The following is a 60,948-nucleotide window of genomic DNA, read 5'->3' on the forward strand; positions in this document are numbered from 1 at the left end:
AGACAATGGGTCTGACAACTGATAATTCCTGGGCTTCTTGAATTCAGTTTGTTTTATAGCAGAAACAAATTTCTTTGATCCTTTCTGATCTTCTTTGTTAGATGTCCTGTAGTCAAAGCCAATTCCCTTCAAACTCTTTCCTTGCTTGCTGGTTTATTTCAGAATTTCATTAAGCATATCAGAACCACTGTTCAGCATTCTAACAGATTTGTGAGTAGCTTCAAGCTTTCTTGTCAGAGTTGCCACTTCCTCTTGAAGTCCTGCATTAATCAACACTAGATTAGCCTTTTCCATAACATCAGCATTATTAAACTTACTTTGCCATTCCTCCAGATCTTCCTTCAGCTTTGTGCTGAGCTCTTTCAGCCTTTCATTCTGAGAGACAAGTTGTTCTATCTCACTTTGCTTTTCTCTCACAAGTTTACATGCTTCTTCCCACTTGATATGTAGCAGCTTGTAAGTCTCAGCCAGTTCCTCATCTGTAATGTCCTCATCACTTGTATCAGACTCATAGATGGTTCCAGAGAAATCATTGACTTTGTTTGCAGATATCTCCTCATCTTCAGTGTCTTCATCTAACCAAGTTACCATCATACCTTTCTTCTGCTTCTTTAGATAGGTGACACATTCAGACCTGATATGGCCATATCCTTCACATTCATGACACTGCACTCCTTTATTCTGACCAGATCTTTCTTCTTCTTTGGTCTTCCTCTGTGAATTAGAAAACTTGGGTTTGTTGTCGAACTTCATGTCCTGGACATTAAGCCTGGTTCTTTTGTCAATCTTTCTCAATGCTTTGTTGAATTTTTTTGCTAGCATAGCCAGAGCCTCAGAAAGATTTTCACCCTCACAGTCTTCATCATCACCTTCATCAGTGTTTGACACAAAAGCAATACTCTTATTCTTCTTTTTAGACTTCCCACTCAGTTTCAACTCAAATGTCTGCAAAGAGTCAATAAGTTCATCAACCTTCATGTTCTCAATGTCTTGAGCCTCCTCAATCGCAGTGACTTTCATAGCAAATTTCTGAGGAAGTGATCTCAAGATCTTCCTTACAAGCTTCTCATCTGACATAGGTTCTCCCAAAGCAAATGAAGCATTAGACAAGTCACGGACACGCATGTGGAATTCTGAGATAGTCTCTTCTTCAGTCATCATCAAATTTTCAAATTGAGTAGTGAGCATCTGAAGTCTTGACATCCTTACTCGAGTAGTTCCTTCATGTGCAGTCTTCAGAATTTCCCAAGCATCCTTTGCCACAGTACACGTATTGATCAGCCTAAACATATTCTTGTCAACTCCATTAAAGATAGCATTTAGAGCCTTTGAGTTTCCAAGAGCAGCTTCATCTTCAACACTGGTCCATTCCTCTTCAGGTTTTTCCACAACAGTAGTAGAGGTGCCTTCAACCTCAACCTTAGTGGGGTGCTTCCAACCCTTGACAATAGCTTTCCAAGTCTTGTTGTCAATTGACTTGAGAAAGGCTGTCATGCGAACCTTTCAGTAGTCATAATTAGTACCATCCAGAATGGGTGGCCTATTGACTTATCCTCCCTCCTTGTTATCCATGAGAACTTGAATAAAACTCCCTGGAGCTCACCCAACCAGAACAAGGTGCCTGCTCTGATGCCAATTGTAATTCAGGTTCCTTGTAGTACGAATGTCCTGCACGATGCTAGGACAATAGGTTCGACAATCACTTAACAGTAAAAACAGAACTTAAACCAGAAACAATAAAACACAAGAATTGTTAACCCAGTTCAGTGAAAAACTTTCACTTACGTCTGGAGGGTTTGCACCCAAAGAAAGGAAATCCACTATCTCAAGAATCAGGAATTACAGACACTCATGAACACAACAGTTCATAGTTCACTTCCTAATCTACCCAGTGTATTTCTACTTAGAATCTCAACCTAAGTATGAGAGCCCCTCTCACTTTCTCTCAATCACTGCCACAGTGATTGGTGAATACAACGAACAATCAGAGTTTGAATGTAATCAAACACACAGAACCCTTCTTTGCTTTATAGAATCAGTGAGCAAAGAGGATTCACAACTAACAAAGGACAAAGCACAAACACAAATCCTAAAACACTTGATCTCTTTCTCTTTTAGCTTCGGTGATCTTCAAGTTTTAGGTCTTCATCCTTTTATAGACTTCAGCAGCGGTAGCATGGGCTCTAGGGTTAGCATGGGCTGAAGTAACAGATTGTAGTAACAACAAATCAAAACGCAATCTTGAAAGATTCGGTTTGTTTATTGCACAAGTAAAGATAGAAATCAATCTTTTAACAAAGATTGTTTCAACAAATAACAACCCATAATTAAAACCCTTCTGGAATAGCTACTTGCTCCTCAAGTAACTCAAAAACATATCTTCAGTAAATCTTCAAAGGGCCCACAATAAAAACTCAAGCTAAGGACTGATGCCCTAGCTACACGGAATCAGATGCCACGGCATCTGCTTCGACAATCGGTTGTTTTGACAAAATGCAAGGCAACATGTACCAACAATTAGCATTGAAGATGCTCTTACATAAGACTTATTTACATTTAACTGACCTTACTAGTGGGGTTCAAACCTGCAACATAGGCACTAGACCAACCCCTTAAAAAATGTAATGCATAGTTATCGTACAAGTTTTTTTTACAAATATAAAAACTATAATTAATAACACTTTTAATTCCTTATATTGTGATTGTGCGATTTGAGTATCTCATTTTAAAATGAGCGATTTGGTTCCTAAAATTTCCAACGTGTGAAATTGAGGTTTTTCTTTCAAATTGCGTCGAATTACTAACAAAATAGTATTAAGGTAGCATTGACTATGTTTAGTTTGCAATGATATTTTATTTACATCTCACTTTTTGAACACATCACTTCGGCCTATAACGCTCACGAGACCCGTCAAGGGCTAGGCACCCCTCTTATCTCTCGATCCTCCCTTTTTCTCTCTTTTGGTAACAATTGCGACCATCGCAAGTGGCACTCAAGAGCAAATGGATCTAAAAAACAAAGGAATCAAGAACGGCGTGGAGGTAGGAATCACAAGACAAATGTGGGAGGACACATCGCTTGGCGGCTAGTTCGCTTGAAAAAAGAAAGGAGACAATAATACATGACAAAACAAAGGAATAATTAGGTCAAAGTAGGAAGGGGGTTAAGAAAAAGAAAAGAGAGATCAAATCGTGACTAACGCTTCTTCCACCATTTAGCCCAACACTAACACTATGTTTAGTGAGAATAATGGTAAATTTGTATTGATTATTTGAATTTTAAATTCTTAAGTAAAATTTTATTTATATTATCTAAATATCAAATAAAAGCATTTAATACTTATTATTTTCACTTTTAATTAAATTTGTAATAAATAAAAATATATTTGACTCGCGGTTGGTCCGCAACCCGTGGACAAATCCCGCTTAACACACATATTAAGAAGGCCAAATCGTTTAAGTCCACATCAACACAGATTAGAAATTCATTTAAAAAAAAAACATAGATTAGAAATTAAACAGGTTTTGATTCACACTGATTATGCTAGACGATTGGTATGTAACCCGCGGCCTATATATACCCATATCTTTTTTGGTCTTTTAACAATGTGCACCCATTAGAGAGTGGACAAAGCCACAATCACATCGGACACAAAATCAATCCAATGGATTGGAGTAATTGGATATTTGGCGGCTATGTTCTTTGTAACAAAAATGCTAAATGTTGCGAAACTGAAATATAAGAATAGATTCTAAACTCATTTGATTGGTTATATATTGATTCCTTAAGTCCTGACTCATCTCTGTATTTTCATTCAAATACTAACATATATTAGGAATAAATGGTCAATCGTGGGTTTCATTGAAATTTCATTCGTACATAATATCATTACTCTGTAGCCTCTATTTTTTTTACGGTAACACCTTTAACTAACATCTTGCCATTGCATATTCAAACTATTCAAAGCTAGTACCAAGCTAAGAAATTTGTTTTCTTTACTTCCTAAGCTTTACACTTTACAAGCAGGATTAGAGGAGAGGCTTGTAAGCCAGAGAGAGTCACTAAGAACCGGTTCATCATTATCATTCTTATGCCAACTCCAAAGAGCAGATGATGCATTAACCACCTCCAACATCCCATGTCCAAAGCTAGCTTCCCTGAATATTGATATCTCTGGCTTCGGGTCTATGTACCTGTCAGACACAGACCACGTAGAAACATTTAAAAATCAATAGTTATGATCCAAATCTAATATTACAGCTTAATTTTGGCTTAGTGTTGAAGATTATTTGGATTTGTATTGGGTGAGTGTGAAAGAGTGAAAGCACATTCACTCAATCAACAAGTGCATTCTATTGTGTAAATGTACATTTGAAAATTGTGATCTCATATTGTTTTGAACTGAAAAACAAAAGGTCAAAGTTTAATTACTTAGTGGCGAGGCCTTCACGGTTACCCCCATCCCCAATGGTGATATGTACTGGACCACAATTGTCAGCCTTGTCTTTATAAACTCGTGTCTGAGAACACAAACAAACCGGATTAATCTTAAATTGAATAATTATCATAATAATCATAAAATGAAATAGTGATTAATGATATGATGATGATAATAATACTCACAAAGCGTTCATAGGCATGAACATGTCCTGTAAAAACAACATCAACACGGGCATGATAGAGCAAATCTTCCATGGCTTCCTTCATGTCCTCAGATTCACTCTCACCCTGATGAGCAGTGTTTGAATTGTACCACGGAGCATGAAGGAGCACCATCACCCAAGGAGTTTTCCCTCTGTTTATCTTCCCCAAATCCCCTTGAAGCCACTCGTATTGCGAAGAACCAGGGTCAAAATCAGTGTAGGAACCCAACATGATAACATGAACACCAGCCACATCAAAGGAGTAGTAGAGGTTTGAGTCTGATCCACTCTCTTCGAACGGCATTCGCCACCGAGCATTGTAAGCTGTGAATGGCGTCCGGTGGATGATCGGTATCTTCTCAACCTCGTGGTTGCCTTGGGTCACCATCCACGGACGCTGGCTCGCTAATGGCTCAACTAAACGACCAAATGAGTCCCATCGAGTTTGGATAAAGTCCGCGTAGGACAAGTCACCCGGTAGCAACAACATGTCATAATTCGATTTGCCTATATGATCTAGTGTCAACTGAGTCCACTCTGTCTGTCCGAGATCCCCTGCATACAACTAGTATTTAAGCCCATGCAATGCATGATAAAATAGTGTCTAACTTGATTGAATTTGTTGGAGAGAACTTACCAACTACTGCAAACTTGATGGGAAATTGGGAGGGTGTAGTTTTGAAATTGTATGATTGGGCTGAAGGTGGGTCACCCAAACGATAGTAGTAGACCGTGTTGGGCTTGAGGGGCCCAATTACGACCTCGTGGATTTCACCTGACTGGTAGAGAGTATAGTGGTAGGAAGAGGTGGTCCCAGTGGCAGAGAAGGTGTTTGCTGAAGTAGTTGGGCCGTACTCAATTTTTGGAGTGGTTGGGCTGTTTGTGATCCATGATATCCTCATCTTATCTTGGCCCACTTGGGATATGTGTACCTGAAAGGTTTGCGCAAAAATAAAACATTATCCTCATAAGCTTCTGAAACTTTTGATAAATTAAAACAATGTGTTTGATGTTAGATATGACTAGTGTTTAAAAAAGAAAAAAATGTTAGATATGACTAGTAAATGGCTATAATATTTAAGTTAACAAGGTCAATTTAGAAAACATTTAAAATCCTTGAGATAATCTACATCAATCAATAACAACATATGATCTACAACAGAAAAGAGAACATCAGCAACTAAATTATGAAAAAATCTATTAGTCGGAGAAAGAAAACAAAACTTATCTGGCAACAATTTGGATTTTCCCCCCTAAATCCTAGAAGATGATAGGGAGATAAATATGCTTAAGTTTTGCCAACTTCTCATCCGTGATACTAGACGTGATAGAAATTAATATCCATCCAAAAAGGACATTACTAAAAACGTCTTTAATAGAGAAAATAAAAATTTATATCCTTTTCAATTTTTGTTTGGGGTCTCGAAAAGTATTCATACCTGGTAAACATGAGATTAAAATATTCTAGACACGTAGATCACATAAAGTGATTAAATCTCTTTTAACAAATAATTTTTCATACTTGATGCTTACCGATTAGCCTTGAATTAGATGTTATCCAACCTGAATGGTTGAATTTTTTAATTTTCAAATAAATATATATTAAGAGAAACGAATAATATTCTAAATTTGTAAATATTAATTAATTTTTCTTATCAAGGGTAGCCGTGCAGTAATTATAGATTCCTAGTATAGGAGCGTAGCGTACGGCATCATGTGAAGCAGTTTAAGGAAGGAATGCGAGATATTTGTGCTGCCAGCCACTACGACACACACACGAGCAAAATCCACTCCCCCATTTTCCTCAATTCCACAACCAAATCGGTGTCCACCCCAACCAAATTAACCCAATTTTTCCAACTTTTCTGTTTAAATTGGGCATTCAACATCATGTCATCTTCTCCACCAAACAACGCAATGGGCACAAACAGACGTACCAACAAGTATCAATGATGATGACAATGATGATGAGAAAAAAAAAGTCCCCCAAAAATCAGAAATTTAAACCACGGCAAATACAAAAAAGAACCCCTCTAAATTTCGTTGAAGAGCAAATGCGCGCAGATTATTTAATCATCAATTGTTCATTCATACAGAAATTGAGAACATAAAATTTGAAGAAATGCATGTAAGTACCTGTTGTGGCGAATCTGAGTCATCAGTATCAGCCACGTAGATGGTTTTCCGCGGCGGTGGGCGAGTGTAGCCGCAACAAACACCGTCAAGCCCGATAATTAGCAAAAGAACGAGGCCAAGCACCGGCATTCCTTTCACCATCTCCATTTTTTTTTCAAATTTCGGTGCCCAACCAACTATATTTAATTTCACTATAAATTATGTTTTTAAATATTAGAAAATAGCATTTGCTACTCGTAGATAGGTTGAAGGAAGAAGAAAGAGAGGTGTCAGATCAGAATCAGAGTAACATTGTATTTATACACACCACCTGCTCTATGTAACGCTTAAATAAAAAAACAAACCTCCCCTATGTGATGTGGGTTTGGGGTTTTTCCAAGTTTAGCTGTCAAAATAGTACTAAATATATTATTATACTATATATTCATATTTTTGTTCTATGTTATTAGATAGATTTGGCATTGCATTCATACTTCACATTTCAAATAGTCAACCAACCAATAAATTTCGTGAATAAATGTGACAAAGCCTTCAACGCCGACGCGTGTCTTGGTACCCCCACCTGTGCATACGGACATATTTATGGCGCATCTTCTTCAACATAGCATTTTTTTTTCAGTGAATATGCACGGTTATTACGGTAAAATAGTTTTACATTAATATTCAATCAGTGTTTGTCACGTAGGAGAGAGTTACATTCATTTTTAATTTTAATTAAAATAAAAATATATTTGCTTATTTGGCGGAATTCAATTGGATGTTAGTGTAAAACGATTTTACACTGACAGTACATATTCCTTAAATTCTTTTTTTTACTCCCTCCGTTCCTGATCTTTTGTTGTTTAAGGTTATGCACATTGTTTAAGAGTGCAATCATTGATATATTTGTTGACATAAACACCCCTATTTAATGTTGAGTTAGAGTGAAGATAGAGAATGATAGTTATTGGTTAAGAAACTTGTTATGATTTTGATTGGTGAAAATAAGAAGTGGTAGGTGAGAGATATAATATTAAATGAGGGTATACATGGAAAAATTTGAGAAAAAATGTATTGGGTTTGTAAAACAACAAAAGTTTTGGAATTTAGGCCAAAAGTTAAAACAACAAAAGATCAGGAACGGAGGGAGTAACATTCAACATAGTATTTATTAGGGAACAGATCCCGTTAATTATATTTTCTCTCAATTTTCTGAGTGTAAATTTGTGGCAGGTTCTAACCGTCACAAATGTTGTCAATATTTTACAACAACATTTGTGGCGGTCTGACAAAATTTTATAGCGGCTAAAAACAGCTATAAATATCAACTGCAGAAAATTATGAGAAATAAAATTGAGAGAATCCCCTCCCGTATTTATTGTTAGTTTCTTACCTTTTTAAATGAATATTTTTCCTATGGTTTGCCGGTGGTTTGGTCCGGCATAATAGGCTAAGTTTGAAAATGATTATTTTTGGAGTAAAGTTTTAAGAAACTAGTTGGTTTTGGTCTATATCGGAGATGGTGGTCCAGTAACATTTGTCTCATGCTTCACCGATTGTACGTGCAGTTGTCATATGCTTAACCAATATTGTCGGAGTTATGTTAATTAGTGAGTTAGTGACAAAGTTCATAAGACCACCACCTCCGATAGTTTCCAAAATTAAGTAGTTTCTCAAACATTTAGAATTGATTTTTTTTTTTGAAATGCAGTAAGAACTGATTTCAAAAGCTAAAAATAATATATTATACTTCTCTCTGATCCCGATTGAAAAATATGCTTTTGAAGACTAAACATTTTACAACAAGAACAGACAACTAATAAGACTTATTCCGCTTAATAACTTTATGATATTTACTAATTAAATCTAATCATTGAATTATATAGATAATTGTGATCATCGTGTTGTGTACCAAATTTATTGGTGCATAAGTTATACTCTTATAGTCAATATTTATTATTTACTTATATTTCAAAACATCAAGTTAACCTATAATGTAATTATTAATTGTATTAAAACCCAATAATTGATATTGTGTATTTAATCTTACAAAAAAAGAATTCTTACCAAAAATCTATTTAAAATTGAAGCTAGTATTGATTAAAGAATTTAGGAATCCTTTAATTAAATTAATTACTATTAAGATAATTAATATTGGTCAAAATATTTTTTGAAAGAAATATTGGTCAAAATATAAAGTGAAGTAACATTTTTTAAAATAATTTTAAAACTAGTAAAAAAAATTGAACAATTAAAACTAGTAAATTGTTTATGCAGGAATTGGAATGAATTTGATATTGCTACTTACAATAGCGCAACTGATAATGGATTGAGATAATTGACAGGCCAAATAGTAATTGGAAAATGATTTATTTAATTAAATGTTTATTATATATATTCCTGATTGATTACTTAATAAAGTGAAGTAACATTTTTTTCCTACAGTAACAAATAAAAGGAAAAATGATAATCTTAAAAACGAATTGATTTTAGTAGCTCATAATTAAATGAATAATTAAACAATTGAGGAATAAAAAATCTGAAACAAATTGACTTATAAGCTTTCTAGAGCGATTTAAAAATTCTTTAATGATATTTTTTTTTGGTAGACGTACGATTCTTTAATGATTTGCATCTTTGAATGATAGAAAAGAAAATTAAAACTTTACAAGAAGAATTTTCAGTCACGGTATAGCGATGTGACTTGGGCCATTGCAGCCACGATTAACTACAATTCTAGAGTTTTAACTTTTGACAACGAGTGTAGAGAATATGCCTTGGAGAATTTGCACAAGCTGATTGAGCGCAAGATGATTTATCATTTATGTGGCTTGATATTTGACCTTTGAATTAATAACCTCGTTTACTTCCTACTTTGTATATCCACATTAATTGCTTTAATGATTTGACCTAAGAAAATAGAACTCTCACAGGAATTTCGATATCTAGAATGGAATTATTCTTTTTGTATACCTTAATTATTTCCTTGAATGGTACCTTCTCTTAAAAGTACAAGCAATTTAGCTTCGTTAAATTAGTAGCTTCTCTCTTTAGGTAAAATAAATTATCACGTCACTTGATTAAGATTAAATTCATGCATGTCCGTCAAAAAGTAGTAAATTTGTACATGTGAAAATATATAAGTTTAAGAAGAAATTGGTAAGGTGGATATATGTTCTTGTTGTTCCATAAGGTAAGGATTTGTTGCTATGGAAAGGAGGACAGGCCAAGGCTTGCAAGTTGCAAGTAGTGGAGCATGAATAGTTTATTTATCACACATTCCTATAGAATTCAACATAGTTGCAGACTAGATATATAAATATAAGCCTCCCTCATTGGGATGTCAAGTGTGATTAAAAAGTTTCACATTGGAAGATTAGGGGAGTATTGAACACTTTATAAGTTAGATGACTCATACACCCAATGTCTTAAGGTTTTGGGTGAAAGATGTGGTGTCCAATCAACTTATGGTGTGCTAATGTAAACTTAATGTAATGATCCCCCAGTTTATCCTCTTGCGGTCCAAAATCCTCATTCTGTTTTCACTCAGCTTTTCAAACATGACTTGCCAATGTAGTGTTTTTTTTATGTAAAAAAAAGGTGCTTGTTGTGATACCTTGAGTCAATTCAAGGTGTGGTACCCAAAATAAGTTAAATTAGTAGTAAAAACTTATATATCCCTTAAAAGTTCGATTTTATTATATCATAGTAATATAGTGCATTCCATTGTTAGAGACGTAAAATTTGTTTGTTGTGTTTTTCAACCTTTATTCTTCCGTCAAATATGGTGATATGACGTGCATGGCCACCACCATCGTTCGTCTTCACTTCTTGTCCATTTTTAATTAAAAAATAAATTTTATGGAATGAAGTTAATTGAAAAGTAAAATACAATTTGAAAATGTAAAATTTACGTTGAACAACATAGTAATAATCTATTAAATAACTTATTGTGGGTATCACACCCAAACAAATTTATGGGTACACAGAATTTGCCAAAAAAAAAAAAAAAACTCATGCAACGCATAGTTACTGACTTACTGCATCTGGCTGCGCTGTTTTTTTTTTTGTCGAAGAAAGGTATGGTTTGATAGGCTTCCAAAATATTTCATTTTTTGTTGTTGTTGAGAGGGCCAGAGGCCCATTTCACCTTCTTTTCCACCATAAATATTTTCTGTTTCTTAATTTTACAAAATTGACGTGACTTCTACCAAATTAATTGTTATTTTTGTATAGAAGCATATTCTAGATATATTCTGGTGATCACGTGTCGGCAAGACTTCATAAGCTAAGTTTGAGAATTCATAATACATTGTTTACATAACGTCTGACAAACGTACTAAAATAGGTTTGCCATAAAAATGTAATAACATGTAGTTTAGAATTAGTTGAACAAACAAATAACATGTGGTATCTGCATAAAATGTGGCAAAGTCGCTTTCTACGACAGTCAAATGGTGCTCGGTGTTCTCTGCGCTATCTTTTTCCCTTCAATTTTCATTTTTCAGTAGCAACTTTCATTGTTCATCGATGGTGTTAAAGATCATTTCCCTCGATCAATACATGATGTCGACAATATCAAATCAATCGTTTTAGGCATATGCATGCATATATGTCCAAATTAAAGAGTGGCACAAAATATTTGGAGCGATGGTGGGTGCCCAATAGAAAATATATTACAGAAGAATATATATATATATATATATATATATATATATATATATATATATTCTTCAAAGGAAGTATCAAGGCAGATTTCTCTATTATCAAGGAAGTATAGATGATCTCTTTCTCCATTGTTGTTTGGGAGGAGGATCTTGCTTTCTGGGTTTAGGTTTCTTGGGACAACCTTGAATTCCGAATTGTTCGCAGAAAGTACCCAAATCCCTGCGATTCTGAGACTTCTCCTTAGTGAGTTGCTGTTGGATTTTGTCATCCTGACAGATTTTGAGAGCAACTCTTTGAATGATAGCTATGAGCTGTCCATAACTAAGGGTGTGATATGGGATTTCTCCCCCCGGATTTTGGCTTCTAAGTTTCTCACGAACTTTGTCGCCAAAAGATTTAGGAAGACCGGCCAGGAATTTCTCTTTCCAGAAGGCTTGTTGGCTGTCTTCACGGGTGTAAACCCTGGTCAGGAAGGTATCCTTATACCATCTGAAATCACCCAAAGATTTGCACTTCAGATTGGACAAAAGATCACCAGATCTGTCCTTGATGAGGGAAGGATCTCCAACAAAATGTTGGGCTATGGTAAAGATTAAGGAGTTGACAGCATCAGAGATGAATTTGTCATCTTCCATGATAGGATTACCTTCTTCATCAGTCTTGACAGCGGTCAAGATCTGATCCTTCTCGTCTTGAGTGAGATAATTATCCCACCAACCTTTGAGCTGGCCACAGAAACCAGCAACCAAGACTTCAACGATAAGAGATTCAGGACAATTGTTGGCGGTAACATAGGCAGTGGCTACCATAGTCATATTTTGGAGGATTTTTGTGATGCCATACTCGTTTTCACCATCAATATTCCATTCATAGACATTGTTGGCACTGAAGCTTTTGAAGTTTGAAGATTCTTCTAAATGGGCAGTATGAGTGGAACGTTATGCCTTTTGGGCTAAAGAACGCCCCATCTGAATTCCAAAGGATTATGAACGAAATCTTCAATCCTTATTCCAAATTCACTATTGTCTACATTGACGATGTTCTAATCTTTTCCCAAACTTTAGATCAACATTTCAAACATCTCAATACGTTCATCTCTGTAATCAAAAGGAATGGCTTGGCTGTATCCAAGACAAAGGTCAGTTTGTTCCAAACCAAAATCAGATTTCTTGATCACAACATCCACCAAGGAACCATCATTCCTATCAATAGAGCCATCGAGTTCACGGATAAATTCCCTGATCAAATCATTGACAAAACCCAACTACAAAGATTCCTGGGTTGTCTCAATTATGTTGCGGACTTCTGTCCTCAACTCAGTACCATAATCAAACCCCTTCATGATAGACTCAAGAAGGATCCTCCACCTTGGTCCGATATTCATACCAATGTGGTCAAACAAATCAAACTTCGTGTCAAGAATCTCCCTTGTCTTTATCTCCCTAATCCTCAAGCTTTCAAAATTATTGAAACTGATGCCTCTGATATTGGCTTTGGTGGTATTTTGAAACAAAAGGTTTTTGAAAAGGAACAAATTATTGCTTTTACTTCAAAACATTGGAATCCTGCTCAACAGAATTATTCTACTGTCAAAAAAGAAGTTTTAGCAATCGTTTTATCTATTTCAAAATTTCAATCTGATTTGATTAATCAAAAATTCTTAGTCCGTGTAGACTGCAAATCTGCGAAAGAAATCTTACAAAAAGATGTCAAAAACTTAGCTTCAAAACATATCTTTGCCAGATGGCAAGCTATTTTAAGCGTTTTTGACTTAAATTTTGAATATATAAAAGGATCTAACAATTCTCTCCCTGATTTCCTCACTCGTGAATATTTGCAGGGAAGATCATAAGATGTCCTCCAGAGGAGGATCCTCCTCCTCCCGAGGAAGAGGAAGAAACAAAGAAAAGAGCAAAGGTATTATAATCTCTGACTCTTTAATCTTATCTGGGCCCACTGCCCATCAATCTGGACCCACTGTCCAAAAATCTGAGCCCACTGCTCAAAGCCAATCTTCACAACCAAAACAAACCAAAGCTGATTATGCTTTATCAATTCCAACTCTCCTTGCCTTCAAACAAGCAGGCCTGGATAATGTTCCTCAGGGACTCATCAATTTACCAAATAAATCTTGGGCCAGCATCGCTGATAAAGATGATGACCTAGATCTCCAATCCCTCCAATCTTTTATTGAAAGAACAAAAAGCTTAGCAACTCATGATGGAAAGAAACCAGTTGTTGTTGCCCAATCTAGCCCAGTTACCCAATCTAACCCAAAATCGGAATATTTGACCAAAACTATCTCCAAATTCCAAACCATGATTGAACCAGAATGGTGGGACCATTCAGGAGGGAACCTCGCCAATAAAATTGGTACTAAACTTTTCCCTGGTTATCTTGATCCAATCCACCCAAACAAAACCCAGAGATTCTATGAGTTTATCTTGGTTGATACAAACAGTGTGGATATTAAGCATTTTAGGGATAAAAATGACAACTCCCTAATTACCCACTCCACACTCCAAATTCTCCGTGTCCTTCGTCCCACTGACTTTGGACCCAATCCAAACACCTACAGAAAATTTTCCCAGAATTTTGACCCTATAGGTTTTAATTATTGGGATTACATCAAAGCTTGGGAATTTACAATCCTTGGCCTGCAAAACCAAAATTTCAAGCATTCTTGGCTCATTTACTTCAAATGGACCAACAAATATTCCTTTCCAATTTGGTTCCATTCTTGGTGGAGCTTCTTTGGTCCAACTACTGAAATCTTTCCCCCTGAAGTTCTGGAGGGATACAATCTTTTCCTGAAACATTGGGACAAAGAGTTTAACAATTATCCTGATTGTTTAAACTTTTATACAATCTTTTCCCTTTCTTGGGTATTCTCTTGGAGGTACTGTCTTAAAGCCAAACCCCAACCAATTCTCAACAAACATGCCCTTATCAAGTGGTGGAAGGCTTTTGATGCTTCCAAAGCTCACAAGGATAAAGTAATTCAATGGTTCAAAAACAACCAGAAATATCTCAAGCATGCAAGTCCGCAAACCAGCCTCTTGCTAAATCAAAAGGCCCACATCACAGCGGCCCTTGCAGGAGCTTCAACAGAAGAAGACTTGCTAAGAAATCTTGAATCTGCTCTTCAATTATTGAAGGAACCAATTAAGCAAGCCTCATCTTCAAAGGCCCCTCAACACAAAGTCTCCGAGCCATCCTCTCTTGGGTCGTCAGATTTTGTCCAAACCACAGAATCAGATGATGATGACTTCTGCTAAGTTTGTCGTCTTGTAATCATTTTTATTCTGTAATAATTCAATTTTTGTACTGTAGCAAATAGTAAAATTGACTTTTTACTGTAGCAAATAGTGCCAGTCAAATAGTACCGTCTACCGGAACTATTCAACCGGAACTATTCAAACAGTGCCCAATCTTTTCTTTAAATAGGCTCATTCTGAACCTTGTTAAGCAGAGTTTGGTAGAGCTTAGATAGAGAGTTTAGAGAGAGAAACACTGAGAGAATTCCTTCTGTAAGTTCTCCTTCAGTTTTCCTTTCTTTCAATCTTTTCTGTTTTTAAGTTTCAGTTTTTCAGTTTTTAAGTTTCAGTTTTGTAATCTATGTTTATGTAATATATATCTTGTTCAAGTTTTATTTTTCTGTTTATGGAAGGCTGAGCCTCCTGTTTTAATTATTCAAGTTTTATTTTTCTGTTTATGGAAGGCTGAGCCTCCTGTAATTCCTGTTTTTAATTTCTGCAATTTAATTTTCTGCAAGAAGCCCCTCCGTGGTGGCGTCCTACTTCTCTTAATCCTTCTCTCATCCCCTCCTTCTGCTTCCGACCCCTCTTGGTTATATATATATATATATATATATATATATATATATATACACACACTAACACACCTTCTTACCTATCCATATGTGAAGTTAATTGTGTAAATTTTCACCCTAAATACGTGGCGTGGTGATAAGTTTGCATCGTCTCATAAACCATATATATGAGGTTCGGTCCATATATAGAATTAATTGTGTAAATTTTGACCCTAAACACGTGGTGGGTGATAAGTTTGCATCGTCCCATAAATCATATATATGAGGTTCGGTTCAATTATTATCTATATATGGAAATTAATTAATAAAACATATTTCGTGATCAGTTACTTATCGTTTATTGCATACACAACGTGGTGAGGGGATTAGTGATGTACTCTCTTAAACAAACAAGGTTTAAGTACGATGGAATATAGACTTCCAGTTGGTCTTTGCTGGAACTCTTAAGATAACATATTTTTCACAAATCTTATACTAGGAAACACATGCAAGCACGTACCCTCCCGGCCTCCCCCAATCCAAGTGAACAAAAAATTGCTATTTTAAATAAATGAGTTTCATCTCAACAAGTCTTCTTTCTGCAACCCCATTATATATCTCGTCCTCCCTATTAAGACCCTTCACTCACAGCTACAAGTTACATCCATTAACAAGTTCAAGCCAAAACAACAAAATGAAGAAATTTAGTAAATCTCTCATGGCCTTCCCGCTCCTCTTACACACCCTATGCCTCCTTTTGTTCCCACAACCTTTACTATCTCAAGAGAGTACTGGAGATTTTGTTCGCCAGCCCGCCAGGAATCTCATCATCACTCCCCACCATCGTTCCGATTCGGAGCCCCAACAGGTAATTCACCGTACATAATTAAGTTAGTTGCATGATTTCAATTTTCACAAGGTATCAATTTTATGCAAGCTGTATGTTATTAATGTGCAGGTGCATATTTCATTGGTGGGGAAAGATAAGATGAGAGTATCGTGGATAACAGAAGACAAGGACGCTGAAACTATAGTCGAGTACGGAACAAAAGCAGGGGAATATAGTGCAAAAGCAGAGGGGGAACATACAAAGTATCAATATTTTTTCTACACCTCCGGGAAGATCCACAATGCTGTGATTGGACCATTGGAGGCAAGCACCACTTACTTTTACCGGTGTGGCGGGTCTGGACCTGAGTTTTCGTTCAAGACACCTCCAGCCAAGTTGCCAATTGAATTTGTCATTGTTGGTAAGTTTTGTGGTTTCTTTTGCTTCACGATTTGGTTTAATTTATATATAGTTTGGTGTAAAGCAGTTTCATGTTTTGTCTTTCAAGTTTGTTCATTATTTATGTTAAATTAGTAAATTAGTTAGTTCAGTTAGCACGAGGGGAGGGGGGTGAGTGCTTGAAGCAAACGCAAAGAAGTACGCGTGGGGCATAGGATAAGGTATCAAGTTTTTTAAGAGGGCGAGGAGTGTGCATGTACACCACTCATTACAGAGCTGCCAAATCCACATCTAAGAAACTCTAGACATGGTACCTTTGGCAATCATTGTCCTATGATTTCAAACTTAGGACAATTTTTATAGAAAAGTTTGGTCGACAACATAAATATCAATGTATTCAAAATAATACTGGTTATTGAACCGGTAAAAGCACTTGTTCACATGCAGTTTAATGGCCAATCGTGGTTGAATCAGTAAAATTAAATATATGATATATTAAATAAGTTGTTAGCATAAAATAAGATGTTAAGTCCAATTTAATTTGTACAATATGATAAATATACTTAGACTCAAATAAAGATAGTAATAGAAAAGAGAAATGTGAGAAATAAAAATGATGTGAGTGAATCAAAATTAAAAAAAATAATCAATTGATTGGATTTTCAAGAAAAAGGGTGGGGTTGGGGTTGTCGACATATTTTTTAGTAGATTAATGTTTGAATAATAATATAAATATTATGTGTGTAGGGGATTTGGGACAAACTGAATGGACTGCATCAACCCTAAAACATATTGACAACAATGACTATGATGTGTTCTTGTTACCGGGAGATCTATCCTATGCAGACACACAACAACCATTATGGGACTCTTTTGGTCGTTTAGTAGAGCCATATGCTAGTAAAAGGCCATGGATGGTAACCGAAGGTAACCACGAGATTGAGACTTTCCCCATTATCTACCCACATGGCTTCAAAGCTTACAATGCCCGTTGGCCCATGCCCTACTCAGAGAGTGGCTCAACCTCAAATCTCTATTACTCATTTGAGGTCTCAGGAACCCATGCTATAATGCTAGGTTCCTACACTGATTTCGATGCCAAATCAAAACAATACAAGTGGCTTCAATCTGACCTAGCCAAGATTGATAGAGTTAAGACACCTTGGGTCATTGTGTTGCTTCATGCACCTTGGTATAACACTAATGAGGCACACCAAGGCGAAGGTGAATCAATGAGAGACGCCATGGAAGAGTTGCTTTATGAGGCTCGAGTTGATTTGGTTTTTGCAGGGCATGTTCATGCATATGAACGTTTCGTAAGTGATGTCTTTAAGATTTTTAGTCCTTTTGTGATTGCAGTTTTAGTTTTTTGTATTAAAAAACAACTTTTAGAAAATAGTTTATGAACATACAACGGTTGATAAAATAACATTTATTTTCAAATTTTTGGATTCATTACAGACTCGAATTTACGATAATAAAGCTGATTCGTGTGGTCCATTGTATGTGACAATTGGAGATGGAGGAAACCGAGAAGGTCTTGCATTAAGGTGATAAATTTTATGCTTGATGTTAACAAAAATTCTCTTATTGAAATTTTTCTTTTCTTTTATATTTTATCTCGGAGTCTTGATATCTTTCCTTATTGCTTATTGTGAATAGCTTCAAGAAACCTCCAAGCAAACTCTCCTTGTATCGCGAGCCAAGCTTTGGTCATGGAAGGTTAAAGATACTAAATAAAACACATGCATATTGGTCATGGCAGCGCAACAATGATTCTGATGAAGTTGTAGCTGATGATATCTGGATAGAAAATTTAAGCAGCTCAAAAGCATGTTCAGCCACACCAAACAATCAAGTTGCTCATGAAGAGTTGTAAAATTCAACTAGGAGCTATACTTATTCATATTTCTTACAAAGATATGGTCAACTAGTTTGTTGCAATTTGTTTGAGTACTTAGCTATGATCTTCAACTAGGAAGAGGAGTGAAAATATTATTGTGTCAGCAACACCTTAGTCAAGATATGTAACTTTTCAAAAAAAAAAAGTAGATTACATTTCTTGTTAGTTGGTTTTGAATCATTGTAATTAGATATGTTTGTAAAATATTTATGCAGCTAAACAGAATAAATTATCCTTTCTCACAATTAATCTCTTAGTTAAGAAGAGGATATATCACGTTAATTATTCATATGTATATATGGAATCAAGGTCCAAGGATCACATAAACAACAACCAGATCAATAGTGGCTAATTTCTCTCAGACATGGGAACTTGAACATATCTCTATGTCCAATAGATGAAGAAACCGTGGAGGAGATTCAAGTTTGGATTTGTGAAGTATGGAAGTGAAAAAGAAGCCAGGAAAGCTATCAAGAGAATATTCTACGGTATTGATCTGAAGTGAGCTTATATGTCAGTTAATAAGAAAGTTAAATTTCCAGTACGTGAATCACAAATTCATTAGTCATTTTAAGAATATAGTTTAGAAGTATATTCTAAAGAGATATTCCTATGGTTACGTGTGGGCTAGAATTAATAAGCTAGTATATAGTAAAATGAAAATCCAAAAGTCATTGTTTACATAACATTAACACCTAAGCTTACCCAAAAAAACTAGTATTATGTGTTTTAATTTAAAAAATAATTGGACGAATAAGCAATCCAACCTAATGCAAGTCATCATTAGATATCTAAGTATTAAATATAATTAAATGAGGTAAAACTCGCTTTGTACGAAAAGCCCAGGATTAGGACAGTCAAATGATGTTCCCCGATGAGTTATCATCCCCCGCGATAGCTTCGATATACCAAACACCCACCATTGTTTTCTTTTCTTTTCATTTAAATTAAACAGTGTGAACGGATAAAGGACAAATATAAACTTTACGTGCAAGTTTGTACTAATGGAATTGGAATCTCATTTAGGCTTAGCCATTGTTTCAAGGTATTGTTAGGCTGGTGGAACATGGACGGTGGTGGTGATAGTATTATTTTATACACATCAATATAGAATCTGTAATACACAATTTTATACATTTTTATACCTAAACCCAGAAAACTAAATTTGGTTCACTGTAAAAACTAGTGCTAATCTGGACAAATTAAACCAACCACATCTTTTGGCAAAGAAAACAAAAACATATCTAGAAAAGCAGATTAGGCCGTGATACTTCTTTTTTAGAATTTTTTGGTCATTGAATAGGCCGATGATACGAAGAGGTAGAAGATGCATCCAACATAAAGTAATGCAAGTTTGGACAACAAGCTCATCATTAAAAAAGCCCAAACATAAATCATCAGTATCTAAACAAAAAAAAAATTCTTGAATTCGTAGAAAAAGAACATTATATTTGACAACATATATTATAATTTGTTAAACAGCACACAGAACTTCTAATAAAAAAGTGTAAGACAAAAAATTAATATAAAATCGACATTGTTAATTGCACTTTTAATTAATCTCTCATCTCATGTGCTAGTGGAATTTAAGTCATTGGTGTTCTTTTGGTACATCGGAAAATTTAATTGCATCATCCAGGAGTTAATCCAATTTTTTTATGTGTGGAAATTGGATTCTCCCAACTCTCGTTATTCGCTGGTCCAATGGTGATGTAGCATATGTTCTCATTTTTAAAAACTATTTTCATGTCACTTCTTACTCTTCTAATTTCCTTTTACTCTTTATCCTACTCTAGCTCCCTATACGTCATATATTCAAAAACAAAAAAGACACCACTATATATCGCATCATTGCCACCCACGCGCCATACCCCCTTGGACACTACAACGTCTCACACCCCACCTCCATTTATGACTATGGGTATACCAATATTCATACTCACCTCATTAATAAATGAATATAGAATATCTATAAATTATATATTCATGAATACCCATGAATGCAAATAATACCTACAACGAGTTTTTATTCGTAAGCACTTGTGAGCATAAGTAATTTTGTCATCCCTAATCTAGCGTGATCAACAAATTACAGGAGGGTGAGCTACTATATTCATCCTCTTTGAGAATATTTGAATTTTATTGCAACAATTTGAATATAAATAACATCGTAATCATAAAATTGAAGCTTGTCAACAATGAGGCATGGCGTGTGCTCGTATATTGTTAATTAACCACGAGTTTGAGGTCTAAACATAGAAGTGGAATCACACCCCAATCTCTTGAATCGTAACGCAATGAGTTATGATTCATATACATTTTCACTCACTTTTTTCCTTCATTTTCTATCTAATTTTTCTCTTTTCTATCAATCAAATTATCTATCACATTTTAACATTTTCTCTCTTTTTTCCTATCTCTCTTCCTCCACCTCTTTATACCTAAGAAATGAGTTGTGAACAAAAGATTCTTCGAAAGCAATGGAAACTCCCTTTTAATTTTCTTAATTTTTTTTTCTTGATTCTTCTTAATAATGCATACATACAATGCAAAGCCAAGTAAAACATTACTTATTCAACCTTTCCTAATCTCATCATAATAGAAATACAGATTTTAATATTTTATACATCTCATCAAGCATCGCCGCTTGATTCGTATTGAACGGTCCCTATCGAAACCACTTGATTCATCCAACGGCGCAGATTAAATCCTTCTCAGCTTATCAGCTCTGACCACAGGATTCGCCCGTGCAATCTCCTCTCTCCCCACCGCCTTGAAATCGAACCCGCAACCGTGCTTCTCCGGGTACCTGTGGGCCCCGCAAAACGTGGCTTCGCATCTGCACCTGAACCCCGTCAAACCGACGCGTTTACGGCACGTCCCGCACCGGTTCGTTACCTGAGCCGCCGGCGACGCGATCTCCGGCGAAGTGAGCGCTGGCGGTTGAGGAACGGATTCAACGGCAGGTGGCATGGAAGCGGCGGCGGAGGCTGCGACGGTGGAGAGAGCGGTTTGGATGGTGGATTTGGTCTTGGCTTGGTCTTGGTCGTTCAGATGGACGTCCCTGTAGCATTTGGAGCAAAGATTCATGGTGGCTGGACTACCGAAGAAGCCGCAGTTGTTGGCGCAGAGTATGTGGCCTTTCGGTGCTTTGCATCCGTGTTCTTCCGCCATAGAAGATCTGATGAAGAATATTTGAAGCGTGCGTTTGTTTGGATTCGTAGAAAATCTGAAGGAATAATTGAAAAGCAGCGATGGAATCAATTCAGAAGAATAGAAAATTATTACAGGATTGCAGATTCAAGAGAGGAAAATTTGAAAGGTAATTGGGAAGAAAAACTGTTGTACCTGATTGAAGAGAAGGAGTGGTTGGTTGTGGAGATTGGAATGGAAGAGAGATAAGAAAGGGAAACGGGGAATGATAAATCAGTATTCATCATTTTCAACTTGTCATCGTCACGGAGATATTAATTAACAATTAATTATAAGATTAGTGGAGAAAACCATTCATTATTAATAATTGTTAATTGACATCCAATGAAACGAAAATAGACAAGAAAATTCTGATTTTATTTTTCTCTGAATGTTGTTGGTTGATAAAAAATCAAAATAAGGAGAATAATTAGAGAGAAAGGGAAGAGGGAAAGTGGGAGCTCCGTGTTTGGTTTGGGCACAGAAGGCGTGGCAGCAAGTTGGACAGTGGGAGGTGGGTAGGGTCGTTCCTATCCAGTGGTGAGTGGGATGATAGGAATAGGACTGGAAACAACAACGGTGAAGGTGGGTTTTGGATCCTCTCATGTGTAAAAAAACTTGAGAGTGTCAAGTTTCATCATCTCACCATTAATTTTATTTTATTTTTCATTTATTATCTACACAAAAATTAATGGGTGAGATGATAAAACTTGACACTCTCAAGTTTTTTTACGCTTGAGAGAATCCTGGCTCGGTGAAGGTTTGGTTAGGGTCAAAGAATAGGGTTATTGTATTTTTTAGCTGATGTTGTCATTTGTTTGGAAATAGTTACACGTCCCTCATAACATATTTTGTTTTTAAATGAGTGGCGACATTTGTCTAAAGGTTAGGGTAAAAGTTTTGTTGGCAAAGAAACATCAAATAGTTGAATCAATAAATGGAGAGAGCTTTTATTAGTTATTGAAATCCAAAATTGGATCAAATTTCTTAGCAATTGAAACCCAACAAAGTGAGTGAGGAGCCGTGAAAGGTGATGAGAGTGGTGAGGGATTCCTTTCTGTAAATAGTATCACATCCTAGATACATGAACGGCACCTTGTGTTGCTTTATCTATGTGCTGCCTAAACATTCTGCAAGAACAGGTCACACCTGACACCATGAACATTGTAATATAAGACCATATATTGTTTAACTCTTTTCTACCCCACTTTTTCTCTTCCCAACACTCCACATCATCTTCTCTCTCCAATTCAACAAACTTTCAACAATTACCCACTTCAATGGTTTTGTTTAACTCTCAACACCCTACCCCACCACTCACCACTCACTCTACCCCACCACTTTTTTATTTCACATTTTTATTTAATTTTATATTTTTGTTTTTATAATTACATAAAATTTCAATTATCGATTTAAATTAAATTAAAACAATAAACACTTAACAATTTGTTTTTTTTTAATATAGACTTTTTTAAAAAAAATATAGACTATAATTTTTTTTTCTTAACTTAAAATGCAAGACAACAAACTAAGCATACAAGAATTTATTTTATTTTCTTAAAATAAAATGCAAGATAACAAACTAAGCACACAATATCTTAAAATGCAAGACAAGGGAAAACTAAGCACACAACACACAAATAACGTAAATAGTACGATACAAATCATCTTCAATCCTGAGACATTCCAAACTTTGCCCAGATGTGCTTCACTAGATCTGCTTGCAGTTCATGATGAACATTTGAATCACGCAACTCGGATCTAGCACGCACATGATTCGGATCTGGATAATAGTTTGGATTTCGAGGACGTTGGTTGGAGAATTGATGGGGGACTTGATAATAGTTTGGATTTTGATGACGTTGGTTGAACAATTGATGTGGGACTTGATAATTGGTGGGATTTTGAGGATGTTGGTAAGAAATTTGATTTGGATCTTCATAGTTGTTGTGGTTTTGGTTGTAAAATGGATTGTTTGAAGAATTCTGGGTGTTGAAATGGGAATTGTTGGGATCCATTTCAATACAAATGCTAATAGATAGATAAATAAGATGGAGAGAGAGATAATAAGAGAGTGAAAAAACTTGGTTTTTTTTTTTCTGTGTCCAAATCAAACGAACCAAGTCTCTATTTATAGAGAAAAAAAATCATGAATTTTGGTATAATTTTTTTTTTCAGAAAATATTTTTTTTTATGAAATAATTGAGTTCAAAAGATAAGGAAAAACAAAATCCGGACGGACCAACCAGAAGCAGCCACGTGGCAGGGCCTGAAAATTTTTCTCTCACGCGCCTTGTCTGGGCGTGCAGGCCACGCGCCTGCGGTGGCCACTGGCCTTGCGCCACGTGGCACACCGCAGGCTGTTTCAACATGTTTAATTTTTTCAACAAAATCACCCTCTCTCTCCCCTTTCAACCAATTTAACAAACCACTAAACCTATTAAACACAATCAAACACATTTCAACAAAGGATTCAACCATCCATTGTGGATGGTCTAATACCCACTTGTTTCTTTTCATTAAATTTTTCAAAAGTCAAAGAGAAATATCTAAAGATACTGGACTACTATTTTATACTAGTGGACTGCTTGGGTTATACAAAACCAAGAGCCCAATTAATAGTGAACTCTGAACCCCAATAAAAACATATTGACATTGGACAAAAGTATGAAGCATCTTTACTCTAGCAACTGAACTTAGGACTCAGGAGCCCAATAAAATTAAATAGTGAACTCCCAAGCCAATAAAAGCATATTGACATTGGACAAAAGTATGAAGCATCTTTACTCTGGCCCAACTGGACTTAGGATTCGGCCCTTTCTAAGTTCTAATGCTTGTTTTTGCTCTTTTTAAGCAAAGCCTAGTTTATTGACACAAGAAAGAGACAAAACCTAGTTTTATGAGTATTCAAAACTTGTTTGTTATTGAAGCTATATTTGGATATTTGTTTGACTAAGTGTAAACATTTGTTAGCACACATTTCAATATAAAAGATGAATAAAATTCTCTTTTTATAAATTGAAATGAAAGTTCTTTCACATTACCGTCAGTTCATACAGAAACAGTGAAACACTATATGTACTAGATATTATACCCGTGCGTTGCACGGGTTTACTTTCAATATTTTTTAACATTATTTAAAAATTATTATAGTTTAACTAAATAAAAATTAAAATATTTTTTTATTATAAATATAAAAAAATTGTGTGAAGACATTTCAATAAATATTATTATAGTTCTTTTTGTATAAATAATTAATATTATTCAAATTTAATTATTAGAATAGATATAAATTTTTTTTCGAAAGCAAAATATAATATATGATAAAAGAGAGGAAAACAAGACAGTAGCCCCCCCATGAAGAGGAGAAGCTACTCGCCCTCTTCAAAAACAGCAGAGGGAGCAGAGCAACAGCTCTATCAAAAAATCACAAACGCCCTATACAACACCGACCAAAAAAGCACACCCTCCCCTGTACAACAGAAAGCCCACCAAAACAAAACAAACAAACCTAAAGAGAAACCCCCCACAAAACCCCAAGGCCAAAGCAACCAAACAGTGAGGTCGAGCAACAACCGCAACCAGAAAGACCAACCCAAACAAAGCTCAACGCGTCGAAATCTGAGCCGCAATCTGGTTTAAGGCAACGGTATCAGAACAAGAGTACTCTAAGCCCAACCGTTTCCCCATCAGAAGAGCACTCCTTGCTCTAGTCAAAATGCCTCGAGGAGCTGAAAATTCCGGTGGCAAGAGCATCAACTGACGGCCTTCAGAAGGGTCCTCTGCTAGCGGGCTAGAGGAAGGTGAGCCCTTGTGAATGCTCACCTCTTTGACTCTGCTCACATTCTTCCTGGGCCGACCTCGACGGTGAACATCCTTCCCTTCAGGGACTCTACCGACAATACCACCAGCTAACCGAGCTCTGCGACCCAGTATCCTAGGGCGCCCGCGTCTCCTAGGCAGGATCACCTCCTGCCCATGACTAGCCTCAACCTCTGCCTCCCCAAGATTAACTCCCTCTCCAAACTCTCCAACCTCGCTAACCCCTACAGAAGAAAGAAGCTGCAGAGGCGAGGAAGGCAGCACCTCATCCAAACCAAGAGACCCAACACCAATTTCAGGGAAAAGAAATTCAACAGGGATTCTTTCCCCCAAAAAGCAGCCACGATCCATCCCCTTCAGCTCTTCAAAAGGAGAGGTAACAGACAAACAACACTTACCTACAAGAGCCTCCCTCCAAGATTTCTGTCCACGAACGCTAGCCTTGAAAGGATCAGCCATCGACGCCGGGGAATCCTTGCCGCTACATCCCTGAGACACAGAGCTTCTCGACTTGTCCCTTGGGAACTTCGCCGGTGCCACCGAAAGCGCAGCTCCACCCACCCTAAGGCCGTCAAGAACGTTGACTGCAGAATAGGCTTGCTCCTCAGAGAAGAAGCGAACGAATCCAAAACGGAATCGCCGCCCAAACTTGCGATTCCGCTGAATGAACACGTTCGAAATCTTTCCGAACAGAGCGAACAAGCCTCGAATATGTTGGTACCCAATCGCCTCCTGAATGCCATCCACGAAGAGGGTAGAGACGCTCCGCCGCGCTCCGCCGTCGCACTGGAGAGACCCGTCCACCTCTGGTCCTACTTTCCCTGTCGTTGCTCCCTCCGCATACGAAACCAGAGTCGGGTCACCAAGAGCACCCTCTTGCTCGTCTTCTTCCGTCGCCTCTCCTTCTTCCGCCGCGCCTTGCTCGCCAACTTCTCCAGCCGCCGACAAGTCTGTTTGGGTTAGAGAAACCCTAGCAGAAAGAAGGTTCATAATTGCAGCTTCCAGAATAGATATAATTTTAACAATTAGAATTTTTATTTATTTAATAATATGAAAAATTATTAAGTTTATTTAAAATATTTAAATTACGTAAAAAATGTTAAGTAATAAGTGCTTAATGTCATGAAATAAGTTTTGATATCATTTTTTATACTTTTTACCTGGAAAGTGATTTACTCTGACATGTCAAGACCAAGAAGAATAAATTAATTTTAATTTTTTAAATTATAATAAGTGATAACTTAAATAGCCTTATGATAAAAAAATTCCTAAAATATTATTTTATGAATTTAGTTTTTTTCAACTTATTTGGAAAGTGATTTACTCTAACATGTCAATCCCTTGAGGCTCTACGATCACGTTAAGTGGATAGGCCATACCTCTCACAACAAACAATTATTAAACTTTGGCTATTATTATTTTTCTTTATTATACTTCCTCGAGTAATTAAATACCTTTTAGCAGCATTTTTCAATTTAAAAATATTTGATCCATATTATTTTTTATTTAATAATTTTAATTTTTAATATTTTTCAAATGCAAAAATTAAGATAATATAAGTGTTTTTTTAAAGTAAATTTTAAGTTGATGAATGTTGTTAATTAATGTAAGTTGTTGAATATTTTTTGACAATACAATTTTTTTTTCAAATTTTAATATATTATTACAAAGGTATGAACGTTTTATGACTTAATGCATTTAATGTAAAACTCATTAAATAGTTTTTTAATTTTAAAACTATTTTATCTAAATTTTTGTTAATAAATATTTTTTTTATTGAATTTAATTTTTAATATTAGTGAAATACAATACATTAGATGTTGAGATATGACATGCTTTTTTTGTATTTGGTTTGTATCCGAAAAAAAATATTTGTGAAATACAAACCTCAAGTAAATTTTAAGTTTATGAATGTTGTTATTTAATGTAAATAGTTTAATAGTTTTTACAATATAAATTTTTTCAATTTTAATTTAATAATTTTTTAATATATTTATTACATTTTTTTTATGCTTTTAATATGCAACACTTGAGGTTTGCTTATGTATTTAATGCAAAAACTCAAGTGTGCTTTACATATAGATATATAGATTTATTGTATAATAGCTTATAAGTTGAATTGTCTACCTTAAATTATTCCTCCATGCTGCTTCCCACCATTCAAATAACTCACACAGGAACGGTAGCTGCAAGTGTGTATCCAAACTTCAAACTCCAACATGGTAATGCACACTCAATCACTCAGTCTCACTGCAACCTTTGAGTGCTTAACCTGATTAACCGTCAGTTTGTTAACCAACGATCAAAACCCGCCAATGTTAGTTCATGCTCCATTCTTATTCTTCATAATTAAGATTTTGAAAATAAAAAAAATCAGAAAGAAAAAAACAAAGAAAAGAGTGAAGCATTAGTTTCAACAATGGATTGGCTTGCCATAAGAAGGTGCTGGAGAAGCCCTGCAAATTTAAGAGTTATTGGCTTACTCTTGCTGGGTCAACTAGTTTCCTTCTCTCTTGCTCTCACTAGCCTCACTTCTTCTCTCATAGCCGGATTTGGTATTCTTAGTTTACTTGTTTTTGTTTTTCTTAAGAGACTTTGACATGATTTTGTCAATTGTCATGTTCCATTGAATAATGAAAATATATGAATATATAGGTGTTGATGCACCTTTAACTCAGAGCCTGTTTACCTATGCATCTTTAGCTTTGGTTTATGGAAGCATACTTCTCTATAGGCACCACAAACCTCTGGTACCATTATATACACATCTTTATTTCAAAATTGCTTGGTAATTGGTAAATGTATATTTTCTCCCTTTAAAATTTCTGCAAGAGAATTTTAAATTTGAGGATTTTAGGATCTTGCATTGTGTTTATGTTTGCTGTGCAGGTTTCTTGGTATTGGTATCTACTATTAGGCTTTGCTGATGTTCAGGGGAATTATTTGGGTAAATGGTGCTGATCCATCTCTCAGTCATTTCATTTCATACATTTGGGTTTGAGTCACTGTGAATTGTGAATGCTAATTCATCTCTTAATTATAGAAATACTAATATATACTAGCTTAATTTGTGTGCAGTTAACAAAGCATTTCAGTATTCATCCATTACTAGTGTGACATTACTGGACTGTTGGACAATACCATGGGCAATTTTATTCACATGGTTCTTCCTAGGCACAAGATATTCACTATGGCAGTTAGGTGGTGGAGCCCTCTGTGTGCTGGGTCTCTGTTTGGTGATACTTTCTGACACTTGGGTTGGTGGTGGAGGTGACTTTTATGATATAAATTCAAGCTCTTTGGAATTATTTGATTTCTGGATGATAATATTGATCATACTGAGTTTTAGGATAACAGTTTTTTAGTCCAAATCAAAATTTTCAGGTGGCTCAATACCTATATTGGGTGATGTGCTTGTGATTGGAGGGACAGTTTTCTATGCAATAAGCAATGTTGGTGAGGTATGTCAATTGTAGAATTCCATTTTAATAATAACATAATCATATAAACCATGAAAGCTCTAAGTTGCAGAACAAAGAGTAGCATTATGATGGCCAAATTTGAAGATTTCAATTTCGATCAATTACTTAGTTGCCTTACTACAAAATGCAGGAATTTTGTGTTAAGAACAAAGATCGCATTGAAGTTGTTTCCATGATTGGTGTTTATGGAATGTTGGTGACAATTGTTGAAGTGTATCCTTCTTGTTAGATCATTTAGGGATGTACATTTGTACATGGATTTTGTTACTTGCCTTTGAATTGAAGTTTACACCTTCCAGATATTATTAGAAAGTTTCCTTTATTCCATGATCTTACAGATCTTTCATAGAATTGAGGACTCTGGAATCTGTCAAATGGTCTGCAGACATTGTAAGTAATCAGTGCACAATCCTTCCAAGATTTTATCTTCTAACCTTCTCTTATAAATCCAATATTCTCCAAAGAAAGCAAATTAAGTAGCTGTCAATTTCTATTTTGTAAAGAGAAACAAATGAAGACACAGCTGTGCAAGTCTCCAACTTGATACTAAATTATGGAATTTCACAATAATAAAAGAACCTGATTTATGTGTGCCTGCTTCCGTTGAGTTCCAATTTAGAGTTAATATATTTGTTTAGTACAAGATTAAGGATTCCAAAGGGCTTAATATTGTCTCTTACCCTGAATTTTTTGAGGGAAGCTCTTACTTGTCCTTTCTAACTTTGAGGGTTATGCTGTCATTTTCATGTTAATCACTAAAATAAGTTTTCCTTTTGTTATTTTTGGTCTTTGACTCAGATGTCCCTACCCGTTCGGGAAATTGTAGTTGTCTCACCTAACAAATGACATTTTTGGAATTCGAACTTGTATTCTCGCTCTTACTAAGTCTAGTTTGCTTACCACTAGACTAACACCTTCTTGGCAAAAAATTTCCTTTCTTGAAACAAGTCTCTGGAATTTATCCTCTAATTTCTGATTGTCAACAATATAGTTACGAAACTATGTTTGCATGGTTGAATGTTTAAATTCCTTCTTAGGTACTTGCTTTTGCTGGTTATGCATTGTCAACCTTCACGTTTTATACACTTACTCCTTTTGTTTTAAAGGTTAGTTTCCTTCTCATTGACTTATTTGGCACAACTCTCTTTGTATGAGGGGGATTATTTCAATGCAGCAGTGATGTTCTTTGCCATTTGTTTCTCAGATAATTAACTTAGAGATGTGTGATAAAATCATTCAAGTTAATTCACAAAGTATGGCCCCTGGACCAATCATCCAAGAACAGTTTATGTGACTAGTGGCCCCTGGACCAATGATCCATTTATTAGAGTAATTACTAATTAGACATGACAAAAAACACATGAAGCAGAAAAAATCATACCTTGAGATGAGATTGGTTCTGAAGTTCTAAGAGGAACTTGCAGCCTGCGACATTTAGGATGAAAGTGGGGAAATCAATTGCTTAAATAGACTAATGAATTTTTAGTGGAATTTTGTCCCCTGCAGTTGAGCGGAGCAACAATGTTTAATCTTTCTCTTCTAACGTCTGATTTGTGGGCAGTGGTTTTCAAAATCTTCTTATATCACCATAAGGTATTGTTTTCCATATTGACAAATTAAGCACTTGGTTTTGGTCAATATATTCATTAGTCAGTTTGCAACTTGCAATTGACATAGCTATGGTTGTTGAACTATTTAAATTTTATGCAATTGTTATTCAATAATCAATACAATGTAACAGAGTGTTATTGTCTAATTTCAGGTGGATTGGTTGTACTTCTTATCTTTTGCACTTGTTGTTATTGGCCTCATCATTTATTCTACAACGTATGTATTAAAATTTGGTTACTCTGAAGTCTGAATAGACCTGTTAATGAGTTTATATGCTTTTCTACATATTGATTTATGCAATTAAAAGTTTTGCACTAATTATTCTTAAAAAACCATGAAACTAATTATTTGATGTTCATTTTTTTTATCAGAGAGAAGGATTCTACACCTGCATTATCAGCAACAGAGGATGGGAATGTGGACACAGAATACCAAATACTTGATGACGAAATTAGCACAACATCTGCAACTGGTTCATGAGGGAAAGTCACATTTTACAATTGGAAGTGGAAAATACAACTCGTATGATTTGTAATCTATAGTTTAGGCTGAATTTCATAATGTGCTTCTTGAGGCACAACTCATCTACAAAAAAAATGAGTAAAACTAAAACATACAGTATAACAAACAATCACAAATATAAAATTAAAGATTTTTAATGTGGTTTGATCACAAACATGCTTTCATCCACTTACCTTTCCCATTAGGCATAAAAATTCCCTCAACATAGCTAGGAATATTGCATATTAATTAAGCTTGACCCGGAAGCTATTTAATTAAATATGTTTCCTCATGATAAGCATGATTTGGGTTCGCGTAATGAACATGACTTGACATTTCAAAAAAAAAATAAAAATGAACATGACTTGAAAATTCTACACCATATTGTTTAAAGAGTGCCACTAGGTGGGAATAACTTTCTCACGCAAGAAAAATACAAAATGCTAGTATTAAACATATCACATTGTGACTTAATAAATCATAGAGTGTCTAAATCACTCAAAATTTACATTAGGAAAAACTGATCACGTGGTCTAATACTATTCTAACTCATGTTTTATACAACACATGTTTTATAAAGCATGTTAAAATACTAATGAACCACCTAAGCAAAGCAATGTTGTCAGGATCGTGGTTTTTCCTAGGATCAGTTAAGGGGGTAAAAGATCGTAAATCCTAATATCAGAATCGGATCGTAGATCCTTTAAGATCCTAATAAAAATGTAAGTGAATACTTCTTAATTTACATATACATAAAAATTCACATACATAAAAAAAACTCATAATTCACATCAAAATTAACACATAATTAATGACATAATAAATTCATAACACAAGAATCATAATCCAAGGTGCATGTTCACTGCATTGATTCAACTGTTTGAGACTTATGAAAAGTTAGGGTTGTTATTTAGGGATTATCATTTTTATTTTTTTATTAAAAAATCTTTAACACTTTATGAGTTTTGGTTGAAATTGAACTTTTTTTTTTGAAATTCAGAAATGGGACGTTGAAATGGGCCAAAAATAGAAAAACCTAAGTGTGAAACTTTCTCTTTTCAGGCTCGCAAGATCGAGATCCAAGGAATTCTTGCTTTGCGGATCGGGATCCTGATAAGATCCAATCTATTCTCCGATCCTACAGTAGATCCAAATCGTTGGGGCTTTCTCAGATCCTAAAATCATAAGGTCTTGGGATCCAAATCGCAATCTGTACAACACTCCACCTATTCCTAAGACTAATTTTATCCCACATTTACCTCGGTGATTTAGAGTTTAGACAATTGCATAAATCATGGATGAGGGTGCGGGTAATATGATATATACTAGAGGAATCATAGCACGCCACATTCATTTTCTATCATTTTTGTGCTGATCAAATTTATAATTTTCTGCACTTTGATTGTCTAAAACATGTGGCAAGGTTCCTTGACCCCAAAAAACGTATATATGGAAATCTTGTCATTTCATTTGCAGTTTGTACGCATTCACTTAGCTTGTTGGTCTTGAGCAGTTGTTTAGTGTGTAAAAGAATAAGCAGAGTGCACATAAAGGCATATAATCCACATGCATACATGTGGATGAAGATTTTCTATGCCCATGAGGCCATGCTCCATTTTCTAGTTTAACCAACGAAATTTTATCATGCTTATTAAAAAAGACACTTAGTACATCTGTTGATGGAACTCTTAATGCACGTAAGAAATTAAGACTGCATGACTTTAGAAAAGGACAATAGTAAAACTACTCCGGGCTCATTTGCATCTTTGTCTGCTATAATTTCTTAAAGCTTGATTTTCTTTCTTAGTTCTTTGATAATGGTTTGTTTGTTTGTTTGTTTTTTTTTTTTTTTAAGTTTTGTTAATGGTTTATTGATCGCCTTGTGAAAATGTCGTAAATTGAAAGTCGCAGCAAAAAAATCAACATTAATTTGATGACCGCTTACAAAGAAGAACAGAGGTCCACGAGTTGTTTGATGTAGATAGTTTTATACTAAATTGCTAACAAATCACCTTATCTCTAATCTAAATTATTGCAAAATCAGAATTATGCAAGTCAAATCTGATAATTTTGATTCATTGGCAGCATGTTTATGCGAGTTTCCATATTTCATGTTTATGCAAGTCAAATCTGATAATTTTGATTCATTGCCAGCATGTTTATGCAAATTTTCCTATGAATATTGCTTAGCAATTTTTTTTCCAAGCTTTGATCTAACTTTTTATACGTACCATGATACAAGAACACTTGGAACACTCACTTTTGTGGCGGTTTGGCGGTCACAAAGTAAGAAATAGACAGAAAAAACAACTTTACCACTATTATAGCAGTTTAAAATCATCATAAAAAATGTGATCTACCACTATTTCGTAGGCCACAAATCTTTATGTTTTAGGTGCATCGAAAAGAACACAAATCTTTATTGAACTTTTTAACCTAATTTATTTATTATTATTTTTGTAGGCATCCATATTCTATAATTTAAGAATGATTTTTGTTTCCTAAATAAAACGACACGGTGACATACTCCACGTTCTTCTTTCCTATCTGACCCGTAAAGCCAGAAAGGATATTCAGAAAAAAGGAAGAGGATACGCCACGTGTCCCATACTGATTGGTCATCATCACATAGACGAGAGAGACGGTCCGTTATTTTATTATCCACCCAACCCAAAGCTCTCTCTCTGCATCATCGTCGTCTTCAACAAACAAAAGCCTCTTCCCTTTTTCTCTGCATATTCCTTTCCCACTTTTCTCCACCCTCGTGTGTATGTGTGTATATTCCGCTTCCAAATACACACATACACACACGTATATATAAACACACTCACATCTTCCACGTTTCCATTCCAAGCGCTCTCATTCTTCTTCGTAACTCGCTCAATCCCTAGCTTCCCGATTCGCTCTCATTCCACCGCCGATCATGGCTGCTCCAGTCAACAACTCTCACGGTGGCGTCAACGGTGTCATTGCAGAAGCTCACAAGCTCATTATCGATACCGACCCTGGGATCGGTTAGTTTCGTTTTTTTCCCTTTCCGTTTTTAGCAAAAATCACTCAACTGTTTCCTTCATTATCACATCAAATATGGAAACTCGCATAAACATGCTGCCAATGAATCAGAATTGTCAGATTTGACTTGTAGAATTCTGATTTTGCAGTAATTTAGATTAGAGATAAGGTGATTTGTTAGCAATATAGTATAAAACTATCTACATCAAACAATTTTGAAATAGTTAGTTCATGACTTGATTTCATAGTCTCTGACCAAGTGATTGTGATTGTATACTGTGATTGAACATTGTTATTAGAATTTTCTTACACTGATATCTTGTTGTGCGTGTCCATGAGATTCGAAGATAGTTTTAGCATGTGTTTGGATTTCCGTTGAATTCAGCGTGTTCTTGTTTCTCTTATCCACGTTTAGTTCAATGCGGCAAATGCTAGCTTCGTGTTGACCTTGAGATACATGAAATCACGTTTGTGTTTGGATTAATGCCAAAACAAACATACACTTACTTGATCTGTATGTTTTTGGAAGACTGAAGAGTTATAAGAAGTGTTTTCGTGTGAATGGTGATTTCGTTGGTAAAATTGGAATGGTGTTTTTGTGATTTTGCAGATGATAGTATGGCAATTATGATGGCATTTCAAACTCCAGAGGTGGATGTCCTGGGTTTGACTTCCGTTTTTGGTAATGCTGCTACGGAAGATGCCACGCGCAATGCTTTGCTTTTGGTATGTGTTTGTTTTCATCATCACCATCACTTTGGCCGGTGAATTTCTTTTCTGGAAAATTCTTATCTGTTTCATGTGTTTGGAATGTGTTCTTGATTGTGATTTTAATATGCAAAAAGGATAGTGTGAGATCGCAGGCCGTGAAGATGTTCCAGTTGCAGAGGGAAGCCATGAGCCGTTAAAGGTAGGTGACTAATTTTCTTATGAGTTTTGTTTTAAGATGTGTGCCTTCAAGTACACGCCTCTGCACAGTGCATTACATGTTTTTCCCCTGCTTCAACCCCTCTGTTTCCCCCCTTTTGATTTTCCTATGTCTTTCTGGTATTAATATACTGTATTTTCTGCATAAAAGGGTGGAAGGCCACGTGTTGCTGATTTCGTTCATGGTAAAGATGGATTGGGGAACTTATTCCTACCTGATCCGAAAACTAAGAAAATTGAAAAAAGTGCAAGTGAGTTTTTAGTAGACAAGGTCTCTGAATTTCCTGGTGAAGTGACTGTACTAGCACTTGGACCCCTTACAAACGTAGCTTTAGTAAGTTGTACTCTCTGTCTTGTACTTTATTTATGGTCCTGACCTTAATAACAGTTGCATCCATTAGTTGATCTTATAGTCTGACTTTCATTATTAGGCAGTCAAAAGAGATTCTTCTTTTGCAAGCAAGGTAAAGAGAATAGTTGTACTCGGCGGATCATTCTTTGCCCTGGGGAATGTCAATCCAGCTGCAGAAGCAAATGTAAGTTGTGAATTTCTGTTCGTTATGTCTTCTTCTATTAGAAAAAGCTGGAAGGATTAATTTCCTTTGGGCTTTTCCATTGATGTTCTGTGATTTTCATATGTTTGAGAAAAATTTGCACCAGAAAGTTTACATTTAACATGTCCTCTATTTTTATTGTTTGATGTATCCTATTTCCTTTTCTACCTTTGCAGTTTTACTACTCTTTTTCTCAAAGGTGACTTTAGAAATACATATAACAGTAATTCATTACCAACTAATGAAATTATGTATAAGAGTAATATTTACTTATGGGGTTAAAACTGAGCCTTCGTTTCTTTGTAAAAGTTTTCTGAAATTATACATGTCCTGATTTTCAATTATTTGCTTTACACGGTATGCGAAACAGCTTGCAACATTTTGACATAATTTGTTGAATTTGTATGTTGGTGCTTAGTTGTAGGTAGCATGTACCAATCAATAGCGGTAACTGACTAATTGGTAATAGTTAGTGAATAAGTGCCTCTGTTGTGATCTGAAAAACAATCTCCTCTTTTGTGAAGAGAAAGCCTCTTTTTGGCTTCTTGAGGACTATACCGGACACTCTCCATTCACTCGACACCATATATTACATCACGCAAAATGGATTTCATTTTAGACTTATCTCAAATATCTGATTCCATATAATATTGGTCAAGTCCTGATAACTATTCTTTAACTTGCAGATCTATGGAGACCCAGAAGCAGCAGATGTTGTATTTACGTCTGGAGCAAATATTGTTGTTGTAGGAATAAACATTACAACCCAAGTCACATTAACAGGTGGGGTTGTAATCCTAGTGTGCACCAATTTCTAGGCTATCTTAAGCTATTTGCTTTTGTTCTAGGTTAGGGACTTGAAAGTGAACATTGTTTATTGGTTTCAGACGCTGATCTCCTTAAACTGAAGGAATCCAAAGGAAAGCATGCTTCTCTCTTGAGTGACATGTGCAAGTTCTATAGGGATTGGCATGTAAAATCTGACGGACTACATGGTAATTTTACATACTATTGATGTCGTGAGTTATGCACTTATGCTAATAAGGCCTACATCTTTAGCTAACTATTAAATTAAAGGCCTACATGTTTAGTTAACTATTCAAGTTAAGGTCTTCATCTTTAACTGTTAGAGTTTGCATAGGAATGATGATTTTATTTCTTCTTTCAGGAATTTTCCTTCACGACCCTGTTAGTTTTGTGGCAGTTGTGCGTCCAGAACTTTTCACATACAAAAAGGGGGTTGTGCGAGTAGAGACACAGGGCATCTGTGTCGGGCATACACTTATGGACCAAGGATTAAAAAAGTTCGTCCGAATTCAAAACTAGTATCCTTATCAACTTTATTATTGATGCCAAAAAAATTGTGCTTAACATGATTGGTTTCATTTCTCATACAGATGGAATACAAGCAATCCATGGACAGATTATTCTCCTGTTTCAGTTGCTTGGACGGTGGATATTGAGGGAGTTCTTAATTATGTTAGGGAAGTATTGATGAAACCCTGAAGTCTAGGCATTTGTACTACTACCCTTCCAACCAATGTCAAAATTGGTAAGGCCATTCTCTTTAGTTACACATTGTCAACCAGAAAACTCTGGGTGTCAAGGTTCTCAATGGCTCCCAAAGAAGTTCTCTTTACACGAAATAACTTGTCTTTGGATGTCACTAAGACACTATCTTCTTTGACAATCACGCAATCATTCTCTATTTTCCTTCTTTGGAACATGTATATGGGGCTTCTTGCTCTGGTTTTTATACAACAATTTCGGTTTCAACATTCAAGTAAATGACTTCTTTGCACTTATTTGGCATGAAAGTTCATAATTCCACAAATCTCAGATCAGATGGAAGGGCATGAAATCAAGTTGGAAATTGTTTTGTTATGCAAAATACTAAACTGCATGATTTGAGGAATTGGGTTTCTTGTTCTTGAAACTACGTAATATTCAATATTCAAAGATGAGAATCATTCCCAAGTATTGTCAGTTATGATTTTTGCATTAATGAATAGTATTAAGTTGAAATTCAAATGAAGTGAGCCAGAACAAGTCAAGGTTGAAAGTTGAAAGACACTCCCTACATCGGGATAAGGAAAATGTTCTCCTGAAAATAAGCCAAGTGCCAAAGTCAAACAAGTTATTCTGATAAAAAAATTGAATTTATGCACAAGATACGTGAACATGTGCATTGGTATTTCAAGCAAAATTTGCTAGAAAAGCGTTAAAATATGATATAAAATTATTTATATATTCCAACCGCTTACATTTTTTGGATAATAGGTTCATGAGACAAACCAAATTTAATAATTAGATAAATACTAACAACACTTTTTTTTAAACACACTATTCTACATTCTTTCTTGATATGGCTGATGTATCAACTAAGAGATCACATTGAACACGGAGTATGAAGAACCAACTCTAATAAACAATACCACTTCTTCCATTTACCACCATAATTAAGTGAGAAATGATAATGAGACATCCATTCAAATAATAATAATAATAAGACATGATTAGTGTAGACAAACACTCCATTATAAATACCTCATTTTTCTCTTTATTTATTTTTTATCTCTTTTTCATATATCACATTAATTTCTTTTATTTCTTCTCTTCATTTCTCAATCTAGTGATCGAAAATTTGTAGTGTACTATGGAAATGTTTATAAATCATTTTTCTGATTAAATAAACTCGTCCCGCATTTACCATCATGTCTAATTCTATAAGTTCCCCGATTCAAGTTTTGTGCGTATAGAAAATACATTGGAAAAGCTAACCCCATCTCATTAAAAAAGAAAAGTGTCCTGCTTGGCTGCTTTCAGCTGATCAGTTTTTCCATGCACCTACTTCAACGAATGGACCATTTCAACTCCCGCTAAGGTCTGCGTCTACCCACTCCAACAACCAGTGAAAGGTCCTCTTCTCTTATATAACTCATGTACGTATGTATTATATATGCATATGCCTTTTAAGTTAAGACCAAGGATAATCTTTTTAAATAGCTAAAACCTTTGAGAAGTTCACATCAAACAAGCAAGTTAAGAGTAAATATATAAATAGTTGAACAAGCTAGGCATATATAGCTTGTGAGTTGTGAGTGTTCTTCATTAGCAATGGCAGAGAAGAAGGTATCTTGTTACTATGCTCTGTTTGTGTCACTACTATTTGTTTCGAGCTTCTGCGAGTTCACGATGCAGAGGAATTGCAACAAGGGGTGTGATGAGGTATATGTCGTTCGTGAGGGAGAGACTCTTCAAACAATCAGTGAAAGATGCGGGGATCCATATATTGTTGAAGAAAATCCACACATCCAAGACCCGGATGATATTTTCCCTGGTCTTGTTATCAAGATTAACCCTTTCAACAATAGGTAGAACTTCAGTTTTTAATCAATTCTTTCTGAACCTGAAACTCAGAAGCTATACAGAAGTTTCTTCACAGAATTGATTCTGACTGCAAAATCAATTGAAGAAGAGTTTCCCAACAGGCCAACATACAATACAAGAGTAGGAGGTCACATGATCTGTGTTTCATTTACGATGAGAATTTCCATGATACCGCATCAAGTACTTTCTACTTTCAGTTAGTAGGGAGGGGATGTGAGATTTGTAAATTCCTTGTTTTATATGATTTTACTTCATAGGGACAGTGGACCCACATATCCAGTTCTTTGTAAAATAAACAATTACTGTATAATGTGTAAGAAGTAATATTGAAATTAGAAGTGTAAATTACGTCATCTATCTAAGAGATCTTGTTTTCAAAGATAATGCATGACTGTATGAATTGAGACTTGAGAGATCTCTTATCCTCTCTGTTATAGGATTATTATCAGCATCCTTAATTTTTATGAAAAGGAAAAGCAGTCATTTATTTTTCAAAGATGAAGAAATCAAATTATCTAAATTTCACCTCACTTTGTCACTTTAAATGTTGATGGAGCCTTTAGTGCAACTAGGCAAGAAATAGGCATGGGAGTTTTCGTTTGGGATAGTAATAGAGCTTGGAAGTGCGAGTTCAATGCCAGCGTTATGGAAGGTAATTCAAATATGTAGAAATAGGTGCTAAACTTATCAAATATGAGCTTTAGAAAAGCCGTGCGTAAAATGGATAATTTTTTAACATATGATTCTTTCAGCTGCAAACCTATGTTAGAGACCGTCTTGAGATTCATCTGATTTTGACCCACAATTGAGAATTTTGCCTTCGACATGTTCTTAGAGAAGTTAATGTCCCACAAATTGTATTGCTGGAATTTATTCACTTTGCAGTGTGAAATCATTATCTTGAATACACCTCCGGGGATGGTTCAACCCTCTTTTTAGCAAGAGATGTTTTAGACTTAAATTTTTTTTTTGGTACAGGCTTATAATTGTTTTGTTGTTTTCATTTATTTCCCATTACCCAACAAAAATTAAGTCGTTTTTTAAATGCTCAAATTAAAAGTATAAGGTCGTTCCCGGTTTAGGCTTTTTGTAATTGTTGGGCCCTAACCATAGGCTACATAATTTCTTTTTCATTTGCTATTCAAACAATTGAACCTTTGGGTCACAAACTCTTTCTAGAAATTCCCCTAAAGCCCAAACCAATTATTCTCCATTTAACGGGTTTCTTCTCCTCAGAACTTTCTCCTCACCTCCCTCTAGTAGGATTTCCCCCCTCCTCTTTATCAATAGAGTTTTCTATATTTTATGTATATTTTTTATTACTTAGTATGTACATATATACAAACTTAGCATGCTTTATCCAAGTGAACATGTCTTCATCATTTGGTCAGCCTCCTCCTTATATGCATTTGAAACTCTAAAATTAGCAAACTACCACGAAATTTCTCATTAATGCGTGTCCTTAGATATGAGGATTATGGCTTGGTAAATTCTGTTGTACCCTGAATTTTTTTGGGTATGGTACCTATATTAAGTAATTTAATAGATTATTATCATGTTATTCAAGATAAATACTATATCTTTAGATTTTACTTTACTCATCAATTAACTCTATCTTATGAAATTCATATTTTAATGAAAAATGAATGAGTGGTGGAAACGAATGATGGTGATGAAGATGCGCGTAAAATGACCATAGTTGATGGATGAATAAAGCTCAGAAAACATAACTCGCAAATCTCACGTCCCTAAGAATGCAACGCTGCATTAATACGATAAAATAAAATCAAACTTTGAATCGGTATATTGAGTCTTTATTATCGAACGAACTCATTTTGGGTACCACGCCTTAAGCTGGCTTAAGGTACCACAACAAGCACCTCCTTATGTCTTTGCCTCAGTCAACCATAAAAGTACATATAAACCAAACTCATCATCGATAAAAAATGCATAAAGATTAAATCGCTCTAAGAACATATAGAATAATAGGTCTCATTTTTAATAATTCACCCTTAATGGTGATATTGAGTCGTCTAACGATGAGATCTCTCATTTCAACCTACAAGGCCTCAAGACACAAAGCTTAATCATTACGGCGAACATGTCTTTTTTTTTACTACATCCACTTACATTCCTCTAACATCACCTAATCGGTCCAATACTTAAATACCTCTTCTATTTAAGACTCAAGTCTTTGAATTTCTTTTTTTTTTTTTATTCTGTCATGATCACTTATTATAATCTAATTTCTCTTTAAATCAGAGTATTAATTTTTAGTATTAACCTAAGTGTTCTATCGACTAATAGCTGTAAGACCAATCTCTTATCACATTCTTTGCGAAGTGAGTTTTTTTTTCTATTCTAAACGGGTGTTGATTAAGAAATTATTTTTTGTTCAATTGCTTAGTGGGTCCAATCTAGTCTCAGGATCTCACTCTCACTAACAAAACAAATAAAAAGCATGTCCTTTACCTCCCTACACTCCCCTCTCGCAAATTCTACCTAGCTATTGCAAGTACCAAATATTAACAAGAGGGTAAATAGTCAAGTTGGTCCCTGAAAGTGTCCACCGCCTTCAACTTCATCCCTAAACTTTTAAAATGACGCCCGTGGTCCCTGAATGTGCCAAATCTCCCTCATCAGCAGTCCCTGGGTTAAAAAAAGTTCACTTCCGTTAACGGAAGTGTGACGTGGCATGTGAATGTTAGGAATGTTTGGGAAGGGTTCAATTTAGTCCTTGAATATTGTGAAAATTTTGAAGACTTCAATTTAGTCCCTATGGTTGAAAAGAAGTTCTTTCTCTCCCCCTTCTTCCTCTACCTCTCCCCACCAGTCCACCACCATCACCCTCCTCCATCTCCATCTTTTTCATCTGCTTCTTCTTCTTCTTCCCACCCTCATCTCCCTCTAACACTGTCCCTCACCCCACCCCTTTTTCCCTTCCAAAAACCAAAATCCATCAACCCAAATCACAAAACCATGAAATAAACTTAAACCCATAAATTTAACCCTCTTCCGGAACAATTTCCATAACCACCATGCTGCAGCTTCTTCAATCTTAAAATACAAATCCAGACAAATCATTGAACAACCAAAAACCAACTAGAAGTCATTGAACAAACCAATGTTCCCAAAACATTTCTTAATCATGTGGAAACTAGTTAATATTGAACAGTGCACTTATTGTCATTGAGAAGATGGTATGTCTCTTGCAGCACAGAGAAATTTAAACCCAGAGAAAAATCCAATAAAATTGAACGAGGGAAAACAGAGAAATGGAATTCATTATTCATGTAAGCTAATAAATCATTTCAATTTATTCAGAGAACGAACAAATAAAACAAAACAAAACAAACCCTTCCACTCCAATCCAAGAACACCATACCCACTTTCTCTGTTACTTGCTTCTACCCACTCGATCACTACCAACTCAATGGATTCGAAGTATTGTATTGCAGTGGAATGACAGAGATTCATGCGGCGGAGGGTCAGCTCAAGGGCAGCGGAAATCTAATTCTGAACTCTTTGGAACCCATCAGAACCAAGCGACAAAGGAGGCCCAACGTCCGATTAGGCGACATCGGCAGCGACCAACCGCACGAATCCCACCACCGCCGCAGCAGCAAGGGGTGGAAGCTCGACTTCGACCACCGCAAGGAAAAGGATTCCACCGCCGCTAACCCATCAGGTAATAAACCCTCAAAGACTCGACCTTTAACCAATTTGAGCTTCTGATTCGCCAAGGGACCGGAGTCTCGTCCACGAACTAACCTCGAATCGTTCTTGACTCTCTTCTCCGGTGACGGCGACGGCTCCGGCCTCCTTGCTGGCGATTTGACCCTTCGCTTCCTGGACGGAGATCAACTCCACTTTTGCGTCCCTGTTCCATCTCTCACGCTATATTGTTTGCTGGCCGCTTCGTCTGCTCTCTCCTTTGTAACGGTAGCAGTGGTGGCTGTTATGGCGGCTGAGAAGCTTTCCCTAATGCTGCATGCTACTGTAAGCTGAGAAAGATTTCCTCTATGACATCCTTTGTTTCGAAATTCTCTAGTGGGTTTTGAAGTAGAGGCATTTGGGTCTTTGTTTCTTCCATCAAAACCAGATCTGGGTGTTGTAGTATAGGCATTTGGGTCTTCGATTCTGCTATCGAAATTGGAACTTGGTGGGTGTTTCAGAGAGGACCTTCTTCACTGACTCCTCTTCTAGCGGTGGTGGGGGTTCTTCATGGGTTGGATTTGATTTGGGGAGTGAGGATCTCACATGGATTTGGAAGCAGAATGGAAGGAGGTTCTGGTGTGGTGTTGATGAAGACGGTGAGATGATGAAGACTAATTTAGGGTGAGTTTTTTTATTTCCTGAAGTTGTTTTTTTAATTATTTAACTATTTTTTTATTATTTTCTGCGTTGAAATGCCACATCAGCTGCTGGCTTTAAAAAAAAAATTCCAACTCAGCTTTCTGTTAACGGTGTGAGATTTTTTTAACCCAGGGACTGCTGATGAGGGAGATTTGGCACATTCAGGGACCACGGGCGTCATTTTGAAAGTTTAGGGACGAAGTTGAAGGCGACGGACACTTTCAGGGACCAACTTGGCTATTTACCCATTAACAAGAACCTACTCTAGCCATCTCTTTTTCCCTTCCTTCAATATTCCGTCTTTTCAATTTCATTTCTCCTTTTAAACTTCGCTTTGAAAACACTACCTCTAGTTATTCCACTAATGATGGACTCGCACAAGCTAGTGCATCTCTCCCCCCTCCTCTGTCTTCTCCTAGTTCTACATCTCTCAGGTAACATAACACACCTTTGATTAATACCTCAAAATAAAAAGACGATGTTTTTGGTTCTTTCTTCTTCATGGGATCATTCTTAGTTGTTTGATGAAAAGCTCAAAATTCACCTCATGTGTCTGATTACAGGACAAGCAGAGTCTCTTCTTAAACATGATGATGCTCCAACAAAATTGTTCGTTTTTGGAGACTCCTATGCTGACACAGGCAACATCAGGAAAGGGTTGGCTAATTCATGGAAAGACCCTTACGGCGTCACCTTCCCCGGCAAGCCTGCCGGTCGATTCTCCGACGGCAGAGTCCTCACCGATTACATTGGTATGTAAATGTGTGCAATCAAAGCTTGCTTTTTTTTTTCTTTTCTTTTTTGTGTTTACTATTACTTTAATTACTTTTCTTTCTTTACAAAAAGTTTTGCTTTTGAATCTGCTTGCTTTGCTTTAGTTGGTAATTTAAATATTTGTCACACTGAAACAGTATAATATTATAGCATGTTAAAAATTGGTCCACCTATGAATCAGGTATCTATAATTAATATTCAATGCATATTATTTACAATTTATTCCCTATCTGTTGAAACTAATATGTAGAGATTTTTTAAATATTTTGAACCATATTTTTCTTGATGCACAAATAGCTTCTATATCTTAAAAATCAATTTTGAAACATAAAAACTAACTTCTCTAAGAATTGATTTTCACTCAAGAATTGATTCCAGAAGAATTTTCAAATGTGCAATGAGCTAGGTCTTATTTATTCATATAAGTTATATTGGTGGGGATCATTTCTCTGCTGGCTTGCCACTTTTCCCATTTTCTGACGTTGTGCTGTCTTCTCTTTTGCCAGTAAAATGTTCCATTATTATGTCTTTGCCACTTTATTTAATCCCCCCTTCTTTTTTCACTCAGTTTTCTTTGGTTGTAGCACGTTCATCTGCATTTTCTCTCGCTTTATTCATCATATTGAATTATTATATAGTAGCATAGTTTTGGTCTCTTTACTAGCTTTTCGCATGGCTGCACCAAGCTTTGTCCTCATTATGCCATTTTAGTAATCATTGCTTTAGCAATCAACACAAGTGCTCCACTTTACTAGTGTTTGTGTTTTGCCATTTACACTTCCTCTACAACTCTTTGCGTCCTTGCACCTGTCACTGCTGATGCTGCTATGATTCATGTTCAAAGCAAAGAAATTAATTAATTAATGAAAATGTCATATTAATTATTAAAACTGAATCGATGTGCTCATTAGTGTATAACTATCATGCATATTTTATGATCAAATTTAGATTACATCTTTGGCTTTGGAATATCCTTGTTTTTCTTATTCCAAGGTACGCACTTTTATTACCGGTGGACTGACTAGACCAAGGCAGCTTTGTCAGTAAAAGTAAAAGCATTGTCGTACTTTACTAGTTAGTACTACCTCCGGTCGTATTTATAAGCAGCAAAAAAAAATTCACATAGTTTAAGAAATGTAGTTAAACTAAATAAAATGCATCAAATATGTCTTGAATCAAAATAAACTTTTAAAATTACCCTTTGTTATTAGTGTTAGAAAATGGGAAAGAGAGAGAATAATTAATGAGACACATTTAACAAGTTAGAATTAATAAGGGCATCATGAGAAAAAAATTAATTAATATAGCTCAAACTTTCATTTGGTTCTTATAAAAATGAACAAAAATTTTCTTCTCTTTCATACTTATAAATAGGACCGGAGGTAGTAGTTACATACTACTGCATGATAGATAGAACCTTAAGTAAAAGCATTTGGCGCTGAAATATTAAGCTCAAATAAAATTTAGAAATCTATCTATAATTAATTCTAACGTTTACTTCAAATAACTTCTTTTCCCCGCGATGACCAGCACGACGTGAATTAATTGCACTCCGGTTAATACATATATATTGAACATTAAGTTTTTTTTTTCTATGATCGAACGAATTTAGTCAAATCACAACATCGTTGATTGAGGAGAATTGGTTTGACACCGTCGAGTGTAGACGATGGCGATAGAAAGATAAGGGGGCTGGTCTACGACAATCGTCACCAATAACACCTGTTATGACACTTTAATGCTAAAGTAAGTGATTGAGAAATAATTTGCCTAAGGTCGAAATGAGAGGGTAGGGGTGCACATAGGCCGGGTCAACCCAATAAATCCATCCAACCCAATCCGATTCAATGGTAAAAATGCGGGTTGGATTGGGCAAACGGGTCTATCAGATGGATTTTATTACGATCCAATCATCTTTGAATCGGATATCGGATTTCGCAATAATCCATCCAACCCAACCCGAAATCCAATCATGTAATAATAATAAATTATTTAATATATATTTTTAATAATTTTAATTTTTGCCTAACCTACTAGTAGGGTATGTAATTTATGGAGACTTGGAGTCATACTATTTAAGTGATTTTTAGGAGACTTGGAGACTAATTTGTTTGTAATAACTTGTCATATTTAAAAACTTGAAGTAATTGTTTAGTTATGTGTTGTTGTATAGATGTGTGTAGACAGTAGTTATGAACTTATGACGTAATCGCATGTTAGAGACTTGAAGTACTTGTTTTTTAATATTTTTCAATATTTCAGATTTATTTTTATTTTAATATAACGATCCAATTAATCCATCCAAACCAACCCGAATATTGTCGGATTGGGTTGGTTCGGATTCGTAGGTGAAAATTCACAAAATCCAACCCAACCCAAATAGTTTTGATCGGTTCGGGTCTTAATTAGGTTGAAAATTCATCCAACCCAACCCACGTGCAACCCTATGAGAGGGTGTACCTGTGAGTTATTTTTTCACTTACTTGCCTTATGTGTGTCTGTTTGCGGATACTAATGGAGTAATGAGTGCTTATATATATTGTTTTTTTTGGAAAGCAAAAATGTATATAAGATAGCACAAGAGGTGTTATAACTCATATACAAAGAGTCAATAGGAAAAACGGAAAAATAGCCTGAGAGAAAAATCAGTCAAAGGGATGCACAAGTTGTATATATCCATGTAATGTTGGTCGTTGGATCTTCTATATATGGGTGATAGAAATTAGAGGGTTCAGATGAGCGGGTACACCTCGCCCACATCTCGAGCTCTACGGCTACACCAGAGGCTAGAGTGAAAAACTCTTCATGGAACGTGAGGAAGTGATCCAAACTCCTCAGTTGTGGAGTTTGAGACGACCATGATTCGTGACGAGAAACTCGTTGGTCGGAGGAGAGTGAGAAGGCAAATGTCGAAGGTAAATGCCATTGAAGCGGGGACGATCAAATTCTTTTCCGAAACAATAGTCCCCCAACTCTAACATTCAACTAGGGATGTCGATAGGCATAAAGTTGTTGCATCGTTGTTGGATGTGATTGGAATATATATGAGGATTTGATGATCGAAGCGAGCACAAACGAATCAAATTAGATTCTCCTCGAGAACACTAACATTAAGTGGCACAACCTATTATAGCAAGTATAGACGAACGTAGTAGGTCAAAAGTTGGAACTTTATTAGTTTTAGTTAAGATCTACATTGAGCTGGACCTAGCTAGTCAAGAGAAATGATGAATATAATAAAAGTAAATAATTGAATTATAATTTTGTCACAATCTCATCTTCATTTCCCTCAGTTTCTTTACAAGGCATTGTATTTTTTTTTTGGTTCTGAATGGAGCACAAGTCATTGTATTGATAAATTGCTAGTAGTATTCATGAAATTAATAAGGTTTGCGCATGATTGATGCAATTGCAGCAAAGTATTTGAAGGTGAAATCACCAGTCCCTTACAGATTGAGGAAACTGATGCCGCAACATCTGAAATATGGAATGAACTTTGCATTCGGTGGAAGTGGTGTCTTTGATACGTCAGTTCCAGCTCCAAACATGACAACCCAGATTGATTTGTTGCAACAAGTCATCAGTTACAAAGTCTACACCGCCTCAGATCTCGCCAACTCGGTGGCATTCCTTTCTGTCGCTGGAAATGACTATAGTCAATACTTGGCCATCAATGGCTCTGTTCAGGTAATTTCATTTCAATTACCTATGTATTAAATTAACTTTCTAGTCGTCACAGATTGTTATTTTTGTAAGGAAATTGCTTCTATAGGTTAAGGACTGAATTATAAATTTTAAAAGTTTAATACAAGAAATAAAATGATAAATCAACACTCATACTATTTATTCTTCATTTTCTCTTGAAAATATTTTTTGTTTTTAACTGTACCACATTGGTTGAATGAGACCAATGCAATGAATGATGTTGGACAAAACATGGGTGCATGCAGGGTTTACCATCATTCGTGGCCCAAGTGATTAACCAGACAACAACCAACATGATCCGCATCCAACGGCTGGGAGTGAAGAAAGTAGTCGTGGGCAGCCTCCAACCCGTTGGATGCCTCCCTCAGATGACAGCCCAATCCTCCTTCCAACACTGCAACGACACCTCCAACAACCTTGTACTCCTCCACAACACCCTCTTGAACCAAGCCGTGACCGTACTGAACCACAACAACACTTCGAGCTTCGTGGTTCTTAACATATACGAGAGCTTCTTGTCGGTGCTGAACCACCCAACCACACACAACATTCAGAGCCAGTTGAAACCCTGCTGTGTTGGTGTGAGTAGTGAGTACTCGTGTGGGAGCGTGGATCAGAACAATGTGAAGAAGTATCAGGTTTGTGATGAGCCCAAGTCATCGTTTTTTTGGGATATGGTGCACCCTACGGAGGCTGGGTGGCGAGCAGTTTATAACAAGTTGAGAACCATGAATGCTCTTCAACAGATCCATGTTTACTAGCTTGGAGGTCAAGAAGCTATAGTCCTTGTTTGCTGCTATATGTGTTGCTTTTTGGCTTGTTAATCAGTTGTCATTGTCAAAGCTAAGATTGACTTAATAATTGTTCTTTTTGTTTTGTGTTAAATAATTCATGCACGCCCCCTTTGTTTTGTTGTTGTTAAATTAGTTGCTAACTTTTGTTTGTAATCATTCATCAAACTCCTTTTCGGAATGTGTATAGAAATTGATAATTTATGATTGAGCAACTCTTTGAATGGGGGATTAGTATGTTGTTGTTTTTAAAAACAAATGACAGATTTTTAATGTATTATATTATGAAAAAAATCTAAATAATTTGAAATAATAGAAAGAAAAAATATGCAATATATACTACATATTTTTGGGGTTGTCTAAATGACTCATGAGAAGTATGAGTTAAATAACTCATCGTCCAATCAAATTGGAGATAAGTGAGTTTGAATTTTTATATTTTATTTATTAATTTATTTTTAACTCATTTATCTCCAATATTAATGTGATTGGATAATGAGTTATTTAAACTTTCCCATGGGTTATTTAGACAACCTTCAAATTTTTTGCTTGTTAATTTTTTTTCTTCCAATTTTTGTGATCAAACAATCTGTGCTACTCTTCCTCTCTGAGATGACTCCATATTAAGGTGGTAAATGGCCACGGTTCCCATCAACTCCAAACCTCGCTCCGATAGCAGCAGCAACTACGACCTGACATATCATCATCTGAACCCCTCCTTAAAGGAAAAGAGCTCTCCTCCCCACCTATCAACTCCGTAAATGGATACACATGTAGCAACGATGTTCACCACGTCGGTAATCACGGCCAACATGAATGAAGCATCGTCCTTAAATCCAATGGAGCTGAACAGGAAAGGAGCATAGAACATGATCACATTCATCCCAGAAAATTACTAGAAGAAGGGATCAGTATGAGCATGGCGAGGTGGGGTCGATACTTCCTCTCCAACAGGTTCCTCCGAGGGTCCTCCACTTGCATGGAGGCTTCACTAGCTGCTACCAAGTCATTGAATTCTTGATCCACGTCATCCACTCAACGAATTCTCTGAAGATATGCCTTGCCTGCGTCGTGATCTCCCCGCTCAATCATGGAATGAGGAGTGTGTGGGAGGACTAATGACCCAATTGTTATTATAAGTGCGGGGATCATAGCATCACCCAAACTCAACCTCCATCCCCACCCTCCAATGATCTTGGCAAAGAAGAAATTCAACACATTGGCGGCAAGTATCCCAATAAGATTGACAATTGTAAGCCAATGTTTAAAGCTCATTTGTATTTACATTGAGTCATCCGAGAGTGGTAGAGTGGCACAGACTGTTTAATCACCTAAATTGGAAAAAAATCCCAAAAATTAACAAGCAAAATATGTAGTATATATTGTATATTTTTTCTTTCTATTATTTCAAAATATTTAAATTGTTTTCTGAAATATTACATTAAAAATCTATCAATTGTTTTTAGAAGTTAAAGTACACATTTTATGGAATGGTAAAGTCAGGTTTGCCTCACATCTACTAGAGAGAGGCCGCTATCACAAGTGCCTATGTATTGGAAAGGTGTATAACAAAAGAAATTGAATCTTAAGTTCTTGAGGGAGTCTGGTCAGGGAGCATGCCATGAGTGAAGCACTTAAGGATCATCATGTTATATACACACATTGGCCTAATCAAAGGAGTAAGAAACTGGATGACAAGATTGAAGTCTGAAGAGAAGATGATTTTTGTAGGTTACAATCCTACTGGTTCCTATAGGCTATAATACCAATTTGTTAGGGTTGAAAAGAACTAAAAAAGAAAGAAGGCTACGTGAGAGATATAGATCATGGAATGAATCTGGCCATCTGGATCTAATTTTATTCAAATCAACTAACTCTTATCATTAACACTACATAGCTATAGCTTTTACATTCCCCAACTAACCCACTGTACTAACAATCAACTAGTTGCTAACCAAACTGACTTTGACCTGAAATCCCAATATCATAGCCGAAGATCAATTGATCACCCATGGCTGCCATGATGCATGTCATGGTGACGAAACGAGTGAGGTATCCTGGGTACTCCTTCCCTCCTCAATTGCCTATTCCTCCAACTGCAAGCATTGTTTCTTCTGTTTGTAGCACAAACCAAGCCCTGAAAAATATACACATGTTCATGGATTTTAGAAACAGCAAGATGGAGCTGGGGAAAAAGATGAACAGATATGTACAGCAGCATTAAATTAACACTCACTGTTCCCTCAAAAATAAAAAAAATAAAAATTTACACTCACTGTTAATTAGTTCCAAACTTCAAATACTCAGCAAACCCAAAAAGTTCATAATCTAGGTTCCTGGTTTCTGAAAATCGTGAGTGAACATGAATACATATATGAATCCTCCTTCTCTGCTTGATTCCATTGATTTCTTCTTTCGGAATTTCTGTGGGAAAGGGAATAATGGCTAGCTCCACACTCTGCAGGGGATCGAGAGGAATGCAGTCAATCGGGGAAGAATAATCTGAATCTTATTATCATACAAAGCCAATTACAATTAGGCCTATTTGTACTAATCATACACCCTCCTAACTAACCAGGTTTGAAAACATGTTGGTCACACAGTAAATACCAACTCCTAAATAATCAGGTTTTTACTATCACTTGAACATATTGGAGTACACTCTTTAACATCTCTCTCGGAGAAGCAGAACAAAACACACACAAATTAGCTCAAAAACCAGAAAACAGCTGTGTCACTGTTGTTTGTGGCCCTGCACAAAAGTACGCTTACCAGATTGGTTTTTTCTTTGATGAGACAAAGAATTGTATTTAAATTTAGCACAAAAGGTGGCCCAATTCAACACACTACTCACAATACCTCTCACACACAACTATTTCACTTCTAACCCTTGTAAGTTTCATTTGATTTTTTTTCTTTCAGGAAAGCATATTTTCAGCTAAAATCCAAATTTTGCAGCTAAGCACTCACTATATATATATGATCTGTTAGAATATATCACGGAATGAGTTTCCTTATGCACATAAATGATACCATGCAATATTTAAATAAATACATCTGAATTTGAGTAGCATTTTTTTTAGCTTTGTACTCTCGACAGGAAAACCAAAAAAAAAAATGTGGTTAAAACACTTAGTTACCTCAAAAGTAAATAAGTCCAAAACCCTTATGAATTCTTCTTGCTACCTTGTATAGATTGGGGACAGCAATTCCCCATATCCCATTCCTCAACCCTAAGAAAAGAAATGCATATTACAAAATATATATAATCTGGAAGGCGGTGTAAGACCGGCTACCAACTCTTAAAAACCTCCTTAAGAGAAAGGTTATCCGGTTTGTCATTGAAGCTAGCTGCCCACTATGTCTGCAGGGGGAGGAGACGATTGATCACCTACTACAAAGCTGGGCATTTCGCGACAGCTGGAGTCACAAATAGCGGCAGTTTGAACCGCCGCGAAAAATTTTCCCTTCATTTTTGCAACAGCCACTGTTTGTTGCGCCACGAGTCCACCTAACCTCGTTTTTAAGGGGTAATCTTTAAAATAACTATAATACATGATTAGTTATATATATGTCGGCTCACAAATTAAATAAGTATCTAACAAATAAGAGTTTATGCAATCTTTTAGTCACCATAACTCAAATGAGAGGAAGATACATATAATTTAGAGAGTTAAAAAGAAGCTTGTAATAATCATAGGAAAAAAAAGTAATTAAATATAAGAAAAATTCATTTTATTAAGATAAAACGCTACATTTATTAATATAACATGGTTCATAATACTTGATAATTTTTAGTTTTACTTTTCCATTAGGTAGAAAACTAATAATGGCTTAACGTTTTCACCATGAGTATCTTTTTTCCCAGCGCTTTTGAGTTTTTCCCAAGTAAAAGTAAGCTCCATCTGGTTTAATACTTCGCCAACATTGTGATCTGCATATATCGCTTTCGAATTTATAAACATCAAAAGTCTTGGTAACACTGTTCCATTCAAAGGTGCACCAATACTCAGTAGTGCCCCAAAAGTTATCTTTAAAGGACCATTGTATGGACTGCCCACTTTGAAGATAATGTCGGCCAAGATCATCATCCTTTGATTTACAATGGACAAAGAGCTGAGTAAAACCACTACCCACCAAATCATTTGTAATACGCACAGTATTAGTTTCGTAGAACGAAAAACCAGCACCACTTATTCGACCGTGAACAGGTACTATCAACATGTTTGTTGTAAGAATCACCAGCAGAGAAAATAATGTAAACAACACCTTCAACATGTTTCTAGAATACTAATAATCTCACCTCTTATATTTTCACTTACCCTACAAAAAACTTTCGATTTATCCATCTATGTATAAGTAAAATTTATTTGAATTTTACATTAATAACAATATTAATTGGTTATTAAAAAATTCTATTACTAATCATAACAACTATTAATTATCACAATTTACCATACGTATAAAAGTAAGAAATTAAAAATATTAATGCAGTTTGACTTTTGCATTATTATTTAACATTATTGATTTCCATTAATAATATTTCATATTATTAATTATAGAGTAATGTTTGTACTTTCAATCATTTCATCAAATAAAAATTATACTTTCAAAAAAAAATTATATAACTACTAATATTAATGCAGTTTGACTTTTGCATTATTATTAACATTATTGATTTTCATTAATAATATTTCATATCATTAATTTTAGAGTAATGTTTGTACTTTCAAACATTTCTTCAAATAAAAATTCTGCTTTCAAAAAAAAATTTATATAACTACTAATATTAATGCAGTTTGACTTTTGCATTATTATTACTCCCTCCGTTCCTGATCTTTTGTTGTTTAAGGCTATGCACATTGTTTAAGAGTGCAATTATTGATATATTTGCTGACATAAACACCCCTATTTAATGTTGAGTTAGAGTGAAGAGAGAGAATGATAGTTATTGGTTAAAAAATTTGTTATGGTTTTGATTGGTGAAAATAAGTGGTGGTAGGTGAGAGAGATAATATTAAATGAGGGTAAACATGGAATAAATTGAGAAAAAATGCATTGGATTTGTAAAACACAAAAGTTTTGGAATTTAGGCCAAAAGTTAAAACAACAAAAGATTAGGAACGGAGGGAGTAACATTATTGATTTCCATTAGTAATATTTCATATTATTAATTATAGAGTAATGTTTGTACTTTCAACCATTTCATCAAATAAAAATTCTGCTTTCAAAAAAAATTATATAACTACTAATATTAATGCAGTTTGACTTTTGCATTATTATTAACATTATTGATTTCCATTAATAATATTTCATATTATTAATTATATAACTACTAATTATAAATTTTAAAATTTTAATACAAGAAATAAAATGATAAATCAATACTCATACTATTTATTCTTCATTTTTCTCTTGAAAATATTTATTGTTTTTAATCCAGTTTTTGGTCCCTAACCTTTGTCATAAATATGGCTTTAGTCCCTCGCCGGAGTAAAGGTGGGGATTGGTCCCCATTTTTTGGTAAAATGATTGATTTTGGTTCCTCCGGCAGTTTGGGTTAACGCCGGAGCTCCGGCAGCTGATGTGGCATTTCCACGTCATTTATTGAGCTTATGTGGAATTTTTTTTTCATTAAAATTCTAAAAAATATAATTAAACCCTTAATTAAATCCTTCATTTAATTAAAAAAAAAATCATTCTTCAACAACCAACATGATCCGCATCAAGCATGGAACCAAAAAAATGTGAACCTTTGTTTAATAAAAATTATCACATGACTGCAGTTTTTCCAATGAAACTCAACATGAAGGGATGAAATGACGAAGAAGGGTTATCAAGATTAGAATAAAGATTAGAATAAAGTTTGGGCAGAACAGAATCTGAAAATCCAAGTATTTCAGCATTCCCAAGTGTGATGAAGGAAGTAGAATTTATAGATAAGATTATGGAAAGACATATGTTGGTGAAGGGGAAATCTTGAAGTCCAGCAAACTACAATGACCTATAGCAGAAATTGTTTAATCACTTCATTTCTATAAATTAAATAATGGTGTCCTTCATATAACGTATTCCCTTGGTGGTTCTGAACTCAATGCTAGTATGCCACCATTTGAGTTGTTGTAGATATGAACATGCTCCACAAGATTATTTGATATTGAGAAGAGGCTTGGTAGGTTCTTTGATCAGCCTCTCTTGATGGATTTCACGTATTTTCTTGTAATCATTCTCAGTCAAAGAGCAACCAAAGATTGCAAGTTTCGTTGCATCCTCTCTTTGTCATAGCTCTTCGTCACAAAAGTTAACATGTTTATATATCCATTAAAGACTAATCTGTGAAATGATTGGAGATTAAATTTCTGAACAATAGTTAAGTTAAAAGACAAGATCTTCAGAGAGAAGAAATAAGTCAGAGCTAAATTACTATAAACTAATAGGCTTAAATGCATTTGTTGCCCCTGATGTATCGTCAATGTGCAAAAGATAACCCGACTCTTTTTTTATCGACGTTTGTACCCTCAATGTTTTGAGAAAGTATAGGGAATGCCCCTCCGTCAGATCGACGTTAAAAAACTAACGGAGGGGCTGACGTGAATTTTCTTTTTTTATTTTTCTTTTATTTCCTCAAATGCCACGTCATTAAATGAAAATAAAAACCTTGAAAATTGGTTGGAGAGGTTCGAACCCAGGACCTTGTAGTGGCAAAACACACACATTACCAATTGAGCTACATGGACAATTGATATATTTGACAACATAATTTTATTTATTTCATATATCTTCTTCATCTTCTTTCTTCTTCCCTTACCAATCAAGCTGTGCGAAACTGCTCCTGCATGCATGCTCTGGCTTGTTCCTCTCATAAGCATCACCAATTGTTTGATCTTTATCTAAATAATACTTTTTTGTTTTGTTCTCATCATCTCATCTCATATTTTGAAAATTCAGCATCTGCATTGAACTCAGGGGAAAGAATGAAAATCAAAGCTTCAGATCGAATGAACCAGAGCTTCATCCACACAAATCCAAGCCCAGAAATTTCATTCTACATAAACCAGAGCTTCAGATCGAATGAAAAGGAGAGATTTTTTTATGGGTTTTGCATCAATAGGGGATTTAGAGAAGCAGGACGTGATTGAAACTTGAACACCTTCCCCAATCAGCCAGGGTCCCAACAACACCTGAAATTCAAAAAAAAAGAGGGAGATCGGAAGACCGAGAATGAGATGGGGAAGAAAAATGTAGAGAACGGAGGTGGTCGGAGTCGCGGGGGAGACGAATCTGGGTTGTTGTTGGCGGCGACGGTGTCGCTGGGTGGTGATTCGTTGAGCTGCGACAGTGGGTTGTTGTTGTTGAGAAGAAGGGGTTCCAGAGCTTTAGAGCCTCTGTTGTTGATGGTCTCTGTGGGAAAAAATTAACTCTGGTCGAAGAAGAGGAAGAACGAAGGAGAAGAGGAAGAACAAAAGGATGGGAGAAGAAGAAGAAGAACTAAGACAAAGAGGAAGAAGATTCTGGGTTGGGCCGTTGGGGTTAGGGATTGGTAAGGGAAGAAGATGAATGATGAGGAAGAAGATGAAGAAGATATATGAAATAAATAAAATTCTATTGTCAAATATATCAATTGTCCATGCTCAATTGGTAATGTGTGTGTTTTGCCACTACAAGGTCCTGGGTTCGAACCTCTCCAACGAATTTCAAGGTTTTTATTTTCATTTAATGACGTGGCATCTCAGGAAATAAAAGAAAAATAAAAAAAGAAAATCCACGTCAGCCCCTCCGTTAGTTTTTTAACGTCGATCTGACGGAGGGGCATTCCCTATACTTTCTCAAAACATTGAGGGTACAAACGTCGACAAAAAAAGAGTCGGGTTATCTTTTGCACATTGACGATACATCAGGGGCAACAAATGCATTTAAGCCAAACTAATATTGCTACTTTGAAATTAATATATGGTGATACACCATCAAAAATTAAATAATAGTAGATAGATACTTGGGCTATAGTCTTGCCATGAGTATCCAATTCTTTCTGTCATTATCCATCGCTAAATTAGCTCCCCTGCTGACACCCATCCTTAGGGGTGAGAAAGCATTTATGCCAAATTGCCAATACGGGGCCTTTTCCTTGCAAAAATCTCCAAGTTTCACTTGTTGCCAACCAAGGTTAACTTCCACCTCTTTGGATTAAAATCAATGATTAATATTAGGTAAAGTGTTAAACTAACTTATGAGCTTATATCAATTACTTGATCAATTACAGGTGAGATGGTAGCAAAGCAGAACAATTTCTCAAGCTTCTTGATAGAGAAGTTGTTGACTCCAATGGCCTTGGTGAGGCCAAGTCTCTAGCTTTCCGCCATTGATGATCACACTTCCTGCATGCCAAACTCCATAATCTCTAATACTTCAATAGGGTATTTGACTGCTCCTTGTTTAGTAGCAAAGGGCCAGTGGATCAAAAAAGGGTCTAATTAAATATTCTAGTTGAAGTGTCCTGCATGGACGAATAAAGAGTTTTCACATAAATATGGCTAAACCAGCTCAAGGAGTTGGCACGATCATTCCAATTAATAAATTAACATTAACGCAGTTGTGACTTGTGATCATCACCTTAGAGATTTCTGTAGAGTAGGAACAATGAGTTCAGGATGGTTGTCAATAACCCACCCTTTGGAAGTAACAAAGAGGTCATCTTTGGATGCAATTAGTCAAAGTTGATGTTCTTCTGCTATAGCTGCTCCTACGTACAGACTGCTTCACCGCATATGCTGCAGCAGCATCAGCATGCTTGTCACCCTGCTTGACAGCCTCAAGAACTACATCTCATGTACTAATCATATTGACTGCTTCCGGTGCAGTGCTGAGGCCCATCACCAGTATCCTCCGCTACTCGGTGGAGGATTGGAGAACTACTTTAGGCACCGTGGTGGTGGCCATTTATTTTGCAAACTGAAAGTGATGCTATTAGAAAGAATGAAGAGATAAAGAGAAATTGCTTGTATTAAGATAAAAATACAGATAAGGCAAAAAAATAATTCAATTAATGTTGCATCTTGTTCTTGCCAATTGGGTACAGGTAAATGTATGGTTTGCTCAATAGCATAAGAAGTGAACCGAAATATAAATCCTGAACAGAGATCCAATAGTGAGAGCAAAGATGATGCAATCACAGTCAGTGATCTACCGTGAAGGGAAGCATACATATTTTCTGCAAATAGCACCAATATTTACCTCGTGTTAAAAGTAATATCTACCTGAACTTTCTCCATGTAATCAATCATTGGTCTTGGATTTTCCTCCATCTATTATGCTTCTTCTTGAAAATCTATCCTCTTCCACATTTTCTGAAGAATAAAAGAGATAAATTTGATAATTAACTTGTCAACTATATCAGTGAAACTGCTTGAGATAATGCATTCAAGTATGAAATATGCCACATAATTAGAGTGTCTCAATCGCAGAAATGGATCAGACACTATCACTTGGCACTGATTGCAACTGTTGGTTGTTGGATAGGCCGATGCAAACAGGTTGCCGAATATATGGTTCACAAAATATAAACGGTTTTACTTAAAAATGAAAATGAGACAAGCTAGGATCCATGTATCCATCTTTAAGCTATGCTATGGAGTACTATGAAATCTGCAACTTTTCTATAAACCAACGACGGTGAACCGTTTCAACCATAACATCAGAATATTAACCATCAAAGCAGTTAATGCATGTTCTCAAACAGAAAGTGGAAAATATGTCTTCACAATTCATAGAGAGCATTGGATGTGTTATCATATCAGACACAAAGGCTTCAGAGGAAAAGTTAATAAGAATGTGGTGGAAATCACGGAGGTTTAAGTTTCCCAGTACGCATCTCGTGCATTTCAAAGTTATCAGTTAAATTAAGAACTAAAAAAATGTTGAAACTTGAAACCATGCCTCGTTAGGAGAAGATAAGCGATTCGTAGCACAATCCGATTTTACCGCGAGAGTGTTAGATTTACGCAAAGGAAAACTGGAAACGACATAGAAGTTGGCGAGAAGGAGGATGCGAGGAGGGACAAAACCAAAATACAAATTGAATGAAAAAGGGAAAGGGAGAAGATTTACCTTTGTCTCTATTCAGCCGAGCCAAAGAGAATGAAAGCTGCAATCTCAGTCGAACTCTGATGCTGTCATGGTGCCCGCCGAAATTGCAGAGAGCACGGTCTGGAAAGAGTAAGGACTGCGGTTGTGAAAGCGATTTGGCGGACAAAGGTAAATCGTTGTAGTTGCAGGCAGAGTATGTGTCTTCGTGAGGTTCTCGACCAAGAGGATTGGGGAAGAACAAAATGAGGTTTTTACTGAGTTCATGTCTAGCTTTGTGCAATCCTTTAGAAATTACAACGTGACACGTGAATGACGTGATCAAAATTGTTGATGTGGACACAATTGCTAGAAGTGTAAACGTTGACACGGCGGCGTTAGATTGCGCGTTTCTCAATTACTATATTATAAATAGATAGATGGGGGATTATATTGTTGTTTCTTTCGTACCCAATTTGTGAACCTCCTTACCCTGTGCACTATCACAATGGCAATAACCACTATGTTACTAGGAAATTACATGAGAATCATGCACAATACTATTTTAATAGGGTTGTTAATTGAATCACACCGATACTTTGATATCAACCTTAACTTAGAGCACAGTTCAGAGACACTTATTGTGTACTACATGTCAATCTTGACTACGAGCTTCATTCAACCCAAGCTAACAATGTGAGTACTTTATGTCAACCTGAACTAAGCTTTTAAGTCACCCCTAACTAAGACTTCCAATCATCCCAAACTAAGAGTTCAAGTCAATCTATGCTGACATTTTTAGTACATCATGTCAATCCTAATTAAGAGCTTCATTAATCTCACGCCGACACTTGCGTACTCCATGTGAACTCTAACTAAGACCTCAATTCATATCATGCCATGGATTCAGCAACCCATCCTTTGCATCAAGTCTGCTCTTTAAGTGGATTTGTATTCACTGTTGTGAAGGTTTTTATGTAGTGATAGTTTTATGGTAGTATCTTCTTGTTGGAACCTTATACATAAATGAGTTTCCTTATGCACATAAATGATACATGCAATATTGAAATAAATACATCTGAATTTGAGTAGCATTTTTTTTAGCTATGTGATCTCTACAGGAAAACCAAAGAAAAATATGTGTGGTTAAAACACTTAGTTACCTCAAAAGTAAATAAGTCCAAAACCCTTATGAATTCTTCTTGCTACCTTGTATAGATTGGGGACAGCAATTCCCCATATCTCATTCCTCAACCCTAGGGGTGGAAATAGGCCAGGCGGTTCGTCAGGGGCCTACGGCCTAACCTACCAAAAGTCAGGCCTAGGCCAGACTTATTTGCTAAAAATGTCAGGCTTTGGCTTTTTAAAAAGCTTGATTAGCTAAAAATGCTAGGTCTAGGCTTACAAAAAAGCCTATTAGGTCTGATAGGCCGGCTTATTTACCTAATTTTTTATAATTTAATAAATATATTATACTAATATATTAATAAATTTAATTGTAACAAAAAATAATATTAATAAATTTAATATCATGTCTGAAAAGCACAAAAAAACTAAAAGAGAAGAAATACTAAGATGAAAACCTAAATTAAAAACGTTCTCTCCTAAGAAGAAATCCTTTTAGTATTGTTGAGGATGAGTTTTTTAACTGGATTCTCCAATATTCAAAATAGAAATTCAATAATAATTGTGAAGGCTTATAAGTTCGTTAACCTATTACGTCGCGACCTATTAGTCTCAAGGTCTATTAGCCTCGTTAAGAGGTTATTTTTAGGTAAGTAGGCTTTCAAACAGGCTTCGTAGGCCAGGCCAGACCGAGCCTTAAAATTTGGCATATGAAAGGCCACATGCCAAGGCTTGGGCCGCAAGATCCGAATGTAGGTCAGGCGTAGGCCTCGCAAGCTTAGGGTTGAGTAAGAAAAGACGTGCATATTACAAAATACATATAATCTGGAAGGCGGTGCAAGACCGGCTACCAACTCTTAAAAACCTCTTTAAGAGGAAGGTTATCCGGTTTGTCATTGAAGCTAGCTGCCCACTATGTCTACAGGGGGGAGGAGACGATTAATCGCCTACTACAAACTGGGCATTTCGCGGCAGCTGGAGTCACAAATAGCGGCAGTTTAAACCGCCGCGAAAAAATTTCCCGTCATTTTTGCAACAGCCACTGTTTGTTGCGCCACGAGTTCACCTAACGTTGTTTTTAAGGGGTAATCTTTAAAATAACTATAATACATGATTAGTTATATATATGTAGGCTCACAAATTAAATAAGTATGTAACAAATAAGAGTTTATGAAATCTTTCAGTCACCATAACTCACATGAGGGGAAGATACATATAATTTAGAGAGTTAAAAAGAAGCTTGCAATAAATCATAGGAAGAAAAAGGTAATTAAATAT

At 35.7% G+C, this 60,948-nt stretch overlaps 6 protein-coding genes and 2 pseudogenes across 8 annotated transcripts; 4 read left to right on the top strand and 4 right to left on the bottom strand.

Annotated features, from left to right (window-relative positions):
- Positions 1-3,814: 3,814 nt before the first annotated feature.
- Positions 3,815-7,124, bottom strand: LOC130730212 (probable purple acid phosphatase 20). The gene is made up of 5 exons (XM_057582158.1): positions 6,781-7,124; positions 5,282-5,576; positions 4,625-5,199; positions 4,433-4,521; positions 3,815-4,194 (listed from the first exon to the last, which is right to left on the bottom strand). Exons 1-5 carry the CDS (start codon positions 6,925-6,927, stop codon positions 4,011-4,013), a joined length of 1,290 nt encoding a protein of 429 aa, XP_057438141.1. The 5' UTR covers positions 6,928-7,124; the 3' UTR covers positions 3,815-4,010.
- Positions 7,125-15,669: 8,545 nt separating this feature from the next.
- On the top strand, positions 15,670-18,614 carry LOC130730213 (purple acid phosphatase 22-like). Its single transcript, XM_057582159.1, has 5 exons — positions 15,670-16,106; positions 16,197-16,488; positions 17,214-17,782; positions 17,928-18,016; positions 18,129-18,614. The coding sequence occupies exons 1-5, from the start codon at positions 15,810-15,812 to the stop codon at positions 18,343-18,345; spliced, it is 1,464 nt and encodes a 487-aa protein (XP_057438142.1). The 5' UTR covers positions 15,670-15,809; the 3' UTR covers positions 18,346-18,614.
- Positions 18,615-20,836: 2,222 nt separating this feature from the next.
- LOC130730214 (zinc finger A20 and AN1 domain-containing stress-associated protein 4-like) lies at positions 20,837-21,874 on the bottom strand. Its single transcript, XM_057582160.1, has 2 exons — positions 21,718-21,874; positions 20,837-21,598 (listed from the first exon to the last, which is right to left on the bottom strand). Exons 1-2 carry the CDS (start codon positions 21,807-21,809, stop codon positions 21,073-21,075), a joined length of 618 nt encoding a protein of 205 aa, XP_057438143.1. The 5' UTR covers positions 21,810-21,874; the 3' UTR covers positions 20,837-21,072.
- Positions 21,875-27,545: 5,671 nt separating this feature from the next.
- Positions 27,546-31,152, top strand: LOC130732602 (uncharacterized). 3 transcript variants are annotated; one of them, XM_057584614.1, is made up of 11 exons: positions 27,641-27,938; positions 28,039-28,133; positions 28,273-28,330; positions 28,462-28,653; positions 28,768-28,844; positions 28,996-29,078; positions 29,204-29,255; positions 29,903-29,971; positions 30,372-30,458; positions 30,628-30,692; positions 30,848-31,152. In XM_057584614.1, the coding sequence occupies exons 1-11, from the start codon at positions 27,803-27,805 to the stop codon at positions 30,954-30,956; spliced, it is 1,023 nt and encodes a 340-aa protein (XP_057440597.1). In that variant the 5' UTR covers positions 27,641-27,802; the 3' UTR covers positions 30,957-31,152. The 3 variants fall into 3 exon arrangements, with proteins under 3 accessions (XP_057440599.1, XP_057440598.1, XP_057440597.1); XM_057584616.1 differs by lacking the exons at positions 27,641-27,938; positions 28,039-28,133 and adding an exon at positions 27,546-27,605; XM_057584615.1 differs by lacking the exon at positions 29,903-29,971 and having other exon boundaries at positions 27,640-27,938.
- A 2,501-nt stretch (positions 31,153-33,653) lies between these two features.
- LOC130730216 (uridine nucleosidase 1) lies at positions 33,654-37,275 on the top strand. Its single transcript, XM_057582162.1, has 9 exons — positions 33,654-33,991; positions 34,600-34,715; positions 34,840-34,899; positions 35,068-35,250; positions 35,348-35,452; positions 36,157-36,253; positions 36,358-36,465; positions 36,639-36,774; positions 36,868-37,275. Exons 1-9 carry the CDS (start codon positions 33,901-33,903, stop codon positions 36,974-36,976), a joined length of 1,005 nt encoding a protein of 334 aa, XP_057438145.1. The 5' UTR covers positions 33,654-33,900; the 3' UTR covers positions 36,977-37,275.
- A 6,217-nt stretch (positions 37,276-43,492) lies between these two features.
- Positions 43,493-48,720, top strand: LOC130730215 (GDSL esterase/lipase At5g03610-like). The gene is made up of 4 exons (XM_057582161.1): positions 43,493-43,650; positions 43,780-43,968; positions 47,406-47,677; positions 47,941-48,720. The coding sequence occupies exons 1-4, from the start codon at positions 43,581-43,583 to the stop codon at positions 48,454-48,456; spliced, it is 1,047 nt and encodes a 348-aa protein (XP_057438144.1). The 5' UTR covers positions 43,493-43,580; the 3' UTR covers positions 48,457-48,720.
- Positions 48,721-49,015: 295 nt separating this feature from the next.
- Positions 49,016-49,761, bottom strand: LOC130723882 (sugar carrier protein C-like; annotated as a pseudogene).
- A 4,872-nt stretch (positions 49,762-54,633) lies between these two features.
- Positions 54,634-57,423, bottom strand: LOC130723892 (NAD(P)H-dependent 6'-deoxychalcone synthase-like; annotated as a pseudogene).
- Positions 57,424-60,948: the final 3,525 nt, after the last annotated feature.

This window comes from Lotus japonicus, chromosome 1 (genome assembly GCF_012489685.1).
Source record: "Lotus japonicus ecotype B-129 chromosome 1, LjGifu_v1.2".
Lineage (NCBI taxonomy): Eukaryota > Viridiplantae > Streptophyta > Magnoliopsida > Fabales > Fabaceae > Lotus > Lotus japonicus.

Bases quoted from the DNA above. Each gene is read 5' to 3' on its own strand.
- LOC130730212 (XM_057582158.1), bottom strand. From the start codon at position 6,927: ATGGAGATGGTGAAAGGAATGCCGGTGCTTGGCCTCGTTCTTTTGCTA. The intron at 5,200-5,281 runs GTAAGTTCTCTC...AGTTGTATGCAG, and splicing joins CATCAAGTTTGCAGTAGTTG to GGGATCTCGGACAGACAGAG. The intron at 4,522-4,624 runs GTGAGTATTATT...TTGTGTTCTCAG, and splicing joins TTCATGCCTATGAACGCTTT to ACACGAGTTTATAAAGACAA.
- LOC130730213 (XM_057582159.1), top strand. From the start codon at position 15,810: ATGAGTTTCATCTCAACAAGTCTTCTTTCTGCAACCCCATTATATATC. The intron at 16,489-17,213 runs GTAAGTTTTGTG...TTATGTGTGTAG, and splicing joins AATTGAATTTGTCATTGTTG to GGGATTTGGGACAAACTGAA. The intron at 18,017-18,128 runs GTGATAAATTTT...TATTGTGAATAG, and splicing joins CGAGAAGGTCTTGCATTAAG to CTTCAAGAAACCTCCAAGCA.
- LOC130730214 (XM_057582160.1), bottom strand. From the start codon at position 21,809: ATGATGAATACTGATTTATCATTCCCCGTTTCCCTTTCTTATCTCTCT. The intron at 21,599-21,717 runs GTACAACAGTTT...TTATTCCTTCAG, and splicing joins CACTCCTTCTCTTCAATCAG to ATTTTCTACGAATCCAAACA.
- LOC130732602 (XM_057584614.1), top strand. From the start codon at position 27,803: ATGGATTGGCTTGCCATAAGAAGGTGCTGGAGAAGCCCTGCAAATTTA. The intron at 27,939-28,038 runs GTATTCTTAGTT...ATGAATATATAG, and splicing joins TTCTCTCATAGCCGGATTTG to GTGTTGATGCACCTTTAACT. The intron at 29,972-30,371 runs GTTAGTTTCCTT...TGTCCCCTGCAG, and splicing joins TTACTCCTTTTGTTTTAAAG to TTGAGCGGAGCAACAATGTT.
- LOC130730216 (XM_057582162.1), top strand. From the start codon at position 33,901: ATGGCTGCTCCAGTCAACAACTCTCACGGTGGCGTCAACGGTGTCATT. The intron at 36,254-36,357 runs GTGGGGTTGTAA...TATTGGTTTCAG, and splicing joins AACCCAAGTCACATTAACAG to ACGCTGATCTCCTTAAACTG. The intron at 36,466-36,638 runs GTAATTTTACAT...TTCTTCTTTCAG, and splicing joins AAAATCTGACGGACTACATG to GAATTTTCCTTCACGACCCT.
- LOC130730215 (XM_057582161.1), top strand. From the start codon at position 43,581: ATGATGGACTCGCACAAGCTAGTGCATCTCTCCCCCCTCCTCTGTCTT. The intron at 43,969-47,405 runs GTATGTAAATGT...ATGCAATTGCAG, and splicing joins AGTCCTCACCGATTACATTG to CAAAGTATTTGAAGGTGAAA. The intron at 47,678-47,940 runs GTAATTTCATTT...GGGTGCATGCAG, and splicing joins CCATCAATGGCTCTGTTCAG to GGTTTACCATCATTCGTGGC.